General features: G+C 38.6%; 1 pseudogene; it reads left to right on the plus strand.

Annotated features, from left to right (window-relative positions):
- The first annotated feature begins 11,167 nt into the window (after positions 1 to 11,167).
- Positions 11,168 to 54,370, plus strand: LOC137760738 (centrosomal protein of 78 kDa-like; annotated as a pseudogene).
- Positions 54,371 to 67,211: the final 12,841 nt, after the last annotated feature.

Raw genomic sequence — 67,211 nt, forward strand, 5'->3', positions numbered from 1 at the left:
AAACAAGGCCCCTTTCTGTTGGGTCCCACTAGGTTTCCAGTATCAACTCGCATTTCTTTCCCAAACCCTGAGTTCCAGTCCTGTACCTTAGTTTTGCTATATTTTCTTATATTTCGCAAACTTTGACACACACTGCTCCCTCCTGTAACACCAGGAGCTTCTACATATCCTTAGAAAGAATGGCACCTCCTCCAAGAAGCCTACTCTGAACTTTCCTTTCCAAGATTCTGTGCTCTGCAAAGGGGAAAGATGGGGGGAGGGATAAATTAGGAGTTTGGGATTAAGATATACACACTGCTATATATAAAATAGATAATCAACAAGGACCTACTGCATAGCACAGGGAACTCTACTCCATATCCTATAACAACCTGTATGGGAAAAGAATCTGAAAAAGAATTGATATATGTATAACCGAATAATTTTGCTGTACACCTGAAACTAACACAATATTGTAAATCATCTATACTCCAATATAAAATAAAAATTAAATTAAAAAAAAAGATTCTGTGCTCTGTAGCACCAGAACTCACTTTTTCCAGAGCACTGACTACTGTGCTTGTGTTTACCTGCCGCCCAGTAGAAGGGAAGATTACCTAGGGCAGAAGCATCGTCTCCAGCAGCCCTTGGTTCTGACAACTCATTCAAGTGCCAGGATACTTTACACACATAACCTGCTTAATTAATTCTAAGAACCCACAGAAAGAGTGGTTTTTCATGTCATTTTACAAGTGTGGGGATTGTAGTTCAAAAGTAACCTGCCCAGGCCACAGAGAGCATAAGCCCTGGAATTCAAACCCTAAGCTGCCTTCACACTGGTGCTCTTTCCACTATATGATTCGAGTGTTGAAAACAAATTTTTTTTTTCCTGAGCCCTGTTTTAATGGAAAGAAAATGAAGCTGGGATATACCAATTTCCCAATCGTTTTGGTGTGTACCAGACAAAGTCATTCAACAGACCAGGTAACGTCTGTGCAACAATTAACGATGCTCCAAACTGTGCTAAGTGTTCTACATTGTAGAGTCTACAAGCATTGACACAGTGAGTCCTTGTAACCGCCACAGAGAGCGGGTCCTGTTAAGCCCATGCTACAGATGAGAACACTGAAACTTAGAAGCCTCAAGGCTCTCCGCCGGGGTCACCGAGCTGGTAGGACTCCTAGGCGGCACGCTCCGTCTAGTGCACGCACACCCGGGCACTGGGCACCTGTTCTAGTGCCTACCCTCCACCTTGCACCATCAAAAACCCTGCTTCCCAACATCGACACCAGAGCCCCTGGAAGCGGGAACTACAAACCTGTCTTGACAAGCCGTGGCTGGAAGAAGCTCTGGATACAGATCAGGGGCAGAGGGGGCTCAGCAGTGGCGCCCAATCCACCACGCGGAGGCGGTCGGCGTTGAAGTCCAGCAGGTCCTCCTGCAGGGAAGCACGCACAGCGGGCAGAGGCAGCGAGTCCTGCAGCACACAGGTACTCACAGCGGAGAAGCAGTCGGCCGTGTTGTCGCGGGGCAGCTTCACCCAGTGGATCATGGCCCAAGAGTGGCCTCGGGGACGCTAGCTGTGGACACGATGCCCAGACCCATCTGGGGACACCGGCTCGCCTCTCGGGCGCCCACTGCCCGGCCGCTGTGGCTCCGCATCGTGCACAGGACCAGCGTCACAGCCAGAAGACATAGGGCCACAGGCCCCAGCTAGGCCGGCCCCTCCAAGCCGCGCTCCCATGCCGCCTGCCATGCCGCATCACCGGCAGTGGCACGGACCTCATCACCCTCTGCACCACGGGGATGCGGTTTAAGCCTGCAGGCAGCCCCGTGGGGGCGGGGCTCGAGGACATCAGCGCACTTGCCGTGCTTCAGCATGCAGCCCCGCCTCCCATGGGCACCCGGCCTGAGGAGCAGGGGCCGGAGCTTCTAGACTAGGGCAGCGTGAAAGTTAGGTGGTGTGGAGAATTTGGGGTTTCCAAAAAGCGTTTGCTGACTGATCCAAACAAAAGTGAGATATGGTTGTATCAACGCATTTTAAAAGTAGTTTAAACTCCCGATAAGTGTCTGTGCTCACACTGCCCAGGAGAGAGCGTGCACTCCGTGAGGGACACATGAAAGACTGAGTGAATGTCTGCCTGTGGACCGTTACCTGGTGCGTGGGTGTGTGAATTTCTGCGGAGAGCTCTCAAGTTCTGTAGTTTCTGCTTACTTGACACGGTTGTTGGCAAATGGTGACGTGTTCCATGCATTCAGGAAGTTATTGTGATTACTAATACTCACTTTGTTCTCTCTGTGAATGTCTGTGTCCTAATATTTTCTTTTTATAAGGACACCAGTCATATTGGACTAGAGCCCACCCATTTCACCTCATTTTACCTCAATTACCTATTTAAGGGCCTTATCTCCAAATACAGTCATATTATGAGGTATTGGGGGTTAAGACTTCCACATATTAACTTGAGCAGGACACAATTCAGCTGATAATAGAAGGTAAAAGTAATTTAAGCAAGTAAGTAACTACTTTTTTTTTTTTAAGTATTTGTTTACTTATTTATTTATGTCTGTGTTGGGTCTTCGTTTCTGTGCGAGGGCTTTCTCTAGTTGCGGCAAGCGGGGGCCACTCTTCATCACGGTGCACGGGCCTCTCACTGTCACGGCCTCTCTTGTTGCGGAGCACAGGCTCCAGACGTGCAGGCTCAGTAATTGTGGCTCACGGGCCCAGCTGCTCCACGACATATGGGATCTTCCCAGACCAGGGCTCGAACCCGTGTCCCCTGCATTGGCAGGCAGATTCTCAACCACTGCGCCACCAGGGAAGCCCCAGTAACTACTTTTTAAATTGAGTTGCTTAAAGATATGAATTTACTCAAGAAGAACAACAAGAAGAAATTACATAACACTGTATGTTATACAAAGATATTAAATTAATCATCATAACATCCTGTGAGATGGGCATTAAATTAGACTAAGCAAGATTAAGCAACTTATCCAGAATTGTATAGTTAGTACTTTCCAGAGTTTAAACCAGGTATTTTCCCAGTTCCATTCCACATTATATTTTCATTTCATTATTTGAAATGAATTTTGAGTCTTCATTTTGCTTAGTTTCATAAGTTATATGGGGGCAGAGGGCAGACACCAGAAGCAAGAAAAACTACAATCCTGCAGTCTGTGGAACAAAAACCACATTCAGAGGAATACAGACAAGATGAAAAGGCAGAGGGCTATGTACCAGATGAAGGAACAAGATAAAACCCCAGAAAAACAACTAAATGAAATGGAGATAGGCAATCTTCCAGAAAAAGAATTCAGAATAATGATAGTGAAGATGATCCAGGACCTCAGAAAAACAATGGAGGCAGAGACCGAGAAGATGCAAGAAATGTTTAACAAAGATCTAGAAGAATTAAATAACAAACAAACAGACGAACAATAAAATAACTGAAATGAAAAATACACTAGAAGGAATCAATAGCAGAATAACTGAGGCAGAAGAACGGATAAGTGACCTGGAAGACAGAATGGTGGAATTCACTGCTGTGGAACAGAATAAAGAAAAAAGAATGAAAAGCAATGAAGACAGCCTAAGAGACCTCTGGGACAACATTAAACACAACAACAGTCACATTATAGGGGTACCAGAAGGAGAAGAGAGAGAGAAAGGACCCAAGAAAATATTTGAAGAGATTATAGTCAAAAACATCCCTAACATGGGAAAGGAAAAAGCCACCCAAGTCCAGGAAGTGCAGAGAGTCCCATACAGGATAAACCCAAGGAGAAACACACCAGGACACATAGTAATCAAATTGGCAAAAATTAAAAACAAAGAAAAATTACTGAAAGCAACAAGGGAAAAATGACAAATAACATACAGGGGGAACTCCCATAAGGTTAACGGCTGATTTCGCAGCAGAAACTCTACAAGCCAGAAGGCAGTGGCATGATATACTTAAAGTGACAAAAGGGAAGAACCTACAACCAAGATTACTCTACCCAGCAAAGATCACATTCAGATTCGATGGAGAAATCAAAAGCTTTACAGACAAGCAAAAGCTAAGGAATTCAGAACCACCAAATAAGCTTTACAACAAATGCTAAAGGAACTTCTCTAGGCAGGAAACAGAAGAGAAGGAGAAGACCTACAATAAAAAACCAAAAACAATTCAGAAAATGGTAATAGGAACATACATATTGATAATTACCTTAAATGTAAATGGATTAAATGCTACCACCAAAAGACATAGACTGGATTAATGGATACATAAACAAGACCCATACATAGGCTGTCTACAAGAGACCCACTTCAGACCTAGGGACACATACAGACTGAAAGTGAGGGGATGGAAAAAGATATTCCATGCAAATGGAAGTCAAAAGAAAGCTGGAGTAGCAATACTCATATCAGATAAAATAGACTTTAAAATAAAGAATGTTACAAGAGACAAGGAAGGACACTACATAATGATCAAGGGATCAATCCAAGAAGAAGATATAACAATTATAAATATATATGCATCCAACATAGGAGCACCTCAATACATAAGGCAACTGCTAACAGCTCTAAAAGAGGAAATCGACAGTAACGCCATAATAGTGGGGGACTTTAACACCTCACTTACACCAATGGACAGATCATCCAAACAGAAAATTAATAAGGAAACACAAGCTTTAAATGACACAACAGACCAGATAGATTTAATTGATATTTATAAGACATTCCATCCAAAAACAGCAGATTAAACTTTCTTCTCAAGTGCCCATGGAACATTCTCCAGGATAGATCACATCTTGGGTCACAAATCAAGCCTCAGTAAATTTAAGAAAACTGAAATCATATCAAGCATCTTTTCTGACTACAATGCTATTAGATTAGAAATCAATTACAGGGAAAAAAACATAAAAAACACAAACACATGGAGGCTAAACAATACGCTACTAAATAACCAAGAGATCACTGAAGAAATCAAAGAGGAAATCAAAAAAAACATAGAGACAAATGACAGTGAAAACATGACAATCCAAAATCTATGGGATGCAGCAAAAGCATTTCTAAGACGGAAGTTTATGGCTATACAAGCCTACCTCAAGAAACAAGAAAAATCTCAAATAATCTAACATTACACTTAAAGGAACTAGAGAAAGAAGAACAAACAAAACACAAAGTTAGCAGGAGGAAAGAAATCATAAACATCAGAGCAGAAATAAGTGAAATAGAAACAAAGAAAACAATAGCAAAGATCAATAAAACTAAAAGCTGGTTCTTTGAGAAGATAAACAAAATTGATAAGCCATTAGCCAGACTCATCAAGAAAAAGAGGGAGAGGACTCAAATCAATAAAATCAGAAATGAAAAAGGACAAGTTACAACAGACATGGCAGAAATACAAAGCATCCTAAGAGACTACTACAAGCAACTCTATGCCAATAAAATGGACAACCTGGAAGAAATGGATAAATTCTTAGAAAGGTATAACCTTCCAAGACTGAACCAGGAAGAAATAGAAAATATGAACAGACCAATCACAAGTAATGAAATTGAAACTGTGATTAAAAATCTTCCAAGAAACAAAAGTCCAGCACCAGATGGCTTTACAGGTGAATTCTATCAAACATTTAGAGAAGAGCTAACACCTATCCTTCTCAAACTCTTCCAAACAATTGCAGAGGAAGGAACACTCCCAAACTCATTCTATGAGGCCACCATCACCCTGATACCAAAACCAGACAAAGATACTACAAAAAAAGAAAATTACAGACCAATATCACTGATGAATATAGATGCAAAAATCCTCAACAAAATACTAGCAAACAGAATCCAACAACACATTAAAAGGATCATACACCACGATCAAGTGGGATTTATCCCAGGGATGCAAGGATTCTTCAATATACGCAAATCAATCAATGGGATACACCATATTAACAAATTGAAGAATAAAAACCATATGATCATCTCAATAGATGCAGAAAAAGCTTTTGACAAAATTCAACACCCATTTATGATAAAAACTCTCCAGAAAGTGGGCATAGAGGGAACCTACTTCAACATAATAAAGGCCATATATGACAAACCCACAGCAAACATCATTCTCAATGGTGAAAAACTGAAAGCATTTCCTCTAAGATCAGGAACGAGACAAGGATGTCCACTCTCACCACTATTATTCAACATAGTTCTGGAAGTCCTAGCCACGGCAATCAGAGAAGAAAAAGAAATAAAAGGAATACAAATTGGAAAAGAAGAAGTAAAACTGTCACTGTTTGCAGATGACATGATACTATACATAGAGAATCCTAAAACTGCCACCAGAAAACTGCTAGAGCTAATTAATGAATATGGTAAAGTTGCAGGATACAAAACTAATGCACAGATATCTCTTGCATTCCTATACACTAATGATGAAAAATCTGAAAGAAAAATTATGGAAACACTCCCATTTACCACTGCAACAAAAAGAATAAAATACCTAGGAATAAACCTACCTAGGGAGACAAAAGACCTGTATGCAGAAAACTATAAGACACTGATGAAAGAAATTAAAGATGATACCAACAGATGGAGAGATACACCATGTTCTTGGATTGGAAGAATCAATATCGTGAAAATGACTATATTACCCAAAGCAATCTACAGATTCAATGCAATCCCTATCAAATTACCAATGGCATTTTTTAAGGAGCTAGAACAAATCATCTTAAAATTTGTATGGAGACATAAAAGACCCCGAATAGCCAAAGCAGTCTTGAGGGAAAAGGACGGAGCTGGAGGAATCAGACTCCCTGACTTCAGACTATACTACAAAGCTACAGTAATCAAGATAATATGGTACTGGCACAAAAACAGAAACATAGATCAATGGAACAAGATAGAAAGCCCAGAGATAAACCCACGCACCTATGGTCAACTAATCTATGACAAAGGAGGCAAAGATATACAATGGAGAAAAGACAGTCTCTTCAATAAGTGATGCTGGGAAAACTGGACAGCTACATGTAAAAGAATGAAATTAGAACACTCCCTAACACCATACACAAAAATAAACTGAAAATGGATTAGAGACCTAAATGTAAGACTTGACACTATAAAACTCTTAGAGGAAAACATAGGAAGAACACTCTTTGACATAAGTCACAGCAAGATCTTTTTTGATCCACCTCCTAGAGTAATGGAAATAAAAACAAAAATAAACAAATGGGACCTAATGAAACTTCAAAGCTTTTGCACAGCAAAGGAAACCATAAACAAGACGAAAAGACAACCCACAGAATGGGAGAAAATATTTGCAAACGAATCAACGGACAGAGGATTAATCTCCAAAATATATAAACAGCTCATTCAGCTCAATATTAAAGAAACAAACACTCTAATCCAAAAATGGGCAGAAGACCTAAATAGACATTTCTCCAAAGAAGACATACAGACAGCCACGAAGCACATGAAAAGATGCTCAACATCACTAATTATTAGAGAAATGAAAATCAAAACTACAATGAGGTATCACCTCACACCAGTTAGAATGGGCATCATCAGAAAATCTACAAACAACACATGCTGGAGAGGGTGTGGAGAAAAGGGAACCCTCTTGCACTGTTGGTAGGAATGTAAATTGATACAGACACTATGGAGAACAATATGGAGGTTCCTTAAAAAACTAAAAATAGAATTACCATATGACCCAGCAATCCCACTACTGGGCATATACCCAGAGAAAACCATAATTCAAAAAGACACATGCACCCCAATGTTCACTGCAGCGCTATTTACAATAGCCAGGGCATGGAAGCAACCTAAATGCCCATCAACAGACAAATGGATAAAGAAGTTGTGGTACATATATACAATGGAATATTACTCAGCCATAAAAAGGAACGAAATTGAGTCATTTGTTGAGACGTGGATGGATCTAGAGACTGTCATAGAGAGTGAAGGAAGTCAGAAAGAGAAAAACAAATATCGTATATTAACGCATGTATGTGGAACCTAGAAAAATGGTACAGATGAGCCGGTTTGCAGGGCAGAAATTGAGACACAGATGTAGAGAACAGACATATGGACACCAAGGGGGGGAAACTGCAGTGGGGTGGGGATGGTGGTGTGCTGAATTGGGCGATTGGGATTGACATGTATACACTGATGTGTATAAAATTGATGACTAATAAGAACTTGCAGTATAAGAAAACAAACAAACAGAACCACTAATACTAAACTTTCATTGGGTTATTGGTATGGAAATATGTTAATATAAATGTTTCAGACATTACATGAAATTTCTAAAAATCTTATATGTTCTGGTATAATGTTATAAGTCATAATCCTAGTTATTACTTTAAAATGTATATCTCAGAAATAACTAATTTTCTTTTCAACTGCATTATTATGAACTTTCATCAAATCTTTAACCGTGGTCATTTTTAAGTCTTTTGTCATTTACAGACAGTTCTGGGTGTACTCTGATGCTTTTGCAAATATGTTCCTATAAAAGGGTTTCATCTTCAAGAAATTCACGGAAAAGACTCTGACAAGTACAGGTTTCTGGTAACTGACTGTACTGCTGAACTGAATGAATAAGCATTTTCAGAACTCTAATGAAAAACTGATGAACTCATAAAAGTGCTAACAAAAGGTCAAGATGAAAAAAAAAATTAATTACATGGGATTGAGTGAACTGATGAGGATGAGTATAATTTTTGTGACTTTCTGTTTGAATTAAAAAAAAAATCCCACAAGGACTCAGAGGCAAAGAATATACAAATCAATTTTCACTGCAAAGTAAAGGAGCTGTTACAGTGGAGGATTACTGGACTGAATGTCAATATTATGACATAGTATGAGTGTGTTTCATGTTTGGTAATTGCAATCATTGTTGCTTTTGTTGTGGTCATCCATGTACAATGCTTGGTGTCAGTCTATTTATCTCTTGTAAAAATAAAATACAGCGTGTGTGTGTGAAAAAAAAAAGAGTAAGCAAAACAGTCATGATCTCTTCCTCACGGACCATATGGTAAACACCTATCTAAAACTGGCTGTGAAATGTGATGAAGGCTATAAGCGAGAGGTACCTGGTGTTATGTGAGCTACGGTAGGGGGATGTGATGAGTTGAGTAGGTAAGGGGATACTTTCTTGACAAAGTGACACATGAGAAGAGATGAGAAGGATGAGGAGGCATTAATCAGTGGCAAACTAAACAGAAGGACATTTCATGCAGAGGGGAAGCATGGGCAATGTGCCGTTGTAAGTATGCAGGCCTGAAAGGAGGCCACTGTGGGCTGGATGATTGAGAATGAAAGGAAGGAGGTGCAAGACGAGGCTGCAGAGATCATGCTCCATCATGCCCAGGGGATGTCCTGCCCTGCAGACTAGGACACCCAGAGTGCCAGTGCACAACAAGATGAGAAGCTTGCTCTAGAATGCAAGTCAACACACTGCTTCTTTCATCAAGAAAGTCTTGCCTGTTAAACTAAACACTATATCTAGTGGACATATGATTTACATTCTGAAGCAAGCTCCTTATCTTACAGAACGGCAACAGTTCTCCACCGGAAGCCAGCCTGTGACTCCACATTTTAGACCACTGTGAGGAGGTTTGTCTTTATCCTAAGAGCAATGGAAAGTCACAGAAGGATTTGAAGAGGAGATGGTGGTGTCTGCGTCATGGAACATGGATTGGAAGGCAGCCAGAGTTAGCAGAAAGAAGACGAGGATGTGTGTGTCTGAACCCTTACTTTCCTGGTGAAAGAAGAGGTATCCTCTTCAGGTGAGAGAGCAAGGACACACAACAGAGTCTAGTGGGACATGAAAAGAGTGGAGAAAGAGTAATTGTTAACAGCCATAAGTAAGGGAGTAGAAAAAAGAAATGGGGACCACACGTCTGTTAAAATAAGACAGCCTATGTTGTTGACATAGCTCTGTGACTGGATCTAACAAAACACATTGCTCTGAAAGCAGGTCCAGAGAAGATGAATGTTAGAGATGAGCAGAATGCGTCTGCAGTGAGGTTCCATGGGAAGGTAAAACGGCTTGGCAGTCTGGGTATAATGTTGTCGTGATGGACCAGCAGTCAACTACAGGGAATCAGAGGTAAAATGATACACTGTATTCTAGTCAAACTTACACTCACCAGAGACCAGAAGGAGGAGAGCCCGCATCTTGTACTGCCCATTAGCCATGTCCCTCCCAGGTCAGGTACCTGCAGGGAAGCCCAGGCATCTTGTCTTGGGCCAGGCATGCACCTGGCTTGTCAGAGGGTCCCAGAGGTGCTGTGGGGAGGCATCTTTTGCTCACCATGTTCAGGGAAGCTAGAACACACCAGATGCTGAAAGGAGAACCAAAGCCACTATTAAGCCATAATTAAATGTAAGGAGGGAAGAGATGATCAGGCAAGCCTTGACTGCCAGACAGAAAATAGGTAAGCTCGAGGAGAACACATTTTAAGTTAATCTGTTACATGATTAATTAATACGATAAAGCTTCCCTGAGCTTCATCTGTGGGCAGTAGCCACAAGGTGCTAGTAATGACTTATATGCAGAATAGACGAGAAAGTTCCAGGAGTCATTAATCAGCACTTCCTGTGCACCAACACTGTGCTAGGCATAGGGAATATAAGGATGAATGAAACACGGTCCCTGCCTTCAAAGGGCTTATAGTCCATGGAAGGAAAACTATCTAAAAAGATGCTTATCGCTGGAGACAGTAAGTATTATGATACAGGGATGTCAGGGAGCAGAGTAGTGAGGCACTAAACAAGCAGGGGAGGAGAGATGAGGGTTAGGGAAAGAAGGCCTCCCAGGGAAGCTGGCCCCCAACCTGAGGCTGGGAAACAAGCGGATGTCAGCTCACTGTAGAGCAAGCAGAAGAGGAGGGTCTTAAGTAAAGAAGCAGCATCTGTAAAGGCCCAGGCAGGAATGATAGAACATCAGAAACTATAAGCTGGTTCACATGTCTAGAGAAGACATTCAGGAAGGAATGAAGCCAGAAGTAAGACAAAAGAGGTAGTCCAATCGTGAAGGAGCTTATATGCCAAGCTAAGGAACACAGATCTGATGCTGAGGACAATGAGAAATATGCAGCTTTCCAGGAGGCAGTTTGATGTATGGAGAGCGTTATCTTTCTTAGAAGACATCACCCTGGAGGGGGAAGTTAAGCCTGAACAGGAAATAAGATCACCCAGAGAAACTGTGAAATGTCCAAAGGGGTGGATGCTGAGGATGGGAAACTAAAGAACACCTACATTGAAACTGGGTAAGCAAGAGACACCCAAGAGTGAGACTGAGAAGAAGGAAGTAGAGAGGCATAAAAAAATCAAGTGGCTTGATGGAAAACGCAGAAGAGGGAGCTTTAATTAGACAGGAGACGACTACACTAAGTCATGCTGGAGACTAAAAAAAATGGACGTAGTGACACAGAAATCATACTGACAAGGATTCCCACTCTCACCACTTACATTCAACATAGTTTTGGAAGTCCCAGCTGCAGCAATCAGAGAAGAAAAAGAAATAAAAGGAATCCAAATTGGAAAGGAAGAAGTAAAACTGTCCCTATTTGCAGATCCCATGATATTACACAAAGAAAATCCCAAAGAGCCACCAGAAAATTACTAGAGCTCAACAATGAACTTAGTAGAGTTGCAGGTTACAAAATTAACACTCAGAACTCTGTGGAACTTCTATACACTAACAATGAACTATCAGAAAGAGAAATTAAGGAAACAATCCCACTTACCATTGCATTAAAAAGAATAAAATACCTAGGAAAAAACCTACCTAAGGAGGCAAAAGACCTGAACTCCAAAAACTATAAGACACTCGTAAAATAAATTGAAGGTAACACAAACAGATGGAAAGATATTCCATGTTCTTGGATTGGAAGAATCAATACTGTTAACATGACCGTACTACCCAAGGCAATCTACAGATTCAATGCAATCCTTATCAAAATGCCAATGGCACTTTTCACAGGACCAGAACCAAAAAACTTTTGAATTTGTATGGAAGCACCAAAGATGCCGAATAGATAAAGCAATCTTGAGAAAGAAGAACAGAGCTGGAGGAACCATGCTGTCTGACTCCAGACTATACTACAAAGCTACAGTTATGAAAACAGTATGGTCCTGGCACAAAAACAGACATATAGATCAATGGAACAGGATAGAAAGCCAGAAATAAACCCATGCATTAATAGCAATATATGACAAAGAGGGCAAGATTATGCAATGAAGAAAAGACTGTCTCTTCAATAAGTGGTGCTGGGAAAACTGGACAGCTACATGTAAAAGAATGAAATTAGGACATTCTCTAATGCCATATACAAAAATAAACTCAAAATGGATTAAAGAGCTAAATGTAAGACTGGATACTATAAAACTCCTAGAAGATAACATTAGGCAGAACACTCTTTGACATAAATCACAGCAATATTTTTTTGATCCATCTCTTAACGTAAAGGAAATAAAAGCAAAAATAAACAAATGAGACCTAATGAAACTTAAAAGCTTTTGCAAGCAAAGGAAACAATCAACAAAATGAAAAGACAACCCACTGAATGGGAGAAAATATTTGCAATGGATAGGACCAATAAGGGATTAATAGCCAACACACAGAAACAGCTCATAAAACACAACATCAAAAAAACTAACAATCTGATTAAAACATGGGCAGAAGAACTGAACCAACATTTTTCCAAAGAGGAAATGCAGATGACCAACAGGCACATGAAAAGATGCTCGACACTGCTAATCATCAAGGAAATGCAAATCAAAACTACACTGAGGTATCACCTCACTCCTGTCGGAATGGCTATCATCAAGAAGAGCACAAACAACAAATGTGGGCAAGGATGTAGAGAAAAGGGAACCCTGGAACAGTTGGTAGGAATGTAAATTGGTGCAGCCACTGTGGAAAACAGTATGGAGGGTTCTCAAAAAACTAAAAATAGAACTACCATATGACTCCGCAACTCCACTCCTGGGTATATATCCGAAAAAAACAAAAACACTAATTTGAAAAGATACATGCACCCCAATGTTCGGAGCAGCAGTATTTACAATTGCCAAGTTATGGAAGCAACCTAAGTGTCATCAAGAGATGAATGGATAAAGAAGATGTGGTACATATAACCAATGGCATACTATGCAGCCATAAAAAAGAATGAAATTTTGCCATTTGCAGCAAAATAGATGGACTTGGAGGGCATTATGCTAAGTGAAATAAGTCAAACAAAAACAAATACTGTAGGATATCACCTATATATGGAATCTAAAAAATACAAAAAACTACTGAATATAATAAAAAAGAAGGAGACACCCAGAAGCAGACATCCAGGAAAGGGCCATAACCTTCTCTCTCTGAAGAGAAACCAGGTGGGGATTCATCGCTCTCCACCTCACCCCCTGCCTTGGAGCCTTGGTGCAAACTACTGCACATGCAGCCAGGCCTGCGACATCACCAGGTTTGGTCAAGAACCAGGGAAAACCTGAGCTTCCCTCATGGGGGGATGAAGGGAGAACCTCCAGACCAGGCCAGCCCAAGATGGCACCCTCTCTACTACTCATGTGCTTCCCCAGAGCTCTGGGGTGATATTAAGTTTTAAACTGCAGTTACTAGCTTATCAAGACATTTGTCAACTTGTTGCTTCATCTATTAAAGGAAATGATAAGAGGAAGAATAAGTTAAGAAATATACGTAAAACTCCAGAGTGTTGGCACATAGTAAGTGTTCATTTAAAAGAGGCACTATGGGGCTTCCCTGGTGGCGCAGTGGTTGAGAATCTGCCTGCCAATGCAGGGGACACGGGTTCGAGCCCTGGTCTGGGAAGATCCCACATGCCACGGAGCAACTGGGCCCGTGAGCCACAATTACTGAGCCTGCACGTCTGGAGCCTGTGCTCCGCAACAAGAAAGGCCGTGATGGTGAGAGGCCCACGCACCGCGATGAAGAGTGGTCCCCACTTGCCGCAACTAGAGAGAGCCCTCGCACAGAAACAAAGACTCAACACAGTCATAAATAAATAAATTAATTAATTAATTAAAAAAAAATAGAAGGAGACTCACAGATATAGAGAACAAACTAATGGTTGCCAGTGTGGAGGGGGAGGAGGGGGCAATACAGGGGTGGGGAAGTGAGAGATGTAAACTACTGGGTGTACGATAGGCTCAAGGATGTGTTGTAGAACACAGGGAGTATAGCCAAAATTTTGCAATAACTGTAAATGTAAAGTAACCTTTAAAAATTATATAAAAATTTTTTCAAACAGAAATCATACTGAAAATTGGAAACAATTTAAATGTCTATCAACAGGAAAATACACATATAAATTATTGTATTTCCCTACATGGGAATCCTACATAGCGAGGAAAGTACATGAACTACACAGATCTTTACGTGTCAGCATGGATGAACCAAGCAAAGATAACACTAAATAAAGCAAGTAACAAGAGAAAACATAGTAGAATACTATATGCTGTTTAAGAATACTTAAAAATGTAGCCTAAATATAAAGACATCCACGGCAGTGGTGGAGACCAAGTTCAGATGAGTGGTTACCCAGGGTCAGCTGGAGAGTGGCTGTGTTTGGGAAAGTGGTTACAGCAGGCTCTTCAACGGGAATGGTAATGGTTCACCTCACACGCTGGCTGGAGGACGGAGGAGTGTCTGCGATGTTATAATGTGAGCACGCTGCATGTAAAACCCATTGCTGACCACATCTAGGGGATCTGATGCGCGATTGCTGGTAGTGGGTGGAGGTATCCAGAAGGTGGTGGTAGAAGAGGAACGTTGTGCACGTAACGCCTAAGGCCTGACCAGAGGACGACCACTGTTCTAGAAACTGGACACAAATCCAACTTCTAAGGCCAATCTTAAAAGACAAACTGAGGCATATTTAAAATTTTAAGACTTTATGTGAGCAAAAATAGATTCAACTCAGGCACCACCAAAGCGGAAGTGGTGAGGAGCACTCCAGCCACAGGAGCTGCAGAGATTTTTACTTTAAAAGGGCAGAAGCAAAGCAAGGAAAAGATTGATTTGCTATAGCTTTAAAGCCTAGTTGGTGGTTTGTGACTGGTTGTCCTCAACGGTGTTCGTCACCGTGAGGCGTTGACAGGCTTAGATTTTGGTTGGTTTACGGAGGGGGCCGCATCACTAGAGCCACCGCGGTCTAACGGCCTCCTTGAAGGGTTAATTTACTAACACCAATTGCCTGAGTCCTTCCTCTTACTCAGTCACTTCACTTCCTACGCCTCAGTTTCTCTTCTGTAAAGTGGATATTCAGTAGTAAATTCTCTGTGGAGTTGTCAGTACAAAACAAAGTGGTTATTAGTAACCATGATCATGTCCTGAATGCATGGAACACGTCACCATTTGCCAACCACCGTGTCAAGTCAGCAGAAACTACAGAAATTGAGAACTCCTCACAGAAATTCACACACTCGTGCACCAGGTAACAGACCACAGGCAGATGTTCACTCAGCCTTTCATGTGTCCCTCACGGAGTGCACGCTCTCTCCTGGGCAGTGCGAGCACAGACACTTAGCGGGAGTTTAACTACTTTTAAAATGAGTTGATACAACCAGGTCTCACTTTTGTTTGGATGAGTCAGCAAACGCTTTTTGGAAACCCCAAATTCTCCACACCTCTTACCTTTCGCGCTGCCTTAGTCTCTATGTTCCCGCCCCTGCTCCTCAGGCCAGGTCCCCATGGGAGTCGGGGCTGCGTGCGGAGGCACGGCGAGCGAGCAGACGTCCTCTAGCCCCGCCCCCATGGACCCGCCCGGAGGCTTAAACCGCAGCCCTGCGGGGCGGAGGGCTTCGATGCTGGTGCCAACAGCCAGCGATGGGGGCGGGGCAGGAGAGCGGCCTGGAGGGGCCGGCCTAGCTGGGGTCCGTGGCCGTATGTCTTCTGGCTGCGACGCCGGTCCTGTGCACGCGGCGGGGCCGCAGTTGCTGGGCGGTGGGTGCCCGAGGGGCAGGGAGGCGAGCTGGGGCCCCCAGGCGAGTGTCGGCATCGTGTCCGCAGCCAGCGTCCCCGAGGCCGCGCTCGGGCCATGATCCCTCGGTGAAGCTGCGCCGGGACAGCGCGGCCGACTTCTCGCACTGTGAGGACCTGTTTGCGCTGCAGGACTTGTTGCCTCTGCCCGCCGTGCGCGCTTTCCTGTGGGAGGGCCTGCTGGACTTAACGCCAACCGTCTCCGCCGGGTGGACTGGGCACCGCTCCTGAGCACCCTCTACCCCTGATCTGTATCCAGAGCTTCTTCCAGCCGCAGCTTGGCAAGACAGGTTTGTAGTTCCCGCTTCCAGGGGCTCTCGTGTGGGTGCTGCGAAGCGGGGTTTTGGATGGTGCAAGGTGGAGGGTGGGCACTAGAACCAGTGCCCAGTGCCCGGGTGTGCGTGCACTAGATGGGGCGTGCGGCCTAGGGCTCCTGCCAGCTCGGTGACCCCGGCCAAATGCCTTAAGGCTTCTAGGTCTCAGTGTTTTCATCTGTAGCATGGGCTTAACAGGACCCACTCTTTGTGGCGGTTACAAGGACTCACTCTGTTAATGCTTGTAGGCTCTACAATGTAGAACACTTAGCGCACTTTGGAGCATCGTTAATTTTTGCACAGCTGTTACCTGGTCTGTTGAATGACTTTGCCTGGTACACACCAAAGCGATTAGGAAATGGATATATCCCCGCTTCATTTCCTTTCCATTAAAACAGGGCTCAGGAAAAAAAAAGTATTTTTTCAATAGTCGTATCATGTAGTGGGAAGAGCACCAGTGTAAAGGCAGCTTAGGGTTTGAATTCCAGGGCTTATGCTCTCTGTGGCCTGGGCAGGTTACATTTGAACTGCAATCCCCGCACTTGCAAAATGACATTAAAAACCACTCTTTCTGTGGGTTCTTAGAATTAATTAAGCAGGTTATGTGTGTAAAGTATCCTGGCACTTGAATGAGTTGTCAGAACCAAGGTCTGCTGGAGACGATGCTTCTGCCCTAGGTAATCTTCCCTTCTACTGGGCGGCAGGTAAACACAAGCACAGTAGTCAGCGCTCTGGAAGAAGTGAGCTCTGGTGCTACAGAGCACAGAATCTTTTTTTTTTTAATTTAATTTTTATTTTATATTGGAGGATAGTTGATTTACAATATTGTGTTAGTTAAGTGATTCAGTGATACATATATCCATTCTTTTTCAGATTGTTTTCCCATACAGGTTGTTATAGGATATGGAGTAGAGTTCCTTGTGCTATGCAGTAGGTCCTTGTTGATTACCTATTTTATATATAGTCGTGTGTATATGTTAATCCCAAACTCCTAATTTATCCCTCCCCCCCCACCTTTCCCATTTGCAGAGCACAGAATCTTAGAAGGGAAAGTTCAGGGTAGGCTTCTTGGAGCAGGTGCCATCCTTTCTAAGGATGTGTAGAAGCTCCTGGGGTAGCAGAAGGGAGAAGTGTGTGTCAGAGTTTGAGAAATATAAGAAAATATGGCAAAACTAAGGTACGGACTGGAATTCAGAGTTTGGGAAAGAAATGAGAGTTGATACTGGAAACCTAGTGGGGCCGAACAGAAAGGGGCCTTGTTTGTCCTGTCAGAAGTTTGGATGTTTATCCTGAAGGCTGTGGGAAACCCTGAAGAACAATGAGATGGACTTCTGGTTTAGAGGCTCACTCGGACCTCCATGTGGAAGGCAGTTGATTGGGTGCAGGGTGAATTGTAATCTAAGGGTCCCACTTAAGTTATAAAAGGTTGGACTGGATTTTGGAGATCAGAGACAGAATGGGTGTGGCCTGGTGACCAGTTAGAAAAGGGAGGGCAGCAAGCGTGGGTGACAGTTTACAGCTGCATCTTTTTGTGAGATACAGAGCACAGTAGGAAGGGATTGGGGGTGGGGAGAGGATCTTACTTCATCTTTAGTGCTTTAGAGGGGCCTGGTAGATGGGTCTGGGCCCAAGGTGCAGATCTGGGCTTTTTGGGAGGACAGGTGTTTGAAGGCATGGTAGAGACTTAGGTTATCCACAAGAAGATTCGAAGAATCATAGGTCTGAGAGTTTTTTAAGTGGGTATATTTGAGGATGTTTATAAGCTGAGAGAAAGTAGCCAGCAGAGGAATGGTGTGAAGATCTAGGAGAGGAAATGATTGTTCATTTGTTTTCAAAAAGCTGAATACTTATCGTGTGCCTGGCCCCTCTTCTAAGATCTGGGGTTCACACCATCTGTTATCTCTTCTGCAAGGGCAGTTCAACTCATCCCCTGGTGAAGAGAAGTCAGATTATTCTTTGCATACCATTCAGGTGTAGGAACTGTTCTATATCTCTGAAGGGACTTTACTTAAACAGAGTAATAACGTAGAAATCAAAAGAAATTATAGCTGGAAGGGACCTTAAAGGCCACTGTACTTAATTTTGCCTAATATTTTACTTTGAATTTAAGAAAAATTTACTGCAGAGCCCATTCTCTTCAGAGTTCCTTCACTGAACTTTCTTTATGTCTTGCATCCAGTGGGTCCAACTTGTAGATTTTGGCCTCCTCCTAAATTTGCTTCTTCATCCATATTACATTTTGCCTGGACTATGGCAGAAGGTCCTGGGTGATTTCGTGGCCCCTGGGCTCAGTTCCTCTAACTTCCTCTGCCTGCTCGGATCGATTAATCTTCTAACATAAAAGGATACGCCTAAAATAATGCTGCTAATGGCTTGCCCACACAGAGTTAGTGCATACTAGCCACCCAGCGTGTACTCTGCACAGAGGCGTGTAGCCTGGACTGTGCTTGGCCAAGCCTCATGGGGCTCTTTGACCCTGAGGAAGGGGAGCTTTTTGTGATCACTTCCTTTATGTAATCGGTCCTTCAGCAGTGGGGCACCTTTTTCTAATCAGCGGAGGCACCCTTACTCAGCCAGTGGTAGCCCCAGGGCTCATCACCTGTGGGATACAAGCCATGCTCTCTCCCAGGCTTGCTTCAGCCAACATCTCTATTTTCATTTCTACCTCTTCTCACACTTGGACCCCTGGCCTTTAGTCATTGCCACCTGCAGTATTTACTGTGCCCAGCAGGTGTCAGCCTTGAGTTTCTTTGCACAGGTGCTACCTCTGCAGTTAAGGCACCTCCTACTCCAACTCTGCATACCCTCATCTTTCTAGATTCAACTTTAGGGTTATCATGGAGCCATCACTTTGATATAACATTTTGCCTCCAAATGAACCTCTGGGCATAAAGGTTATGTTTCTTTATCTCATGTGATTGAAATTTTGAGTTTACACATGTCCCTCCTTAAAGAAGGCTTTAAGGGCAGGAGTCATTTCTAATCCTTAGCACAGAGCAGATACTTTTTTTTTTTTTAAGACACTTTTTTTTTTAAACATCTTTATTGAAGTATAATTGCCTTACAATGGTGTGTTAGCTTCTGCTTTATAACAAAGTGAATCAGTTATACATATACAATATGTTCCCATTTCTCTTCCCTCTTGCATCTCCCTCCCTCCCACCCTCCCCATCCCACCCCTCTAGGTGGTCACAAAGCACCGAGCTGATCTCCCTGTGCTATGCGGCTGCTTCCCACTAGTTATCTCTTTTACATTTGGTAGTGTATATATGTCCATGACACTCTCTTACACTGTCACATCTCACCCCACCCCCTCCCCATATCCTCAAGTCCATTCTCTAGTAGGTCTATGTCTTTATTCCCGTCTTGCCACTAGGTTCTTCATGGCCTTTTTTTTTTTTTTCCCTTAGATTCCGTATATATGTGTTAGCATACTGTATTTGTTTTTCTCTTTCTGACTTACTTCACTCTGTATGACAGACTCTAACTCCATCCACCTCATTACAAATACCTCCATTTCATTTCTTTTTATGGCTGAGTAATATTCCATTGTATATATGTGCCACATCTTCTTTATCCATTCATCTGTCGATGGACATTTAGGTTGCTTCCATGTCCTGGCTATTGTAAATAGAGCTGCAATGAACATTTTGGTACATGACTCTTTTTGACCTATGGTTTTCTCAGGGTATATGCCCAGTAGTGGGATTGCTGGGTCGTATGGTAGTTCTATTTGTAGTTTTTTCAGGAACCTCCATACTGTTCTCCATAGTGACTGTATCAATTTACATTCCCACCAACAGTGCAAGAGTGTTCCCTTTCCTCCACACCCTCTCCAGCATTTATTGTTTCTAGATTTTTTGATGATGGCCATTCTGACCGGTGTGAGATGATATCTCATTGTAGTTTTGATTTGCATTTCTCTAATGATTAATGATGTTGAGCATTCTTTCATGTGTCTGTAGTCCATCTGTATATCTTCTTTGGAGAAATGTCTATTTAGGTCTTCTGCCCATTTTTGGATTGGGTTGTTGGTTTTTTTGTTATTGAGCTGCATGAGCTGCTTGTAAATCTTGGAGATTAATCCTTTGTCAGTTGCTTCATTTGCAAATATTTTCTCCCATTCTGATGGTTGTCTTTTGGTCTTGTTTATGGTTTCCTTTGCTGTGCAAAAGCTTTTAAGTTTCATTAGGTCCCATTTGTTTATTTGTGTTCTTATTTCCATTTCTCTGGGAGCTGGGTCAAAAAGAATCTTGCTGTGATGTATGTCATAGAGTGTTCTGCCTATGTTTTCCTCTAAGAGTTTGATAGTGTCTGGCCTTACACTTAGGTCTTTAATCCATTTTGAGTTTATTTTTGTGCATGGTGTCAGGGAGTGTTCTAATTTCATACTTTTACATGTACCTGTCCAATTTTCCCAGCACCACTTATTGAAGAGGCTGTCTTTTCTCCACTGTATATGCTTGCCTCCTTTATCAAAGATAAGGTGACCATATGTGTGTGGGTTTATCTCTGGGCTTTCTATCCTGTTCCATTGATCTATATTTCTGTTTTTGTGCCAGTACCAAACTGTCTTGATTACTGAAGCTTTGTAATATAGTCTGAAGTCAGGGAGCCTGATTCCCCCAGCTCCATTTTTCGTTCTCAAGATTGCTTTGGCTATTCGGGGTCTTTTGTGTTTCCATACAAATTGTGAAATTTTTTGTTCTAGTTCTGTGAAAAATGCCAGTGGTAGTTTGATAGGGATTGCATTGAATCTGTAGATTGCTTTGGGTAGTAGAGTCATTTTCACAATGTTGATTCTTCCAATCCAGGAACATGGTATATCTATCCATCTATTTGTATCATCTTTAATTTCTTTCATCAGTGTAAGACACTTTTTAATGATGATAAAATGTATGGTTTAAATCACTCATTTTACAATAATTTTGCTTTAGGTTCTGAGAGAAATAAAGTTTACAGAAGTCGTGTTCCTGAGACAAGAAATAAAGATGTGGGGGCTTCCCTGGTGGCGCAGTGGTTGAGAATCTGCCTGCCAGTGCAGGGCACACAGGTTCGAGCCCTGGTCTGGGATGATCCCACATGCCGCAGAGCAACTGGGCCCGTGAGCCACAACTACTGAGCCTGCGCGTCTGGAGCCTGTGCTCCACAACAAGAGAGGCCGCAATAGTGAGAGGCCCGCGCACCGCGATGAAGAGTGGCCCCCGCTTGCCGCAACTAGAGAAAGCCCTCGCACAGAAACGAAGACTCAACACAGACATAAAAATAAACAAATAAATAAAAATTAAAAAAAAAAAAGAAATAAAGATGTGACCTTCCACTTGTGTAAAGCTATTAATTGCTGTGTAAGTGCGTCGGGTGCGCTAAGGAACCTGGAGCTAAATGGGCTAGTTCTGAGAGAGAGAGACTTAACTATGTTAACAAAGGTAAGCCCTCATCGTGTCCTGCCAACATTTGATAGTTGCTTTCGGGGCAAACTAAAGCAATGGAATTTTAAACTTGTTCTCCCCATTAAAGGGATTGAATAAATTGGCCACTTTTGTGCACCTGTGTCTTGCGAATTGTCCAACTGGAGATGGAGGTTTAGAAAGTGAGTTTCAGTCTTGTTTAAGTCTCTTCCCATCAGACTGGTCTCGTGATTTCCTTCACCCTACGTTGCATCCTGTCTACCTTTTCTTGGTGTTGTTCATGCCTGGATTGTCTCCTGTACCTGCTCAAACCTTGGTCCATTCTCATTTGTACCATGGAAGTTTGTCATGCTGGATAGTGTCAGAACTTATTTTACTTAAGTTTGTGTTAGGCCACAAACCACACATTTTGCCTATTTTCTTGGTTTTGTGTTTGTTTATATTTTTATGGTTTCTCTTCAAGAAATATTATGGGAAGGGAAATAGCAAGATGTAAAGAGCAAAAAAGTCATCATTCTCTTTAAATTTTTAGAACATCTATCTGTAGTCATAATTATAATGCATTGTGGTATGTGTTAAAAAAGGAAATATATGTAATGTCCCGTAGGAGCAGCAAACTCAGTGGTGTTGGTGAGGGTGTGTCATGGAAGTAATCACAAAGCAGGTGACTGTTGATTAGGGTCCTGAAACATTAGTGTGCGTTCCCTGTGTCCAGTAGTGGTCTGCAGGGGTCAGGAAGCCTGCCTTTCAATTTGAGGGAACAGAAGGTTTGAGGTTCTTTCTCTCATATTGCTCTAGTATACTGCATAGCGCCTCATAACATACTGGGTTTATAGTTGACATTTAAATCGCTGATTGATCATCAAGGTTGGGATGTATCATTGGAAATGAAAATAGGAGGAGTCTTATGCTTTTTAGGTTTTTCTTTTTTTTCCTATGTCTCAAAAGGTACGTAGTACTTTACTGAGCAGTTGGGAATAAAGTTTCCAGTATTCAGTGTATTCAGTTTTAGTATCTAAAAAGAATTAAACTGTTGATGTAAAGTGGAATAACGCTTTGTTACTGACAAGTTTTAGAATGCATCTGTTCATCAATTACCTGTTTGGGAAGATTGTAGTTAATGATTTTAAGAATGTGGCTATAAACCTCCAGTTGACTCAAGAAAAGCAAATAAGTTAAGACTGACAAATGTATAGGCTCTTCATCTTATTGTGTGTGTGTGTGTTTTTTTTTCCTTTCAGTTATTTGTCAAGGTATAAGGAACTCTATCAATCTTAAGACAGTAGACTTCATGGGCTGTAATTTGAAATAGCAGGGAGCAGATCACATGTTCAAGATCTTAAAGGTGATTTTATGTTTAAACTTCCATGAAAACATGTGATTGAAGCACATTAACATATTGATACATATAACAGTTAATTTTTGTCTTTTAATACATGTGAGTGCAGCTTTCGTTTTGTTGAAAGAATATGACCAGTTTTCAGTTTGAGATTCTACCATTTAGTAAAGATAGTACACTTAATTTTAGAAATAAGAGATTTAATATATAATACATAATAATACTTTTATGTATTTTTAGTTACTGAAAACTTTGATTGTGATACTGTGAAGAGAGTATGCCATTATAGTCTTCAAGACTTAAATGAATCAAGTGTTTATTAGCTGCTGTAATTTATAAAGTCATAAAAATCACTACATCAGCAATTTGTAAATACAGTTTTTAAAATAATGCCTTAACAACTTTACAGTGGTTATAATGACTGTATTTAGGCCTAAAGTTATTTAATAATTTGACATGAAGCCTTTTTAATAGTTTGATGGTGCAGATCAGGGATAGGTAAACTATGGCTGGTGGGCCAGATCCAGCCCGTCGCCTGGTTTTGTAAAGAAAGTGTTTTTGGAACATAGTCGCACCCATTGTTTACATGGTAGTTGTGGCTACTTCCACCCTACACCAGCGGGGCAGAGTAGTTACACCAGAAGCTGTAAAGCCCAGAAAGCTGGAAATGTTTAGATTTAGATTTGAAAAATTGAAAAATTCTTTGAGCCTATACAGGGCAAGTCCATTAACCCCTGGGGTAGAAAACAGTCAAGAACTTGGGTGCCAAAGCCAAATGGCCTAGGTTCAAATTCCCTTTCTCCCTTTTCATAGCATTTGAACATGGGCAAATCACTTAACGTCTATGCCTCATTATGAGGTTTAAATGAACTCATTTGTATAAATAGTGCCTGGCACATACTAAGCACTGTGTAAGTGATTGGTGTTATTTCTGCTTGGAGCTTTTATAAGTTATTGTTAATAGAAAAATGACACTAATGATTTTCCTTTTAGAGTATCAAAGGCACTTTCAGTCTTTTATTTTTTCAAGAATGTAATAAGACTTTTTCCATTTAAAGTCAGTGTTCCCTGTTACCCAAATTTATTTTATGAATATAAAGAATTGAATGTCTTTAAGACAAGACTTGTGGTTAAATGTCAAACATTATTTTCCCAAGGCACATCAAACTGGCTCTGCATAGTCCAGGCCTCTAAAGTTTGTGTGCATACCCTAGGTAGCATGTGAGATCCATTTTGTAAATATAGTTTTTAAAATAATGCCTGGGACTTCCCTGGCGGTCCAGTAGTTAAGACTCTGCGTTCCCAATGAAGGGGGCCTGGGTTCGATCCCTGCTCAAGGAACTAGATCCCACGTGCCTGCCGTAACTAAGAGCCCACATGCCACAACTAAAAGATCCGGCTGCAACTAAATATGCTGCAACTAAAGACCCGGCACAGCCAAACAAACAAACAAATAAATAAATATTTTTTTAAAATAAATAAAATAATGCCTTAGGAGTTAGGAAAAGAAAATATTAGAACCTATTTAGCTTTGTATCATTTAAAAAATATCTGTGTAGTTTATAATGTACATACATTATATGTATAGAACTTCATGTATATAATTTGCTAAAAAATAAGATGCATATTAAAAAGTTTTCTTAGAGGTTGCCCAGTCAGGTGTTTGGAGACCATTGGAGGACAGAATGATGAAATTTAGAGCCTCAGCAATGATAGAATTTAGAACCAGTTCCCTGACTTAGAAGATAAGGAAAATAATTCATAGACTGTAATTGAGTTGTCCAACTTTACATAACTGTTCAAAAGCAGGTCATCCAGTGGCTGGAATCTAATCACTGACCGACTAGAATCTGGGTCACTGGACTCATAAACCAGAACTGACTGTTTAATTTCTCAGGTTGATTCTCCTGGCATATATGCTTGATATGTGTGTGTGTAAATCTCTGACATAATAAGCCATACTCAGTAGGCACACCCTGTTTCCTTATTCAAGCATCGTAATTTCATCCCATTAAATCTTTGAAGTATCAGACTACCAGAAGGCATGAAGAAACCTGGGCTGAGAGTCTTCATTCCAGGAGACCTGATCTTGACTGTATGGCTGATTTGAGGCGCATCACTCTGAATTGCAGCACGCTCATTGGTGACCTGGGTGCAAGTGCTTTGGCAGAATCTCTTAGTGAAGATTTATGGCTCAGAGGTAAATTCTAAAATTGAAAATATTGAATTTTTAATATGATATATGCTTAGCTTTTGGCATGATACTATTGTGATAGGATTTCTTTTAAAGCCTCATTTTACTGTTGGCTTTTATTTTGCTTTTAAACTTTCTCTAAGAGTTGCATATATTCTTTACAGAAAATACAGAGTAACAAGAGAGCAATTACCTATAATCTTAATACACAGACATAATCACTGTTCATTTTGGTGTATATACTTTCAGTCTTTTATTTTTCTATAAATATATTTGTACACTTAGGGATTACAAAAATAGAATTGTAGTATACTTGCTATTTCATATTCCTGCTTTTTCACTTAATGATATATCATGTAGTATTCCATCATATTGATGTCCCATAGTTTAATCAATTCTTTGCCATTAGATTTACAGTTTGCTTTTCCCTGTCAGAAACGATGTGAATACGTTGTATATATATATCTCTGTGTCCATTGGGATTACTTCTGTAGAATAAGGTCCTAGAAGTGGAATGACTAAATGTGACATATTTTTAAGACTTTTTTTTTAATACTGCAGGTTCTTATTAGTCATCAATTTTATACACATCAGTGTATACATGTCAATCCCATTCGCCCAATTCAGCACACCACCATCCCCACCCCACCGTGGTTTTCCCCCCTTGGTGTCCATACGTTTGTTCTCTACATCTGTGTCTCAACTTCTATCCTGCAAACCAGTTCATCTGTACCATTTTTCTAGGTTCCACATACATGCATTAATATACGATATTCGTTTTTCTCTTTCTGACTTCCTTCACTCTGTATGACAGTCTGTAGATCCATCCACGTCTCAACAAGTGACTCAGTTTCGTTCCTTTTTATGGCTGAGTAATATTCCATTGAATATATGTACCACAACTTCTTTATCTATTCGTCTCTTGATGGGCATTTAGGTTGCTTCCATGCCCTGGCTATTGTAAATAGCGCTGCAATGAACATTGGGGTGCATGTGTCTTTTTGAATTATGGTATTCTCTGGGTATATGCCCAGTAGTGGGATTGCTGGATCATATGGTAATTCTATATTTAGTTTTTTAAGGAACCTCCATACTGTTCTCCATAGTGGCTGTATCAATTTACATTCCCACCAACAGTGTAAGAGGGTTCCCTTTCGTCCACACCCTCTCCAGCATTTGTTGTTTGTAGATTTTCTGATGATGCCCATTCTAACTGGTGTGAGGTGATACCTCATTGTAGTTTTGATTTGCATTTCTCTAATAATTAGTGATGTTGAGCCGCTTTTCATGTGCTTCTTGGCCATCTGTATGTCTTCTTTGGAGAAATGTCTATTTAGGTCTTCTGCCCATTTTTGGATTGGGTTGTTTGTTTCTTTAATATTGAGCTGCATGAGCTGTTTATCTATTTTGGAGATTAATCCTTTGTCCGTTGATTCGTTTGCAAATATTTTCTCCCATTCTGAGGATAGTCTTTTCATCTTGTTTAAGGTTTCCTTTGCTGTGCAAAAGCTTCGAAGTTTCATTAGGTCCCATTTGTTTATTTTTGTTTTTATTTCCATTACTCTAGGAGGTGGATCAAAAAAGATCTTGCTGTGATTTATGTCAAAGAGTGTTCTTCCTATGTTTTCCTCTAAGAGTTTTATAGTGTCCGGTCTTACATTTAGGTCTCGAATCCATTTGGAGTTTATTTTTGTGTATGGTGTTAGGGAGTGTTCTAATTTCATTCTTTTACATGTAGCTGTCCAGTTTTCCCAACACCACTTATTGAAGAGACTGTCTTTTCTCCATTGTCTATCTTTGCCTCCTTTGTCATAGATTAGTTGACCATAGGTGTGTGGGTTTATCTCTGGGCTTTCTATCTTGTTTCATTGATCTATGTTTCTGTTTTTGTGCCAGTACCATATTGTCTTGATTACTGTAGCTTTGTAGTATAGTCTGAAGTAAGGGAGTGTGATTCCTCCAGCTCTGTTTTTTTCCCTCAAGACTGCTTTGGCTCTTCGGGGTCTTTTGTGTCTCCATACAAATCTTAAGATGATTTGTTTTAGTTCCGTAAAAAATGCCATTGGTCATTTGATAGGGATTGCATTGAATCTGTAGATTGCTTTGGATAGTATAGTCATTTTCACGATACTGATTCTTCCAATCCAAGAACATGGTGTATCTCTCCATCTGTTGGTATCATCTTTAATTTGTTTCATCAGTGTCTTATAGTTTTCTGCATACAGGTCTTTTGTCTCCTTAGGTAGGTTTATTCCTACTTATTTTATTCTTTTGGTTGCAGTGGTAAATGGGAGTGTTTCCATAATTGCTCTTTCAGTTTTTTCATCATTAGTGTATAGGAATGCAAGAGATTTCTGTGCATTAATTTTGTATCCTGCAACTTTACCGAATTCATTGATTAGCTCTAGTAGTTTTCTGGTGGCATCTTTAGGATTCTCTATGTATAGTATCATGTCATCTGCAAACAGTGACAGTTTTACTTCTTCTTTTCCAATTTGTATTCCTTTTATTTCTTTTTCTTCTCTGATTGCCGTGGCTAGGACTTCCAAAACTATGTTGAATAATAGTGGTGAGAATGGACATCCTTGTCTCATTCCTGATCTTAGAGGAAATGCTTTCAGTTTTTCACCATTGAGAATGATGTTTGCTGTGGGTTTGTCGTATATGTCCTTTATTATGTTGAGGTAGGTTCCCTCTATGCCCACTTTCTGGAGAGTTTTTATCATAAATTGGTGTTTGAATTTTGTCAAAAGCTTTTTCTGCATCTATTGAGATGATCATATGATTTTTATTCTTCAATTTGTTAATATGGTGTATCCCATTGATTGATTTGCGTATATTGAAGAATCCTTGCATCCCTGGCATAACTCCCACTTGATCGTGGTGTATGATCCTTTTAATGTGTTATTGGATTCTGTTTGCTAGTATTTTGTTGAGGATTTTTGCATCTATATTCATCAGTGATATTGGTCTGTAATTTTCTTTTTTTGTAGTATCTTTGTCTGGTTTTGGTATCAGGGTGATGGTGGCCTCATAGAATGAGTTTGGGAGTGTTCCTTCCTCTGCAATTGTTTGGAAGAGTTTGAGAAGGATGGGTGTCAGCTCTTCCCTAAATGTTTGATAGACTTCACCTGTGAAGCCATCTGGTCCTGGACTTTTGTTTGTTGGAAGATTTTTAATCACAGTTTCAATTCCATTACTTGTGATTTGTCTGTTCATATTTTCTGTTTCTTCCTGGCTTAGTCTTGGAAGGTTATACCTTTTTAAGAATTAGTCCATTTCTTCCAGGTTGTCCATTTTATTGGCATAGAGTTGCTTGTAGTAGTCTCTTAGGATGCTCTGTATTTCTGCGGTGTCTGTTGTAACTTGTCCTTTTTCATTTCTGATTTTATTGATTTGAGTCCTCTCCCTCTTTTTCTTGATGAGTCTGGCTAATGGTTTATCAATTTTGTTTATCTTCTCAAAGAACCAGCTTTTAGTTTTATTGATCTTTGCTATTGTTTTCTTTGTTTCTATTTCACTTATTTCTGCTCTGATGTTTATGATTTCTTTCCTCCTGCTAACTTTGTGTTTTGTGTGTTCTTCTTTCTCTAGTTCCTTTAAGTGTAATGTTAGATTGTTTATTTGAGATTTTTCTTGTTTCTTGAGGTAGGCTTGTATAGCTATAAACTTCCCTCTTAGAACTGCTTTTGCTGCATCCCGTAGGTTTTGGATCATTGTGTTTTCATTTTCATTTGTCTCTAGGTATTTTTTGATTTCCTCTTTGATTTCTTCAGTGATCTCTTGGTTATTTAGTAGCGTATTGTTTAGCCTCCATATGTTTGTGTTTTTTTCCCTGTAATTGATTTCTAATCTCATAGCGTTGTGGTCAGAAAAGATGCTTTATATGATTTCAATTTTCTTAACTTTACTGAGGCTTGATTTGTGACCCAAGATGTGATCTATCCTGGAGAGTGTTCCATGCGCACTTGAGAAGAAAGTGTAATCTGCAGTTTTTGGATAGAATCTCCTATAAATATCAGTTAAATCTATCTGGTCTATTGTGTCATTTAGAGCTTACGTTTCCCTGTTTATTTTCATTTTGGATGATCTGTCCATTGGTGTAAGTGAGGTGTTAAAGTCCCCCACTATTATTGTGTTACTGTCGATTTCCTCTGTTATAGCTGTTAGCAGTTGCCTTATGTATTGAAGTGCTCCTATGTTGGGTGCATATATATTTATAATTGTTATATCTTCTTCTTGGATTGATCCCTTGATCATTATGTAGTGTCCTTCCTTGTCTCTTGTAACATTCTTTATTTTAAAGTCTATTTTATGTGATATGGATATAGCTACTCCAGCTTTCTTTTGATTTCCATTTGCATGGACTATCTTTTTCCATCCCCTCACTTTCAGTCTGTATGTGTCCCTGGGTCTGAAGTGGGTCTCTTGTAGACAGCATATTTGTGTGTCTTGTTTTTGTATCCATTCAGCAAGCCTGTGTCTTTTGGTTGGAGCATTTAATCCATTCACGTTTAAGGTAATTATCGATATGTATGTTCCTATGACCATTTTCTTAATTGTTTTGGGTTTGTTTTTGTAGATCCTTTTCTTCTCTTGTGTTTCCCACTTAGAGAAGTTCCTTTAGCATTTGTTGTAGAGCTGGTTTGGTGGTGCTGAATTCTCTTAGCTTTTGCTTGTCTGTAAAGCTTTTGATTTCTGCATCGAATCTGAATGAGATCCTTGCCGGGTAGAGTAATCTTGGTTGTAGGTTCCTCCCTTTCTCGCTTTAAGTATATCATGCCACTCCCTTCTGGCTTGTAGAGTTTCTGCTGAGAAATCAGCTGTTAACCTTAAGGGAGTTCCATTGTATGTTTTTTCTCGTTTTTCCCTCACTGCTTTCAGTAATTTTTCTTTGTCTTTAATTTTTGCCAATTTCATTATTATGTGTCTCAGCGTGTTTCTCCTTGGGTTTATCCTGAACGGGACTCGCTGCACTTCCTGCACGTGGGTGGCTATTTCCTTTCCCATGTTAGGGAAGTTTTCAACTATAATCTCTTCAAATATTTTCTCTGGTCCTTTCTCTCTCTCTCCTCCTTCTGGGACCCCTAATGCGAATGTTGTTGCATTTAATGTTGTCCCAGTGGTCTGTTACGCTGTCTTCATTTCTTTTCCTTCTTTTTCCTTTATTCTGTTCTGCAACAGTGAATTCCACCATTCTGTCTTCCAGGTCACTTATCCGTTCTTCTGCCTCAGTTATTCTGCTATTGATTCCTTCTTGTGTTGTTTTCATTTCAGTTATTGTATTTTTCATCTCTGTTTGTTTGTTCTTTAATTCTTCTAGTTCTTTGTTAAACATTTCTTGCATCTTCTCGATCTTTGCCTCCATTCTTTTTCCAAGGTCCTCGATCATCTTCACTATCATTATTCTGAATTCTTTTTCTGTAAGGTTGCCTATCTCCACTTCACTGAGTTGTTTTTCTGGGGTTTTAGCTTGCTCCTTCATATGGTACCTAACCCTCTGCCTTTTCATCTTTTCTATCTTTCTGTGAATGTGGTTTTTATTCCACAGGCTGCAGGATTGTAGTTCTTCTTGCTTCTGCCTTTTTAAGACTTTTGATACACATTGCCAAATTACCATCCAGAAATGCTATGCCAATTTGTAGTCCACCGCAACAGTGGATGTGAAGCCTGCCTCACACAAACACTTGCTTGTAGCACTTTTAAAAAAGTGTAAAACTACAGAAATGAGTACCTCTCCCTTTTTCATGCAAGTGGGATTACTCCAAATGTCATAACTTTTTTCAGTTAATTTAGTGTGAGCATCTTAGCAAGTCAGTAAATTTGCATCTACTGCATGATTTTTTGTGACTGTTCAGTGTTCCATTATATGAATATGCCACAGTACACATAGCTTATCCATTCTTGTATATAAGCTATGTCCAGTTTTTCAGTTCCAAATAGTACTCTGATATGTATCCTTGCCTATATCTCTGACTATTTCTTTTGGTTAAATACTTAGAGAGTTGTTGGATCAAAAGGGTGTACACATTTTAAAGGCTTTATCTTAATCTGATAGGAGAATAACCACATTTTGTTTTATTTTATATTCATTTGATTTACTGGTGGGTTTACTGGCTGTTTGTATTAATTTGGCTACTTGTTTAATTATACCCTGTGTCTATTCTTCTGTAGTGAGAGTTTGTATCGGTTGTATCCTATCCTGTCAGATCCATATGTCTGACTTTCAGTTTCTGTGTGTCATGGGGTTTTGAAAGACTCCAGTTTTTTAATGTGATGCTCTACACAATGCTTAAAAAATGACTCATGATAGTTGCCTTTCATGTAATATGTTTTAATACCTGTGCTTTTGTGATGATCCGTTTTGTTTAAATGAGTAGGTTGTTCAGCCCCAGAACTACTAGAATTAATGATCATTTGTTCTAGTTTTTGTCTGACCTTTTACTGAGAGAGTTCTTGACCATCATACTTTCATGATAGGTTTTTAGTATGTATTGTGTATTCACACTTTGTTTGAATTTGTTATTATTTGTATCCTCTTAGACTTGTCTTTTCTATACTAAAACTAACAGTCATTACATTTCTTCTCTTTCGTTTTCCCCTTTTAACTAGTTTAAAGTGTGATTTGAAGGTCAAGATCATGATCAAAAGAATGCAGTGCATTTCTGAGCTCCACCAGTTTTTGCTTGTGAGGTTTACATGCCACTGCTGCCCTTCCTAATTACGAACTGAGATTCATTTTGTGATGTTTTTTGCTCATAGGTTATATACAGTTATTCTTCAGTTCTATAATTGTAAAGTATGTTGGATGATTTTTTGGTACTAAAGGCAGGGTTATCATTGCACATTGAAAAAGCGGTTTTTAGATTGGATTATGCATTATGTGTGTGCGTATATGTTTCTGTTTTTTTCCATACCCAAAATTACAAAACTGCCATGGCTGGTCTTGTGCAGGACTCTTTCACACGTGAGAAAAAGAGTGTTGTCTATATGTGAAATCTGTATAGACTTCAAAAGTGACCTTTTGTCTTTCATCAAAAGCACTTGACCTGCAGCAGTGTGGCCTCACCAGTGAAGGAGCAAAGACTTTACTAAAGGCCCTTGAAACCAACAGAACTCTGGTCATTCTGGATATAAGAAAAAATCCACTTGTTGGTATGTGGTCACTTTTTTTTTTTTTAATTGATTAACACATAGCAAAACAAAAAGTTTGTTCACGTGTTGACAGTTTTTAAAACTTAATGTGTTTAACTTTCCTCATCATATACAGTTGTCCCTTGAACAACGTGGGGGTCAGGGGTGCTGACCCCTACGCAGTTGAAAATCTGGGTATAAGTTTATAGTCATTGGTTCTGCATCTGTGGATTCAACCAACCTTGGATCGTGTAGGACGATAGTACATACTTATTGAAAAATATCCGTGTGTCAATGGACCCGTGAGGTTCAAACCCATTTGTTCAAGCGTCAACTGTACTTTTCTAGTGTTGCACTTCCCTTATGTTTTTAGCAGATAATGTACTAATTAAAGTGAGTTATACCTTTAAATTGTTCTTATCTCTACTCTGAATAGAGGTGAACCTAGATACTAAACCTGCTTCCACCAAGAACATTATTTCCTTCTCGTTCAACCTGTGATTTCTTGCAAGGAGTACTTTATTCATTTGTCAGTTTCACAGGTAATTTTTTTAATACCTTCTGTGTGCCAGATACCGCTCAGGCAGTAGGGATAAAGCAGTGAACCAGACAGGCAAAAGTCTTGCCCTCATGGAGCTTACATTCTAGTGAAGGAGTTCAGATAGAAATGAGTAAACAGATAAGTAATATAATTTTAGATAGTAGGAAGTGCAAAGATATCTTAATGTAAGGAGAGTGGGGGGGGGAGCAGGTAGGACTCCATTGGATAGGTTTGTTAGCGGACAGCTTCACTGGAGAAGTGGCATTTGAATGGAGACCTGAATGAAGAGAGGAGGAAGCCATGGAAGATCTGGGGTAAGCACATTTCAGGACAAGGAGGCAATGCGTATGCAGGCATGTAGGCGGGTGGAGTATTTAAGGAAAAGCAAGGAGGCCAACGTGGCCAGAGTACTGAGTGAAGAAGAGTGTGGTATGACATGAGTTCAAGGAACTAGCCAGGGGTCTGATCTTGTAAAGTCTTGAAGGCCAGAGTAAAGATGTGGATTATTCTAAATGAGTAGAGGGTTTTGAACTGGAAAAAGGCATGATCCAAATAGTATCTGAATAAGATGACCTGGTATAGAGAATAGACTCGGGGTTGGGGGGGGATAAAGAAGAGAAACAGGGAGACCAGTTAGTAGACTGTCACAGTGGTCCAAATAAGAGATGTTTATGGCTTAGCTTAGGTTGGAAGTTTGGAGCAAGTGAAAAGTGGTTGAATTCAGGTTGTGTTTTGAGAGTGTAGCTAACAAGAATTGTGGATAGATTAGATGTGAGGTATGATGGAAATAGTAACAAGGAGACAAGTCATTGATGATTATGTGTGCAACTGGGTAGTATCACTTAGAAAAAGGGGGCTGATGGGAGGAGCAGCTTTTGAGGGAATATCAGGACTTTGGTTTGATATCTTAGATGCCCTTTAGGTATCTAAGTGTCTGGACGGTGCTCAGACTGTACTTTCTATCCAGAGGTATCCAAAGCCACTTTAGATGCAAAATGTTTAAAGTTGACCTTTGCTGCTGCCAAAATAGTAGCCACTGGGGGCAGTCTGCAAGATGGCATCATAGGTTTCTGAGGAAGAAATTAGAATACACAAAGGGGGAAATAAGTGTATAATTACATAATGAAGATTTCATGTTTAATTTTATGGGAAAAGCAATAATTAGTTGGCTTTTGGTTTTAAATGGAAATAGCCACTCATTGGGAAATAAATACTCTAATTTCAATTTATTTTACTTTAGATCATTCTGTGATGAAAGCAGTTATCAAAAAAGGTCTCCAGAATGGAAGGAGTGCCAAGTCAGAGGTATATAACGTGTTTTAGTTCTCTCAGAAGAATTTCTCTTTAATGGCTTGTTGTTTTTCTCTCTTTCTTAAAAGAAAATTATCAAGGTACTTTCTGCCATATTAAAACTAAGTTTTTAGTCAAATCAAATGGCTTTTCTGTTTTTGAAAATATTGTGTGATGCTTTAATTTAGGTTCCCAGAAATGCAGATTGAAAACCTTTTATTAACTTAAAGTATCTTAATTTCCAATTAAGATCAAACCCTCATAAGTTACCTGTAACTGAAATGGCATATTTATCATTTCTGTCTCAGTACTAGTGGATAACTTCTCCATCGTGAAGGAACCATCCAAAGCTGCTAGACAGAAAAAGAGAACTATAATTTTGGGAAGTGGTTGAAAAGGAAAAGTTACTATTAGAATTGGTAACTCTTACTTGTTTTTAATGCTACTAGAACTTATACCCCTTATGTTTCCGGTGTGCTAAAATTAAAACAGCCAATATTAACTGCATGCATATTAGGAGGCCTAGAATTATTTTGATACTTATGAGAATTTATAGAATATAGATATAATAAACGAATTTAAAGAGATGTTAATATTAACCATATTAACCAACATTATTGTTTGAATTTCATAAAAAGTTCATTATTTTGAAAATACATCCTGGTTGATGATTACTTCTAATACTTTGCAATTGAAATTTGGGGTGCACTTTGATGATAATTTTAGTAGTGGTGCTTTTGAGGGATGATTTTTTTTTTTATATGAAGAATTACCTTTTGTGCTATACGAAACAAAATTTCTTCCCAGTTCCAACCTTCCCATTGTTCCCTGCTTCTTTCTGAGGAATTCTTACCTAAATTTTTGAATCAGATAATATCTTGTTTCTCTCAACGATAAAAAAAAAACTTGAAATATGTATTATCCTTATAAAAGACTTCTACAGACCAGTTTATCGACCTAGATGGAACATTTTAGAAAAACATTTTCTAAATGTTTACTGTAATGTATATTTAAATTTCCAAATGATAGTTAACCCAGGATTTTACAACTAAGCCTAGAATTTTGTTACCAAAACCCTTTAACAATCAATGGTATAAGTTTCACATTTTCCTGAATATATAAATTTGTTATACTTCACTTCTACTGATAACGTTTGTATTGTTTCTAAGAGACCTTAACTTTTAATTTTCTGGAACATATTATTGTTAGTCACAAATAGTCTTTTTTTTTTTTTTTGGTGATAAGAATGAATAGCAGGAGCAGCATTTGTTAAACCAAATCTAATATGAAACTGACTCTTTCTTGTGAGTAAATTTGAATTTTGAAATAGTAAAACAATAAGGTTTAATATAAAGCAAAATAAATTTTTTATGTTTATGATCTGCCAATTTCCCAGAAAAAGTTTTCTGGTGATTTTAGTTATATACCAGATATATTAAAATCACCAATGGACAGCACATATTTTACTCAGGTGCCATCTGAAAGTTTTAAAAATTTGTTGACATAATATCACTGAACTGTCCACTTTAAAATGGTTGAAATGATAAATTTTCTGTTTTGTGTATTTTACCACAATTTTTTTAAAATGTGTTGTTTCAAGATTTTTAGGTTTTATAAAGGTATTGTATTAGCATAACAATGAAAAATTTAAAAGACCATCTCTAATCCCATTATCCTATCAAGCATTGTTTACATTTTTATTTTTCTCTTCCTGTTGTCTATAAACATAATTCCACATAGCTTCAATAAAATTTGCCATTCTTATCTTTTCATACTAAATTTAAATTTTATGATTCATTGTTATACTTTTTAACATTGGATTCAGAAGGTTTCATTGAGTTGGTCCATTTTTTAAATTGGTGAAAAATTGGAAATAACCTAAAATAAACTATTGTAAACATCTTCATAAATACAACTTTTCTTTTTCTACTTAAAGATGTATGTTTTTGATTCTCCATTAATCAACTTGCTTGGACAATAGTGTATTAAATAGAAGTTGTTAAGAGTGTTTATGAAGTCAAAAAAAAAAGCTTATGATTTGTCTGCCAATTGTTATTTCAAGACAGTGATATTTTAATAATCAAATAGTACATACAAAGAAGTTAAGATTTGGGTATCACACTAATTACATATTATTATTAAAATTTATATGATATGTACAGCATTCTTAAAATAGCTGAGTTGCCTTTTGCTATAATATTAGAAATGGAAATATATATAAATAAAACATGTATATGTAAAACATATTAGGAATTCTGTAATATTAGTACCTGGTGGTATATAATAAGGCATCATGGAATGAGAATAAAACAATTAAAAAAAATTTTTTTATTTAACGTGATTAAACAAAGTGGAAATGTAAGTGAAGTATACAAGCTGATTGAGCTATTTTAAGAGTAATTTTATTTCTTGGGCTATTTTTTTATTTGCCTCAGTTATTCGGAGACATAGAGGTAAGCCAAATCAATAGCTGGGTATATACTTAGATCCAGGTTTGTATAGGGGTAAGATAATGGTGTGAATTGTGTCACATTTATATTGTAATTATGTATGTCTAAAAAAGATGGGAACTTTTATTAGAAATTTTTTTTTTATCTCCTAACACAAAAAGTGTAATTAAAAAAAATTTTAATACAAATGTATTTGCATTAGTTTCTGAAAGTAAAGGAAGGGTATACACATACAAACCACATGCATACAGACATTTTTTTGGGAGGGTAATTAAGTTAAAAAACAAAATAAAATAGCACAAAATGAACTGAGCTCCTATATATTTTTAAGAGGCATGTTAAATGACACAGGATCATGTGGTGATTATCAATAAGCTACACTCTATGAAATAGTTATCCTATATTACCACATACACTCTATTTTACACTCCATCCTAATGCTGCTAAAATGTAGTAGAAAGCAGCAGCATAGCACAGGGAGATCAGCTCGGTGCTTTGCGATGACATAGAGGGGTGGGATAGGGAAGGTGGGAGGGAGGCTCAAGAGGGAGAGGATATGGGGACACGTGTATGCATATGGCTGATTCGCTTTGTTGTGCAACAGAAACTAACGCAGAATTGTGAAGCAATTATACTCCAATAAAGATCTATTAAAATAAATAAATTAAATAACATGAAATATAGTAGATTTGAATGATAAATATAACCATTTTAACCTATGATGTTTGTTTTCAGTAAATTCAAATTAAATATTTAAATGTGAATTTTAATATATGGCTTGTTCTAAATAAAATATTAACACATAGGTCTAGTTTTTGCAACCAAATATTTCATATAAAGATACTTGCCTCTTTACTACTGAAATATAGGATAAGTCTCCACATTTCACTCTTTTATCCAGTGGGTTTCATTTGTTTTTTTGTGTGTTTTCTATATGAAATCAAAGGAGCAGTGAAGGTTGACAGGCTTATAGGAGAGTAACATTGACTCACCTACCACCCAGCAACTTGCAGTCTTATAACTTTTATTGTTTTTACATAGAAAAATTCATCTTAAATTGAAATTTTGGTCTAATTCTGAAGATTCTGTTTGGCAGAAGTCATGGGTGTACCTGTGTTTCGCTATCCTTGAGATTCAGAAATGCCAAAGGTGTTCTAAGATTCAATAAACTTGAGTGTTTATGTATGATACATAAAATGTATCATATTTTGAGTTTTTTAAAAATTTATTTTTCCATTTCTGCACATCTCAATACTTTTGTTTTAGTTAAAATAACTTGTTACTGTAGACAACTTATATTTTTAAAAAATGCTGGATTATGTAAAACCTTTTTACAAAACGATCCTTTTTTTAATGGCCTTGGCATCATTGTACAGTGCCTGTTTGCTTCCTTTCAAACTGTACACGTTTGAGAGTTGCTCTGTAGACCTTTGGTGCATCTTGATTCCTTCTTTCGTGCTTTGTCAAACATAGGATTGGCCACAAAGAAACCTGTAAGTAATGGAAGGAAACACTCTGCTGGTAAAGAATGTTATGGTCCTGAACCTCTACCACTTGGTGTGTCTGGTTTCCTGCCGTGGCGTACTGCAGAACGTGCAAAAAGCAACAGATAATGTGTTTGCATTCCCTGTCTTTTTCAGTCGTTCAGAATTCTTTATTTTGGAACTTCTATTACGTGGGCTGTCTCTGGTGCTTTCTATAGAGGAAAAAAGATAACTCACACATGGCTTCTGCCTAATGAGCCCTCTAAGGAAGTAAAACAAAAAGTAACTGGGAGTTTCAAGTTGTTTCTCAAGTGTCACAACAGAGGTAACCCCGTGGGAGTCATGAGGAGACTAAAATTATCTCCAATTGTGCAGGTGAGAAAAGTTTCACTAAAGGCAGGTGTAGTTGAGCCAAGCCCTACAGCACAGAAGTAGGAATTTGGATATATATGAAAGGGAAAAGACATTTTAGGCATGGGAAGTAGTTTAATGCAGAATGGATGAGAAATCTGCATTAGACCTATTCTAAATCAACTGGCTTATTAACTCAGTAAATCAGATTTAGTGAGTCAAACTAGCTTTAGCTGATTACTTATCCGAGGGATAGCTGTTCATAGTAATTTTTGTCATAGAACAGTAAATAAAATTGTTGAATTATAGCTTTAGGCTTGCTAAGTGAAATAGATTGCTCTAGATGATTTTCAAGTGACTTACTTGGTAGTATTCATGAAATTGGGGGTTAACAATTGCTTCAGAAAACAAAGAGAATTGATTTTAAATGTACTTGAAGGAGTTACTGTGTAAAGTATCTGTTCAGTAGCTCATGTTAAATGGATGTTTATAATCCCTATTGGACAACCAACTAATTTTTTGCAAATGGTAATGTGAATTTCTGTTGCATAAACTATAGTGTTGAATCCCTAGTCTTGGCACTTGAGTTTAACAACTCTGTGGTTTCCTATCTTCTTGGTGAGACACTTAATCTCAGGTCCATCCTCATCACACAGAGTGGTAAATTAGAGAACGATTAATATCACCATTTAAAGAAGTGAGACTGAAATCTCAACCATCCTGAACATAGGAGCTGAAGGGGCCTCTCAGCAGTTCAGAGAGTTATCACCAAGCCAGTCGGCTGAATTCTGTTCAGTTTTCTCTGTAGCAAAGCCCTCCAGGTCCTTCTTTTGAGCTTATTTATTTCTGTACACAATTCTGTATGGATACTGTACATAATACTGAATAGTTGTATTAACTGGATTTAACTGGTGATGTATTTACATCAAGATCTAACTTCGTTTTGTTGATATCTTTTTAGGGGCTTTCCATTCATCAGACTCGTGATGTATGTAGTCAGCTGCAGGTATGTAGCTATCATATTTATGATATGTAGGGGTCGAATTGGGAAAGGTGGGTGGTCATTCTTTTTGCTTTTTAAACTGACAGAGCCTTACAAGAAGCATTTCCTTCTCTGAAATAAATCCATGTAAAACTTGTCTGGTCGCACTCCCAATGCAACTGTGTAGTTGTGTGGATTTCGCACACAACTGGCAGCCTTGTGGTTATGTCTGTGAACAAGGAAGCCTGTTCTTCAGTCCGCAAATCAGCTGTTACCCAGTGAAATGAACTTGACTGCCATTTCTGACCCCTCACATGGAGCTGTCATACTCAAGAATGTTCATATGTTTTCAAGAAATGTTGTTTGCAGGCTATATGTACAACTTCCTGATCTGAAAGCCAATATAAAGCAACATCTCCCAAACCTCTGCTCTGTCACCAAGGCCACACACATTCCCTCGCTTATGGCCTCATGGCAAGCTAATACTGTCAGTATCAGATTCTCCTTCCCAGTGGTCTTGGGAGACTGCATAGTTGCTCTGTGAAAGGCACCACTGCTGAGACTGAGAGAAGAGCACCTTGGGTGTCAGTCCTGCCCTTGCATGCCCAGAGGGAGGGGTGTGCGCCTCGTTCTCCTGTTGGGAATTTCCTATGCTGCAGTTTTGCTGCTTGTTGTGAAAATGATGTCCTAGTGACTTGTCTTCTGCGTAGTTATATAATCCCAGCACACTTCTGTATGATCGGTAGACTTTTATGGGGTTGTGGCCAGGTCAGTTTTTAAATGTTTGGAAATGTCCTATGGAACAACATTGCAGTGGCAGTGAAGCTTGACAGGAGAATTGTATTACTGTTACCCTAGTTTTGGCTTAAGGGTGATGAGAAGATGAAATTTTTGATGGGTCAGTTTTAGTTGTGTATGTGTATGTGATTTATTTTTTAAAATTCAAACGTCTGTTATTCACAGCTTAGATACGTTGACTTTCTGATTATTCATCAGTCCCTTTACTGATGTATTTTCCTCCGAAAAGCTACATTTTCTTCCAGACTGTTTTTGTCTGATGGTAAAGAATAAAATTTTCATTTGCAGTATAAAGTTGATCTGAGAAAAAATGTTTACCTTGGCTCTTCACTTGGCTTCTGTGAAAGAAACTTAATAACATGGGCAATTCCCATTACTAATCCTAACCATGTACAACAGAGGTCTGTACAGTAACATAGCAAAAATAAGTTACTGTACTTTTACTTAGTCATTGCCTGTTTTAGACTAAGGAGCAGTGAGAGATATTTATAAATAATGATACCTCAGATCACTTTTGTTAAATGTCCTCTAATATGTGGATATTTGGTATCTGGGTTGTGTTATCTTTTATACAATCTTGTCTTCTTTCTTTGCACTTCAGTTTAACAACTCTGTGGTTTCCTATCTTCTTCTTGTGACACTCAGGTCCATCAGAATTTCCTGTGACTGTGATAGTAGAGAGTCCTTCCTCCTCAGAAATCGAAGAGGTCAAAGATTCCTCAGAAAGTGTTCAGGAAGAGCCAGAGAAAATCAGTTTGAAACAAGAAGCATTGCAGGTACAAAGTTATCACTTTAAAGCTATAGAGGAGATTATTTTTCAAATGGAAGCCTGATTGCAACACTGCACAGCTTGAGTGAGGGTTCTGTTTTCTCCTCCCATCTGCATTGTATCCCCTTGAATGGTTCCTTAAGCTTAGACCAAGGTGAATGGTGGACATTTGAACTCTAAGAAATAAAAATCAAAACATGTCGTTAGTAATATAGTTTCCTTTCCTTAGAACCTTAGGATATTCGATTTAGGGAGAACCTTAGTGCTCATAAGATAAAGAAATTGAGTTCTGAATGAATATAGTCAGCTGATTCAGTGCTCTTGTTTTACAAATGAGAAAATTGACAGTTCTAGTTGAACTCTCTTTTTATAAGAGGAAAATATGGCCTCATTTTAAATAAAAGTAAGGTTGAAAAATGTTTTGTTGTTAATATTCTCCTTTCCTAAAATAAAAAACATCAAGAAGCTACATTATATTCCCTCATAAACCTGACATATAATGTGATTCCATACTTTTGTTTGTACGGACAGAAAAGAAAAATTGATTTTCATAAGAAACTTTTGCACCTCAAAAATAATATATTTGTTTTATTTCAACTTTAATGCAGAGCTGAACATTTCTAGTAAATAAGGGAATACCATTTGGGGGGACCTTGTCTTTGTGCTACAAAGTCCATGTTTAATTTTTAAAAATTATTTAATATGACTCTCTTTTCGTATGAAACATGAAACTTGACAGGTTTCAGAACTAATTATCCCATTATTGTAGGACTATGGTAATTACTCTTTGATTTTCAAAAGAGAATGTTAGATTTTTATGTTTTTAATTAAAATTAATGATAATATAGAGAAATTTTAAGAAAACTTAGAAAATTATGAAATGTTACAGTAGGAGAAATCTATAGTTCATGTAGAGTTACCCCCTTTCGTTTTATAAATGAGCACCTACAATTTGTAGCACGTAAGTGGTTTCTTAGTAAATTGCAGAGTACGACAAGACCCTAGAGCATCTAACCCGCATTCCTTGTCATTTTAGATGTGTTGTATTCGTTTCCTTCATGAGTAGAACAGGAGACTGTATTTCTAAAAGCAGTGATAGACTGGGGAAGACCAAGAACTTTAAACACTGGGACCACAGAATAGCAGATTCAGAATGCACTGAGAACCCTTGCAGCTCTTCTCCATTTTGACAAGACACTACAAGGATGGTATCAAAGTGTTTAAGTACATAAGCCAACAACAGTCAAGAGATTTCAACATAGTTTTGAAAGATGGAAGACAAGTGGAAGAGTGTGAAACTGAAGCAGTAGAACAGAGGAAAAGCATCACCTAGAATATGCACAGGGACCACCTGCAACTGAGGAGGATTCTGACCCCACCTGCAGAAGTAGCTTCATGCTTTGATGCGCATGTAGGAGAGAGGGTGGAGTTAGTTAAAAGTGTGACTGAAATAGGGGAGCTCATTGAAGGGTTGTGTTTGGAGGGGTGGATTCCCAGCCCCGCCCTCAAGCTCCTGAAATGAGATGGTTTCATTTTGAAAACAGTGAAACTGGGGAGAACTAGGGCAGCTAGTGTGAGTTTTTACACCCTAGAAAAGAGTGTTTGGGGGGGATCCTATTACAGTCACTCCCCACTTCTTCCTGCATAAGAAGCCAATCAATCGTTGACTTCAGGGAGCTTTCTGCGCTCATTCTTAAATAGAAAATAACTGTCATTTGCCTGATAGTTGAGTAAAGCTTACAACATGAGAGAGGGGGCAAAAGAGTGAAAACATATCTTGGTAGGACCGGGGACAATTTAGGGAACAAAATAATTTAAGAAAAAACCCTAATTAGTATCCTGAGAGAGGTTTAAAAAGAGCTAGCAACTATAAAATAAGACTAGGGTGTTAATTAAAAAGAGAATGGTCAGAAAGCAAGAGAGGTGTCTTGGAAATGAAAATATGGTTGCTGAAATAAATTCAGTAGGAATTTAAAAAATTTCTCAGTATATAAAAAAGAACGACACATGGAAAATGTGATAGCAATATGTTAGAGAGGCTGCATCTGGGAGATCCAACATGTTACTATTAGAAACTCCAGACCCAGACAAAAAATGGAGGGAAGCTGTCAAAGGGCAACAAAATTCCCCACAGCTGAAAGTAGACATCAGGCCTCAGATTGAAAATAGTCACTCAAGTTTTGAGCAAGATGAACAAGAATAGACTCATACCTAGGCACCCTTCATTGTGAAACTTTAAAATACTGAAAAAATAAATTAAAATACATTGGGCTTCCCTGGTGGCACAGTGGTTAAGAATCTGCCTGCCAACGCAGGGGACATGAGTTCCATTCCTGGTCCGGGAAGATCCCACATGCCGCGGAACAACTAAGCCCATGTGCCACAACTACTGTGCCCGCATGCCTTAACTACTGAAGCCTGCACGCCTAGAGCCTGTGCTCTGCAACAGAAGAAGCCACTGCAATGAGAAACCCGTGCACCGCAACGAAGAGTAGCACCCGTTCACTGCAACTAGAGAAAGCCCGTGCAGCAATGAATACCCAATGCAGCCAAAAATAAATTAATTAATTAATTAAAAGAAAAATAGAATAAAATACTGAGAGGATACATCCATTCCAGAGAGAAAAATACTGGTCACCTAAAAAAAAAAAAATTTAAAATCTGACTTTATCATAGTTGTCATCAGCACCATGGATGCTGGAAGGTATTAGAAAGATACCTCCAAATTTTTCCAGCACATAATTTTCACCCTAGGGTTTTGTATCCAGCCAAACTATCAGTCATAAGTGGAGGCTGAATGAGATATTTTGTACACAAAGAAATTTGAAAAATTTACCTCCTGTGCTACACCTTAAGCTATTTATAGAAATAATCCAGCAAAATGAGGCAATAAACCAAGAAAGAAGGTAATAGGGAATTCAGTGCAGAGAGCAGCTAGTCTAGATTGGAGAGGCTTCTATTGATTGTGTGATTGAGAGCTTAGAAACACCTTGAGGCATATTGTACTTACTAGGTATTAGGCACTGTTGGAAGGGAAGAGGGAGAGGAAGAGGAGAAGGAACTTGAACTCCAGAGGAGAAAAGGCTATACTGACATAAACATGAAGCAAACTAAACTATGGTTGATTTTTCACCTACTATTGATGAGGAAGAGAAGAATCCACTTAAACTTGACACTATAGATGCCCCCGTTTTCAGTGACACACAGGGGTAATGACCACCTATCTAATTTGTTGTCCAAACCAGAACTTGTCCAAACTCCTTACACTTCAATAGTGTAAGGAGGTGCTCTAATGCTGTAACATCAGGACAACAGGTATAAACTGGAACAGCCCAAAGTGGCTTGGGGTATGTGGTCACCCTACACAAGGGCAGTGACACTGACACAGTATGGAATGAGGTGTAGTCTATACACAGAGTCACAGTACATCTGCAGTGGGCAATATTAATTTAATTGTAATAATGGCAATACTGTCTTGGTTTGCAGCTTTTATTGTCAACTTGCCTGTAATAACAAATAACTAACCTAAACTATACTTAGTATGTATTAGTATTAACTTGGTATGTACTGAAATGTATTGTGTACTAGTATGTACTTAGTATATGTTAGGCTCTAAGTGTTTTTGCATATATTAACTCATTTAATCCTCTGAATAGCCTTATGAGGTTGGTGCTAATATCATTCCCACATTTGAGAAAAGGATGCTAAGACAGGGAAGGAACTTGCCCAGGCTGTACCAAATTTAGGGTTGGATCGAGGCTTTGAGTTTAGGCTCTCTGCCTGTTCTCTTAAACCTTACTCCCTACTGACTCTCAAATGACAGAAGACTTAACTGCACATAGAACAGAATATAAATTTCAACTTTGACAACGTAAAAGCTAGGTTTGGAAGGTAGACAGGAGGTAGAAAAAAGGGAAGATGGTATGAATGTCCTCATTTTACAAAGCGTGACGTTGAGAGAGTTTATAGTGGATCAACAATGTAGGTTTTTAAGTATATCACTAAAGTCAAAGAGATCATGAGCAGTGGAATAACTAATGATGACATAACTTTACTGAGCAGTGTGGACATAGGCAAGAGTGTAAAGGAACTAAACCCTTACTTAGTAAATCAGAAAGTGAACAGATAATGCCTCAAATTTAGTCAGAAAATAGTCATGTAAGAGTATTACTTGGAAATGGAGAAGAATTCAAAATAACAATAGTTGGACCTCCCTGGTGGCGCAGTGGTTAAGAATCTGCCTGCCATGGCAGGGGACACAGGTTCGAGCCCTGGTCCAGGAAGATCCCACATGCCACGGAGCAACGAAGCCCGTGCGCCACAAGTACAGAGCCTGCGCTCTAGAGCCTGTGAGCCACAACTACTGAGCCCACGTGCCACAGCTACTGAACCCTGCGCACCTAGATCTTGTGCTCCACGACAAGAGAAGCCACTGCAATGAAGTGTAGCCCCCGCTCGCCGCAACTAGAGAAAGCCTACACGCAGCAACGAAGACCCAACACAGCCAAAAATAAATAAATAAGAATTAAAAAAATAAGAATAAAAAATAACAATAGTTGACGTCAACCTCATAAAAAAGGAAATCCAAACAGCCAGTAAACACAGAAAAGTATACGACTTCATTAAGTAATAAGAGAAAAGTGAGTCAAAACCAATGAAAGTACATGCCAATCAGATTGACAAATACATAAATAAAGTCTGGTAGTATCAGGTATTGTAGACGTGGAGTACTATGGGAATCTTCTACCCTGCTTATACTGGAGTATAAATCGACACAACTACTTTGGAAAGCATTTAGCACTCTCCATCAACTGAAGGTATATAAATAGCCTGTGACCTAGCAGCCCTCACCCCCGCCCTGTGTAAATGCACCAGAATAACCGGTACAGCAGGATTTCTGTCCATGATTTGCATTAGCACAAACTGAAAACAACCCAAATGTCCATTAAGAGTCAAAAATTAAATAAATTATGTGTATTCATACAGTGGGAAAACTATCAAGCAATAAAACTGAATGAACTACAGCTACAGGCTGCAATGTGGATGAATCTTTTAAACCAATGTTGAGTGAAAGAAATAAGATATAAAAGACTTCATATACTATGATCCTCTACATAAAGTTAGATGTTGACAAAACTAAACTCTTTTGTTAGGGATGCATGCAGGTTAAAGGAAATGATTTTCAGAAATGAGGATGGTGTTTAACTGGGAAGAGGGAAGGAGCTTGTGATGAGAAAACGATATGGGGGGTTTTTGAGATGCTGACAAGTATCAATACTTTCAGATTCGAGTAGTGGTTATGTAAGTATTCTCTTTTGATTTGTCACATTGACAGTTTTGTCCTGTGCACTTCTCAGTACACATATCGTATTTTACAATTAAAAACCTGTGTACAGAATCAGTCGCTTCTTGAGTGCTGGATGTGGGAGTGGGATGAGACTATTTTATTTTAAGCCCTTCACTGCTGCTTGCGTTCACATGTTCATTCATTCAGCATTAATTGAACATATGCTGTGTACCAAGCACTCTTCTAATTTTATATGTGTTTTAAGTCATGTAATCCTCTGTGATATGGGAGCTTATCTCCATTTTATAGATGAGGAAGTTGAGGCCTAGAGTTAAAGAACTTGTCCAAGGTTATATAGCTAATGGGTAGTGCCAGGCCCATTTGCCTCAGAGAATCTGAATTTTTACAATATAATATAAGAGAGAAATTTAATTACTAATTATAAGCCAAAAAATTGCACATTAAACAAGATGACAAGTTTTCATCTATCCAGTTAGAGAAAAACACACAGTCTGTCTTTCACACACGTACATCTTGTATTGGCAGGGATTTTCCTTATTAAGCAATTATTTATTGACCGTCTGCGTTGTGCTAGGCACAGGTGCTGGGGATAAACACTTAATAAAATACACCCCCTATCTTCAAATAACTTGCACTCTAGGTGAGGAAGTAAGCCAACAGTTATAGTAGAGGTTATATACCAAGTGATACATCGCTGATGGCAGTATAAAATCTCAGAACTCTTTTGGAAAGAAGTTTGGAGATAGGTACCTCAGAGCCTTAAAAATATTCATTTGCTTTGATCTCAAACTCATTTTTATGCATTTATTGTAAGAATGTTATTCTCAATATGGAAAAAAGCCTTCATGCATAAAAACGGTTATTTTGTCTTATAATATTGAAAAGTTGGCAAGAATTTAAATGTGTAAAATGGTTAACCAGTAAACCCACTCAGTGCAATATTTTGTAGCCCACAAAAAAAACCAAGGTTATGAATCCCCTGATTATATGAGAAATGATTGATTTCAATGTTAAATGGAGAAAAGTTGAACATAAAATTTGATATCCAATATGATGGGAGCTTTGTCCCAGAAAAATCACCCTAGCCAGTGTACAGAAGGGAGGAAGGAGAGCAGATGACAGGAAGGAAAATTATTCCAAAGCCTTATCATTAGTCTTACTTAAGTAATAGAATATCAAGCAATTTTACTTTCTAACTTTTTTGGTTCCATATTTCCATGTAAGGGACATGAATTATTAATACTTTGTAGGAGAGGGGTAAACTTTTTCACAAAAATTTCACACTGTGTTCTAATTCCCTCCATTAGAGGGAGAAACTATTTCATGTAATTGCACTTTGATGTGCTATTTAGAACCAGTCAGGAATTTTAGTCTACTTTCCTCTGACTGTGGTGAGGGTTTTTCGTTTGTTTGCTCATTTGCTTAGAATTTCTTTGAAATCAGTTTTAGAAGATTGATTAAACCATTATACTAAAAGTAGAGGAATTTTGCAATTTTTTTCCCTTTTTCCCCATTGAAAACTTGACTGGCTTTAGTAATGAAACATTAAAGAATTTGAAGTTCTTAGACTCTCAATTTTTTAAACATGTTCTGAATATAAAAATATATGTTCATTAAGCAAATCTTCGAAAACAGTGAACAACTTATTGAAGGAAATAAAAGCCACCTCTGCATGTACACACACCTAATCTGCTCTTTTGTCTTAAAAAAGTATCAAAAATATTTTGCCATGTCACTAAATACTCTTCTACATCAGAGAATTTGATTAAGCTTGTGCATCATCTCCCAGGAGAAACGCACAGATATATTTTGAACGTAGAACTCCTGAAGCCCGTTCATTAACGCTGGTTGAGACCTCTTGTCATTCTTTTCTTAGTGGCTTCACAGCACGTTCCTTCATAAGGTGAGCTATTTTTATTGAAACCAATCCCAATTTGGAGGCTCTTAGCTTTCTTCTAGGGTTTGGTTATAAACAATCTTATGACATCATGTTGGTAGATAAATCTTTGCCCACATCTTTAATTTTCTTAGTGTAAACTCCTGATGTAGGATTGTTGTTAGGTACGAAAAGCTACTCTCCAGAAAGTGATACCAGTTCCTCTCCCAATGATGGCATATAATAGAGTTCCTCATTCTTTAAATGATTGTTCAAAGCAGTTAAAATGTATAAATATACCTTACTGTTTTCATAAGTATGGATATTCTGATTGTTTTTCTCTGCATAAGAAACCACCCCGAAACAGTGGCCCAAAACAATGACAATCATTTATTTTGTCCATGAACCTGGAGGTTGAGTAGAATATTAATGCTTTTACTACACTCTCACTGACTGAAAACAATACCTATTTGACTAGCTCACAGTTCTGCAGGTCAGAAGTCCAGGCACAGCGTGACTGGGTTTCCTGCTCAGATACGCACGGGAACATGTGGGTTCCCTCCTGAGAGTGTTAAAGCACGTGAAATTTAAGTGTAAACATTGAGCCCCAAACGTTGGATGTTCACCACAGTTTGTGTGGGTCACAGAGCTGAAATCAAGGTGTCAGTCTGGCTGTGTTAGCATCCAGAGGCTCTGGGAAAGAATGCCTCCAAGCTTCTTCGGCTTGTTGGCATAATTCAGATTCTGTAGTTGCAGGACAGAGGTCCCCATTTCCTTGCTGGCTGTCAGTCGGGGGACGGTCTCAGCTCCTAGAGGCCTCTCGCTTGCCTTCCCTGCCGCAGCATTGGACTTCTTCAGAGCCAGCAATGGAGAGTCTCCCTCTTGTCCCTTTTGTACTTCAATTCAGGAAGAGTTCAAGTCCTTTTCATGGGGTGCCCGAGTAGGTCACATCCACCTAGAATAATCTCCCTATCTTAAAAAATCAACTGATTTTGAATCTTAATTCCGTCTGCAAAATCCCTTCACTACAGCACCCAGATTTAGGGTTTGATTGTTTAAGTGGAAGGTTTGTGTACTTCAGTAAGTAGGAGTCTTAGGGGCTCTGTTAGAATTCTGCCTATTGCAAGCAGTGTCCCCACTTCAAGGACCGAAGTGTCTTAGTTCCTAAAACTCCTAAGAGAGTTTATCAGTGTTCATTTTATTTGATTGACCTTGGTGAGTGGGAAGACTACCACCTCCGTGAACAGGAATGGCACCCAGCTTCCTGAGTCCACAGTGTGGCTCTACTACTTAGTGGTGTCACCTCGGCTGTGCTGCTCTACTTACTCTACTTCTCTGCCTCCGTTTCCCTCATCTGTATAATAACATGGAGTTAGTGATTGTTCTTTCCTCGTAGGTTTTTTTTTTTTAAATAAATTATTTTATTTATTTATTTTTGGCTGCGCTGGGTGTTTGATACTGCTCACGGGCTTTCTCTAGTTGCGTCGAGCAGGGGCTACTCTTCGTGGTGGTGTGCGGGCTTCTCATTGCGGTGGTTTCTCTTGTTGCGGAGCACGGGCTCTAGGCACGCAGGCTTCAGTAGTTGTGACACGGGGGCTCTAGAGCATAGACTCAGTGGTCGTGGCGCACGGGCTTGGTTGCTCCGCAGCACGTGGGATCTTCCCGGACCAGGGCTCGAACCCGTGTCCCCTGCACTGGCAGGCGGATTCTCAACCACTGCGCCACCAGGGAAGCCCCCCTCTTAGGGTTTTGATGATTAGATTATTTAATGCCCAGGGAACTCCAGGAACAGTGCTTGACTGTAAATTGCTTTAAAAGTGATTACTTTTAAAAAAAAATGCTTTTGAATCTGCAATTATGCAATTCAGGTATATTAAGCATGTTCATTAATAGGACTTCCTACTATAAAGAGACCCACAAATAAAAATAGAAGTTTTCTTTCTTGGTCTTAACTATTTATTTCTGACTTGCTATGTTATACGCATATGCCTTTTATGGTGGGCTGCCACAAATTTATGTTGGAAAAAGTGGAATTTAAATAAATCTTTACTATGCTAATTTGATAGATTTTGATAATTCATTTCACTAGCATGGTATGATATTACCAGTAGCAGACTAAAACCTGAGTTCACTTCTGGCTCTGCCCCTTAAATCCTGATGAGTCTTATAGCTGGAAAGGCTTTTGGATATTATACTACGAATTAGTTATAATATTTACTCTGTTTGTTTAGGAAAAACTGGAGGAGTGCCTAAAGCAGTTAAAGGAGGAAAGAGTAATAAGACTTAAGGCTGATAAAGGAGTCAATGAGGCAAACAATTTCTTATACTTATGAGAGTGTTTTCGTTTTATTTTGATTTGATTTTAAGCCATACACACATAGTTTGTAAACTTTAAAACTGTAATATGTTGCAAATTGGTTGTATCATATGGACTTTTGCATTTACCGGTATTTAGTGATCATATGATCTATATTCCAGAAAGCATGTTTTTAAAAATGTGAAAATCTCGTTTTATGTGTGTGTGTGTGTTTTCTTATTACATTAGCTTATTTTCTGTTCATGATTCTTTGATTCAAGAAAGCACTTTTTGTGCATATACTGTATATACAGTAGCATAAAAGACATGATGAGACTCTCCTGGCAATGAATTAGGAAAGTGAATCATTTAAATAAGTTTAAGATATTGGAAAACTTCTAAGAATGCAATGAAAGATAAATATATATACTATAAGAATTTCATTAGGTAATGTGCATGAAAGCAGGGCATAATCTAAAAAGTTCTATATAAATATACTTTATGATAGGTTGAGCGTAGGGAGAAATTTTTCAAAGTGCATCCACTGGATTGGCGGACACTCATTCAATAAATGTTGAGCACCTGCTTATATAAGGCAAAAGGGGCATCATGAACATAACAGCCTTTCTGAGAAATACTAGAGTTGAGCTTATAGGGGGTTTTACGTGCATAGGTGGTGAGCGGAAGGGGAAGAGTGCACGGGAGTGAATTTTTTGAAGAAGCCAAAGGAAATATTGGTGATCGTACATTTAATAAATTGGGTTGGGGATGATTTAGGACTTTTAAACGTAAGCATTAGACAGTTTGCTCACTAAAGTTAATTCTTAACATTCAGCAGAGTTGTAATATGTTTTGCTCAAATCAGATTCTATAATTCACTTTCTAATTTAAGGGAAACTTAAAGCAGGTAATTTTCTAATGTGGAATGAGACTCCATTATGAATTTAACCAGTTAGAAATGGGATCTTTTGTGAAAGATCATTAATAAAACGATATCTTTGGTTTATTTATATACCACTTAAGTGTTATATAGGAAACTTTGTTGGGTGCCTGGGGGTTTTGGTTATTATGTGATATGGTCTCTGTCTTTACTGGTGGCGAGTTAGGTTAATTACAGATTAATTACATTTTGAGTGTTTTAGTTTTGTTCCTTGAAACTAGACAAGACTACTTTTGATGACAATGAGAAAAAATCATGTCAGACATTTTCAGTCTTCTTTTATAGCTGGAACATGAAAATGCCCAGTTAAAAAATATAAATTTCTCTTTGTCTGAAGGCCTTCATGCCCACTCATTGACAAGCATGATCCTGGATGATGAAGGTGTTTTCGGCAGCACTGAGAATTCTTTTCAGAAGTTCATTGCTTTCTTGGATCTCCTTAAAGATGCTGGGTTAGTTCATTTCTCTTCATGGCGTTCTTCTCTTTGTGACTATAATGGCACTTTGCTGAGGAACTGGAGCAATTTTCATCACTTCCGTGGCCGTATTTAGCCAAATTTAGTGTAACTGTAGGTAATATAGTTGACGTTTTAAAATGAGGAATTAAATTTTTTAAGAAATGCAAATAGGGCAGCCTGCTTTGGTAGAGTGGGGAGCCCATTATAAAAGAGTAACCTGTAGACAGAGTAATTAGTAGGTATAGTTTTTTGTAAAGACTAAATTGAAGGCAGTTTTCATTGAAAATATTCAGGAATGGATAAGAATTTTCCTATCTTTCATTTATTTTGCTTGTTTGATAAGTTTGAATTAAAGTTATTTTTGTCTTAGACATAAAAATTATTATTAATCTTCAGGGAAGATATAGGTCAGTGGTTCTCAACTGGGAGCAATTTTGCTGAAAGAGGGAAGTAGAGATTGATAGTTGGTGGAGTGGTGTTTTGTCAGTGAATGAATTGGTGTTGGGAAGGAAGGAACAAACACATTCTTGGAAACTGGAGGAAAGGTGGTAAAGAAGTGTGGGAATGGAGGTGTGACAGGCAGTGGACGAGGTGCGTGGTACTTGTTGAAGCTGCTAGTGAGACAGTGGGATGTCTCCTAGAGGATGAATCTGGAAAGGGCTGAGAATTTGGGGGAGAGAGAGGCTTGTAGTCTGGAGTAGGATGTTGGCTTTTAAGATTTTAGAAGTATTTCATGATTGTAGGTCTGGGGAAATCTAAACTGCTCTTATGTGATTATAATAACCTTTGTCTTTTCTCCTTTCCTCCTCTGGTCCAGGCTTGGGCAGCTGGCCACAATGGCTGGTATAGATCAGTCAGATTTTCATTTACTAGGTCGTCCCCAGATGAATTCTACTGTTAGTAGTCCACCTAAAGAAGAAAAGAAGGCACTTGAAGAAGAAATATCAGAATCAAAGCAGAGTGCCCCAGTACAAACACAAATTATCCAAGTAAGTGGACAGGACAGCACTTAATGATTCTAAGAGTGATTAGCAAAAAGGAAATGACCAAGTCAGAGAGAAAATAATAATGGTCAGTCTCTAATAGTTCACATGGTCGGGAGCTAGAAGACTGTGGAGTCCTCTCCAAATCTGAGATTAGTAAATGTGGGCCCATTTCATGATACTGTATTGTTGTACATAAGAAAACTGGAAGTTCTTTAGAAAATTTATGAGTTAAAGCAAACTCTCCTTAATGAAGAAAGAAAACATTACAGAAACTATTCCAAATTTTAAATTGTATAAATGTCTATTCTATTCATAGTTTATCTAGGTTTCTATTTGTATGCAGTCAGCTTACAATGAGGGAACACTAATGAAGGTACACGTACTGATAGAATTTTTAAAATAAGTAATCTTGACATAGCTAATACGTAAGATATTATAGTGACTCACCTGGTCATGGAAATGGGAGGGGAAACATATCAGCTTTTCCTCTAGCCTTACTTGGAGCCCCCTTCGCCCACCTCAGCCAATCTCAGACTGGTCTTGGGAACTGACAGCTTGAGAACACAGTCTGGTCACAAACTATATACTGTTTACATGCGCCTGGAGGATAGAAAAGAAACTAATTTTCTTACAGAGTAGGGTTTCATTTTTAGTGAGGGAAAGGAAATGGGTAATAATTACCCCAATCACCAAAGTCTGAAAATGTAGCGGACATAGCCTTGGATATAGCTAGGTTAAGTTGAGAATCACTTGGCAAGATAGAATTAGAAAAAAACTGGCTCTGAAATCTTCTGAATAATCAATTGACTGTGTTAATAATAAGATCACAGAGTAACATTGACTTTTTGAACTCTACTTTTTAATGGTTGGCTTTGTTCATCACTGAATTTTTGTCTTGTCTTTTGTCTTTCCCTCCAGTTTCAGAAAATTACAGGTGATGCTGGGATTCCTTTGCCTTCAAATCCTTCCATGTCCCAGTCTCTACTCAGGAGGCCTTAGAAACTTCCAAAGACAACCTGGGGGTCCCAGTCACAGAGCAGCGGCAGGAGTCTTTTGAAGATTTCATTGCTAGAACATGTTTTCCTTCAGAAGACGTCATTTCTGGAACTGGGAGTCAAAGAAAAGAAGAGGAATTATCTAGAAATAGCAGGTCTTCTTCAGAGAAAATAAGCAAAGCAGGTGAATAAACCAAAAAATACTCTGCTAAGAAACAACCTGGGAAAGACCTGCATTCCTGCTCTGACTCACCTGTAAAGCAGAAAAGCAAAGGAAGTGGGCAAAATAATTCTTTGCTTAATGAACCAATTAGAAGTGAGCCTTCGAAAAAACACATTTCTGTTAAGAAAGAGAGTAGAATAGTGACTGTTTCATCAAAGACAACTAAAAGTAAACTCAATCTACTAGAACATTCTGAAAGTGATACTCTTGGATCTGATTGTGAATTTCCAGAAAGCACCCATACTCCATCACGCCTAACATTGGTCTAAATCTTTTAAAATCTTTTAAAATTATGTGTTTGCCTTCAAATTTTAATAAATGACTTATGTTTTTATTATAGCATATGGTGTTTTAAAATACTTGACTGGAAGCCATTAGAGAAAGATTTATCTATACTTTTTATTAAATTGAAAGTTTTGGTGTATTTTTCCTTGTGACACTTTGCACCATTCATTCAGCTAGTGTTTACTGAGGGTTTCATATGTACCGTACTTTTCTGGGTGCTATTGCTTTCAGCAGTGAACAAAATAAAGCCTTTGCTCTCCTGGACCTAACACTCTGTGGTGGGAGAAAACATAAACAACAAAACAGTGTAAGGGGTAAAAAGAGATGGGAATAATAAATGGAATAGTTTTACCATTTGGTTAAATGTCAAACTATTATAAATCGTATGTCCAGGAGCCATGGACATATTTTAATTCACAATAACCAGAGAGCATCAAACATTTACCAAGGCACTTAACCGTGTTTATGGATTACAGCAACACTACGAGGTAGGGAACTATTACCATCCCCATTTTATAGATGAGGAGTATGAGGAGACATTATGTGAGTTACCCAAAATTACACAGCTATAAGTAAGTGGTAACCTGGGATGTGACCAGAACCCATGCTCTTGTTTTTAATGTATGGACTTTATTATGTTTCATTTGTTTCTGATTTTTGTGATTTTTATTTTAAGTTTTTTTTGATGTTGACTATTTTTAAAGTCTTTATCGAATTTGTTACAGTATTGCTTCTGTTTTATGTTTTGGTTTTTTGGCCGCAAGGCATGTGGGAAATTAGCTCTCCGACCAGGGATCGAACCCTCACCCCATCCATTGGAAGGTGAAGTCTTAACCACTGGACCACCAGGGAAGTCCCCTTTATGTGATGATTTTTACGGCAGTTTTTTTCAATTTTATTTTCTAGTGACATATAGTAGAATTACAGTGTTGTGTTAATTACTGCTGTACAGGAAAGTGACTCAGTTATACATTTATATACATTCTTTTTCATATTCTTTTCCATTACAGTTTATGACAGGATATTGAATATAGTTCCCTGCGCTCTACAGTAGGACCTTTTTGGGTTTTTTAAAATACATCCACTTTAAAAAAAATAAATGTATTCATTTATTTTTTTTTATTTTTGGCTGCTTTGGGTCTTTGTTGTTACATGCGGGCTTTCTCTAGTTGCGGTGAGCAGAGGCTACTCTTCTTTGCGGTGCGCGGGCTTCTCATTGTGGTGGCTTCTCTTGTTGCGGAGCACGGGCTCTAGGTGCATGGACTTCAGTAGTTGTGGCACACGGGCTTCAGTAATTGTGACTCACAGGCTGTAGAGCGCAGGCTCAGTAGTTGTGGCACACGGGCTTAGTTGCTCTGCGGCATGTGGGATCTTCCCGGACCAGGGCTCGAACCCGTGTCTCCTGCATTGGCAGGCGTATTCTTAACCACTGCACCACCAGGGAAGTCCCATGTAGGACCTTTTTGTTTATCCATCCTGTATATACACGAATTTGCATCTGCTAATCCTAAACTCCCAATCCAACCTTCTCCCACCCCCTCCCCCTTGGCAACCACCAGTCTATTCTCTATGTCCTTGGTTATGTTTCTGTTTCACAGATAGGCAGAACCCAGGCTCTTAATTACTTTGTTATCCTGTTTCCTTGTTAAGAGAAGAAGGGTTTAAGGAAGGCACCGAGAGAGAAGCCAGTGAGCAGTGAGCAGTAGAAGTGCACAACAGTGGGGCTGTCAGAAAGCACACCTGTCTCCTTCCCCCATCTGAGCAGAATTTTTAAATGGCAGAGTATGTAAGAGTATGTGATGACATATCTCTGGATTAAATTATGTCTCCCTGGTAAAATGTACAGATAAGTCTTTAGTTCAATCAGACTGAAAGGTGAGATCAGAGAAAAGCTAGAGTGTCAGATTTCTTCTAAAAGGTCCTGCCTGATTGTTACTAAGAGGACTGCTAGAGTACTAGTTAGTTCGTTAGTCATGGATTGAGTGTTAGAGGAGCGAAACAATGAGCAAGATGTAGCGTTGGCCCTTTAGCAGTGGAGTGAGAGGGGAAGACGCACAGCAGATGTCTCATCCTGCACGTGACATGCTGTGACGGGCATATTCAGGGCGTTTCGTCAGTGTTTGTGGAAGAAGAGGGGGAGCTGTGAGGCAAAGAAAAGTTATCAAAAGAGGCAGTCCCTAAGCTAAGTCTTAAAGGACTCGTGAAAAACTGGTGAGTCAGCTGGTGAAGGGCAAGGACACTCAAGGCAGAGAGGACACCGGAAGTCCAGAGCCGTGAGTGTGCGAGGGGTGTGTTACGGGGCCACAGGCACAGGCTCTGGAGCATCAGTGCAGTGTCACCAGGCAGTGGCAAGCGCCCCTAAAGGAGGCAGCGAGGAGGAGGAGAGCGGGTCTTAGCCATCCATGTGCGTGGAGCTGGTTTCCTCAGAAAATAGCTAAGAATGGAAAGGACAAGTTCAGGTGGCATTTTAGACCACTGACGTCAGTATGGATGAGGAATTTGAAGAAGCCTGGAGACAATTATGCCCCACTCTTCTGAGGAGCAGTGTTTTTTATTTTCGAGTGGGACTTTCACACTGCCACATCCTCTCCTGTACCTACTGAAAGGTTTGTAGGCTGGCAGAAGGGGAAACTTAGCTTAAGTAAAGGTAATCAGCTTTCTTTACTGTACAGCTTCTCGGGGCTGCTGTAGGCTAATGTTCATTCTGGATCGTCACAGCAGGCGTATGGTACACAGCCATCCTCAAAGCTATTTGATTCTAGAGTCCTTTTTTAATAGAAGTGTGTAACAACTGGTTCCAGCAAACAGCAATTTGGTAACTTCTAGACCAGGTAATAACAAGAAGAAAGGAGTCTGAAATAAGGAATAGATGAAGGGAGGAAATAAGTTCTAATTGTATTTAGGAAATTACAAGCAAGACTTGATCTTGGGAAGTAAGGAAGAAGTAGGAGGCAGAGGCTGAACCCCCATCTGTGTGACTAAGTTTGCGTGGTGGTATCACTGAGATTGGAAATAGGGGATAAAGAACTGAATTGGGGAAAAGACTTTAGTTCTGGACATGTTGAATTTTAAAGCACCTGTAGAATTCAGGAGACTAACTGGTAGATAACTGGAACTGCACGTGAAGACATGGAAAGATAAAAATTTGAATGTCATCAGCACTTAGCAGTCATTAAAATCATGAAAATGGATGAGATTTCAGAGAATTGTGAGTACTGACAACGTTTAAGTAATAAGCAGAGAAAGAATTCTGGGAAGGAGAGAGGTGATAGAGTTTCAAGAAGGAGGAAGTAGATGACAGTGTCATCCTTCAGAGAATGTAAGTGTCCATTGGATTTGAGCAGTTAGGTCTCCAGTGACCTTAGAGCAGCTAAGTGAAGTGGTGGACAAGAAAGCCAGATGGCGATAAATTGAGGGTGTAGGGCTGCCTGTGAGGGCCAGGCGGGGCTATTGAAGACAGTGGGAATAGGCTGCTCTGAAGGAGTTTGGATGAAAAGAGAAAATAATTAGCAAAAAAGAATTTTTTAGAATGAGAAAGACATATTTTATATGTTGAAATGAAGGAACCGATAAAGGAGATCCTGAAGATGTAGATAATAATTTAGAGAACTGGGGAAACATGGACATATGAATAAGAAAAAAAACCTTGCACAGTATATAAAAATCACTTGTATCCTTCGAGTTGGATGGATACTGGTAAGTTTGTGAGGAAATAAAGGTAAGAAGATATAGAAGTTAAATGAGTTTATACTGATAGCCTCAGTTTTCTTTGACACAGATATTTCAGAGACACATATATACACATACATAATTACAGTTTTAAAATGCTTTCATAGTTACATGTTTTATTAATCACATCTGAGAAAAGTCATTGATTATCATTTTGTACAGTATTATCTTTAAGGACAAGATACAGTGACAACTTCTAAGCTTTTTGCGTATCAAAGCTGAAACTGAAAGTATCTCGATAATTGAATTTTCACTTCTTATTTGTAATAAGTTAATCCTTAGGAAGATACTTTCATAGTGTTTGATCACAGATGAGTTTGGGCATTGCTATCACTCAATAATGTTAAGCATCTGTCAGGTTCTCTCCTGTACTATATATTAATTTTTTCTCCATTAAGCAAATATTTATTGGCGGCCTGTGGGAACAAGACACACCTAGGTCCTCTTTCATTGGTATGTTCACAAAAGCCTCTGAAACTAAATTTCCAAGTCAGGCCATACCAAGGCCTGGCATAATAATTTTTCATCATTAACAGTTTTTTTGTGTTTGTGGGGTTTTTTTGTTTTTATTTTTTTGAAGCAAGGATAAGACACTGTCTTAACTCAGTAGTTGTCCATTGATGAATAAGTCAAAGAAGACACTGATGAAGCATGGTATTTTGAATATCCTTTCCAGAGAATAGGTAATGGGCCTTCCTGAAACTCGGGTGAGATACTTATCATTTTCAGATTTTGGAGTGGCAGAGAAAACCCTATTACACCTTGAATTATCTCTAGAAACTTGAATTCAGCCAAATAAAAACAGTGCCTCTGCCTACTGAGGTTGTCAATTTCCATCTTAACAAAAGTGAACATTTCTCCTTTAGATTAAAATCAAGAAAATCCCCTCTGTCCAGGATGCAATAATGGGGTACAAGAAAGAGGAGAACTGAAGGTATTCCCTCTTTACACCTGAATAGTGAATTCATTCTGATATCAAATATCTGTTATGATTCTGCTATGACCAGGTGCTTTATTGTGTTTAGAGATCAAGTTACTGTTCATTCTTGGTAAGTAAGAAAAATCCATGTTTTAGGACTCTGAATAGTAAATTTATATATTTTATATATATATTAAAAATAAATATATATATTACATATAATATATATTCCACCTATTCAACAAAATTGTAATTTTCATCATCTCTTATGAATGATGAACTGTATTTACTCTTTGGAAAGTGCTTATAGGGAATTAAAGTCTCCATATACTTTTTATATAAGACCATGGAAACCAAATTCTCAACTGGGAGCAAACTTAGGTTTTGCTATGAAGGTTTATGCTTGCCTGGCCTTAGCGTCGTAGGCCAGGAACTCAAGGTCTAGTTTCTTTCCTCTAAGTTACTTTCATTGATGCCACCCTGAAAAAATTTGGAGGGAGTATTTTTTGAAATAGCTTTATCTCAGTAACCCTTTAAAAATGCTTCAGGGTATGGGGAACATAACTGTCAAAATGTTCAAGCAACTCTTGTTGATTTTAATGAAATTGATCAGGAGCAATACAGGAAAGAGCTGGGTACAAAAGACAAAAGGCCCGAGGCTATTTCATGTATAGTTTTTGGCTTATTGTACAAAACGGAGAAAGTCTCATACACTCACACAGCCAAGGTCCCCTACTGTTCTCTCCCTTTAGTAGAAATAAAAGAGAGCTAGTTTCTCAATAGCAGCATTGTATCTTTAAGTGGGTACACAGTGATATTCTAATGGCCTCTGGAGCAGAGAATAATTGCGGGGAAGCTCTGACCTCCAGTCACCGGGTTCTCTGTAACTTAGTCTTTCATGGCCAATGACTATAATAATTATTTCGATTTATATTTAGCATCTCAAAATTGAAAGGATTCCATGGACAACAAAACAGTAAGTGATTTCATGAAGTGTTTTAGTATGGATAAAATAATAAACTATAAAAATACAAATCATCAGTAAAGCTTTTTCTTTCTGGAGAACTATATTCAGAAATTAATGTAAGCATCAAAGATGCGCATGTGTGTTTTTTCACCCATGATCATGTTTGTGCATGTGTGTGTGTGTGTGTGCGTGCGTTCCACTGCTACAGGAGACATGCAAAATAATATCAGATTTGCTACTATATGAAGTACTGGTTTCTCCCAAGAACTGTGTGCTCGCAGGTTTCGTTCAGGAAGGTGAGTGCCATACCACCACATTGCAGTCATATCTCATCACCTTCGGCAGGAATAATTTACACTTTAACCTTACATGCAGGCGTATTAAATTAGTATTACTCATCAGAACTTGCTTATTAATAAAACAAGCTGAATTAGCCACTGCAGAATCATATTTGGAAATTCAATGACAATTTTACATTTTTAATAAAGGCTCAGAAATATTATTGCAGAGCAGGTGGTACAGAAAACTGTGGTCAAATTTGACATTCATTAATAATTGAAGTGTGGAACGTGACAGGTGAAAATTGATATTGATTTCTTTCCTCTGATATTTGGAAGAGTTCTAAAAGGTAAATAAAATGAGATTACAAGACATATCAAGTCTCACTGATTTCTTTGATCACCTCCTCCCCACATACAATGCCCATAGTCTTTCCAGTTCAGTGCATTATAAAACACACTCAAGCTGGGTTTCAATCATATTAGACTGAAAGCTGAACTTTTAATTTAAAACAAAATGCGTCTTGAGCCCAACAGCCTTTGAAACCAAACAATCTTGGGAGTTCAGTAAGGAAATGTCAACACTGTGGAGAACTTTTGGATTCAGAAAATTCAGTAATCCTATTTGATGTATGTTAACCATATCAATGTTAACAACCTTCTGCTTGATTTCAGCACTGATTTGAGAGCTGAGTTACTACTGGTCTTGTATTTTAACTAGTTGTGAAAGCACTGAGAGAGTTGTTCTTGGGTTGAACTTGACCTGCCTCTGGGAATGCTCTCTGTTCTATCCATCTTGAAAAGCTTTATTCAAGTGCATTTCTCTGCCTTCCTTCTTCTCATCTGCACCCCTTGGGAAAACGAAAGATGCTCAAATATAGATGTTAACACTGCAGATGCTCTGTTTGGCAATGGTGTCTTTCAGCTTCCCAATAAAAAATTATATTGCTGACCACCCATTTGACTGAAAAGTGACTCATTTTACTGACAGATATCTGGATTGAGATGCCAAAAGAAATAGGTCATTTCAAATTTCCTTTTTAATTTGAAGCCATAGCTTTGTGTTGCAACACTGCTTGTTCAAAAGTTAGATCATGAAGGTTCCTTCTTATGACCTCCAAATAATTAATCAAAATGTTCTTCAATCAGCTATATAAAAAGCAAGCAGAATATTCCTAATTATCAATCTTTCTCTTGAGTCATATAGTTCTTGTAATTTCAAGGAAGAGAAACTCAAATGTAAAGTGTAACAATAGCCAAGCATACCAGCACCGTTATCTAACCATTCAGCAATTTTCTCTGCCAAGTCACTTAGACTACTGAGAATGTCTTTTTAATTAATTTTTAAGGTTCTCCTATTTTGAGTTAAAAAATGGTCACAATTTTATAAGTAAAATTAAAGAAAAAACACAAAATAGACCATCTGAGATATTTCCATTAGGCATTATATATATATAAATATATATACATATATATACATAATTTTAATATATATACATGTATAAATGCACTGGGATAAATTTCCATCTTCTGTGTCAGTCGGATATAGGTCCATTTTCTTAGGAATAGGGAACTCCTTTCACAATGGAAGTGAGGAAATTGGCTGGACCATCCTTCTTGAATATAATTCCATGAAGCCGCCATTTAAGGTTGTCTGGATCTTGGTTCCTTCTAGCAATCTACTACTCCAACAGTGTGTAGTTCATCAAATTCAGGTCTTTCTGAAGCCAGGCTAGAAATACAAAGTGAGGTGGACGACTAAGGTAACTGACCAACAAGGAGGAGGAAGAGAGCAAAACAATTCATTTTTTCCCATATTCTTTGTGCTTTACAAGGGAAAAAATATTTGGGTCTGAGTTCCTTTCATTCTTAGCCATTGTTGGTTCAAAGTCTGAGGAAAAAAAAAAAAAGGTAAAAATGAAAATATGGAGTCCAGAAGTCCGTTAGCTCTCTTGCATGCAATATCACAACTTAAAAGGCCTTCCAAAATGAAGGGATACACTTTTGAAAATATAGCCCAATCTTTTCAATCTAAACAAGTAAACACTAAAAATATATTTTAGAAATCCAGCAAACACACTAACCACACTCAAAGCAAAGGAAGGCTTATGGCTTACCAAATGACAGTGGCTGTCTACAAGAGAGATAAAGAATACTCCAAAATTCTATCTGACCTCGCAGAGCTCAGCACAGCTACCATTCTTCTTTCCTAAAATCAAGGCATAAAGAAATTGAATAAAACTTGCCAAAATGTCACCCGCTGCCTCCAAAAGCAGATTAAAGAAGGGAGTGTCCAGAAATCAGGATGAAGAAAACTACTTAGAGAAGCCCCTTCTCCTATCAGTGGACCACCAGGGTTTATCTGGGTAATAAAATGATAATAGGCCTTTTTGTCATCTTCTTTTTATAATTTATACATTTAAATTTCAGTTAACATTTAAAAAATATCCAATCAGAATGACAGGCATTTCCAGAAGTATCAGTTTTTTTAATCCTCACCCTTTTACAAATGTGAAAACTGAGGCTCAGTATAGCTGTCAAGAAATTATCCTAAATCATTGAAGCTGTAAATTTGGGACCTAAGTCTAAATCAGTTTCTCATTTTATCTTGGCTATCTTCTTAAAATTCTGTTCAGGGACATGGGGAGGGGGAAGGGGAAGCTGGGACGAAGTGAGAGAGTGGCATGGACATATATACAGTACCAAATGTAAACTAGATAGCTAGTGGGAAGCATCCAAATAGCACAGGGAGATCAGCTTGGGGCTTTGTGACCACCTAGAGGGGTGGGATAGGGAGGGTGGGAGGGAGATGCAAAAAGGAGGGGATATGGGGACATATATATACGTATAGCTGATACATTGTTATACAGCAGAGACTAACACAACATTGTAAAGCAATTATACTCCAATGAAGATGTTAAAAAAATATATATGAAAGCTATAAAATAGATACAGTGATAATATATCTGAGAGGTGGAATTATGTCTGCTTTTTAATCTATTTTTGGATTATTTGATTACTTGATTTCTCTATAAAGAATATGAATCCCTTGTGTAATAAAAGTGACTCAAAACCAAAAACCAAAACAAAACAAAAATAATTCTGTTTAGGAAGAGAGGATAGAATGAAGGTTTGAGCATAGAAATCATCTAGAAATCACTGAAGATACTGGGCCTCTAGTGCAGTTTCATTTGTAGTGGGTTTGGCTTACATTCTTATGTTAGTTTTATTTCTATACAACTATCAAAGAAGGAGAAAGAAGTTGGGTAATATTTGCATTTGCAACTAATCAAAGCAAAATTGCTTTTAGCTTTAACAAAAAGATCGTTTTGTGATCTCAGATTAACATCTTTATTCTTTTTTTTTTAATAGATTTATTTATTTATTTTTGGCTGCGTTGGGTCTTCCTTGCTATGCACGGGCTTTCTCTAGTTGCGGTGAGCGAGGCTACTGTTTGTTACCGTGCTGGGCTTCTCATTGTGGTGGCTTCTCTTTGCTGCTGAGCACGGGGTCTAGGTGTGTGGGCTTCAGTAGTTGTGGTTCACGGGCTCTAGAGCGCAGGCTCAGTAGTTGTGGCTCATGGTCTTAGTTGCTCCGTGGCATGTGGGATCTTTCCGGACCAGGGCTCAAACCCTTGTCCCCTGCACTGGCAAGCAGACTCTCAACCACTGCGCCACCAGGGAAGCCATACTAAAACACTTTTAACTTCGCTTTTCACATATGTAAAATGGTAAGTCTTGACTGATAAAGAATATGAGATAACCTAGCACTGTTCTTTTTTTTTTTTTTAACATCTTTATTGGAGTATAATTGCTTTACAATGGTGTGTTAGTTTCTGCTTTATAACAAAGTGAATCAGTTATACATATACATATGTTCCCATATCTCTTCCTTCTGGCATCTCCCTCCCTCCCACCCTCCCTATCCCACCCTTCTAGGTGGTCACAAAGCACCGAGCTGATCTCCCTGTGCTATGCAGCTGCTTCCCACTAGCTATCTATTTTACATTTGGTAGTGTATATATGTCCATGACACTCACCCTGCCACATCTTACCCATCCCCCTCCCCATATCCTCAAGTCCATTCTCTAGTAGGTCTGTGTCTTTATTCCCATCTTGCCACTAGGTTCTTCATGACTTTTTTTTTTCCCTTAGATTCCATATATAGGTGTTAGCATACTGTATTTGTTTTTCTCTTTCTGACTTACTTCACTCTGTATGGCAGACTCTAACTCCATCCATCTCACTACAAATACCTCCATTTCATTTCTTTTTATGGCTGAGTAATAGTCCATTGTATATATGTGCCACATCTTCTTTATCCATTCATCTGAATATGGACACTTAGGTTGCTTCCATGTCCTGGCTATTGTAAATAGAGCTGCAATGAACATTTTGGTACATGACTCTTTTTGAATTATGGTTTTCTCCGGGTATATGCCCAGTAGTGGGATTGCTGGGTCATATGGTAATTCTATTTTAGGTTTTTTAAGGAACCTCCATACTGTTCTCCATAGTGGCTGTATCAATTTACATTCCCACCAACAGTGCAAGAGTGTTCCCTTTTCTCCACACCCTCTCCAGCATTTATTGTTTCTAGATTTTTTGATGATGGCCATTCTGACCGGTGTGAGATGATATCTCATTGTAGTTTTGATTTGCATTTCTCTAATGATTAATGATGTTGAGCATTCTTTCATGTGTCTGTTGGCAATCTGTATATCTTCTTGGGAGAAATGTCTATTTAGGTCTTCTGCCCATTTTTGTATTGGGTTGTTTGTTTTTTTGTTATTGAGCTGCATGAGCTGCTTGTAAATCTTGGAGATTAATCCTTTGTCAGTTGCTTCATTTGCAAATATTTTCTCCCATTCTGATGGTTGTCTTTTGGTCTTGTTTATGGTTTCCTTTGCTGTGCAAAAGCTTTTAAGTTTAATTAGGTCCCATTTGTTTATTTTTGTTTTTATTTCCATTTCTCTAGGAGTTGGGTCAAAAAGGATCTTGCTGTGATTTATGTCACAGAGTGTTCTGCCTATGTTTTCCTCTAAGAGTTTGATACTGTCTGGCCTTACATTTAGGTCTTTAATCCATTTTGAGTTTGTTTTTGTGTATGGTGTTAGGGAGTGTTCTAATTTCATACTTTTACATGTACCTGTTCAATTTTCCCAGCACCACTTATTGAAGAGGCTGTCTTTTCTCCACTGTATATGCCTGCCTCCTTTATCAAAGATAAGGTGACGATATGTGCGTGGGTTTATCTCTGGGCTTTCTATCCTGTTCCATTGATCTATGTTTCTGTTTTTGTGCCAGTACCAAACTGTCTTGATTACTGTAGCTTTGTAATATAGTCTGAAGTCAGGGAGCCTGATTCCTCCAGCTCCATTTTTCGTTCTCAAGATTGCTTTGGCTATTCGGGGTCTTTTGTGTTTCCATACAAATTGTGAAATTTTTTGTTCTAGTTCTGTGAAAAATGCCAGTGGTAGTTTGATAGGGATTGCATTGCATATGTAGATTGCTTTGGGTAGTAGAGTCATTTTCACAATGTTGATTCTTCCAATCCAAGAACATGGTATATCTCTCCATCTCTTTGTATCATCTTTAATTTCTTTCATCAGTGTCTTATAAGTTTCTGCATACAGGTCTTTTGTCTCCTTAGGTAGGTTTATTCCTAGATATTTTATTCTTTTTGTTGCAATGGTAAACGGGAGTGTTTTCTTAGTTTCACTTTCAGATTTTTCATCATTAGTATATAGGAATGCAAGAGATTTCTGTGCATTAATTTTGTATCCTGCTACTTTACCAAATTCATTGATTAGCTCTAGGAGTTTTCTGGTAGCATCTTTAGGATTCTCTATGTATAGTATCATGTCATCTGCAAATAGTGACAGCTTTACTTCTTCTTTTCCGAGTTGGATTCCTTTTATTTCTTTGTCTTCTCTGATTGCTGTGGCTAACACTTCCATAACTATGTTGAATAATAGTGGTGAGAGTGGGCAACCTTGTCTTGTTCCTGATCTTAGTGGAAATGGTTTCAGTTTTTCACCATTGAGGACAATGTTGGCTGTGGGTTTGTCATATATGGCCTTTATTATGTTGAGGAAAGTTCCCTCTATGCCTACTTTCTGCAGGGCTTTTATAATAAATGGGTGTTCAATTTTGTCAAAAGCTTTCTCTGCATCTATTGAGATGATCATATGGTTTTTCTCCTTCAATTTGTTAATATGGTGTATCACATTGATTGATTTGCGTATATTGAAGAATCCTTGCATTCCTGGGATAAACCCCACTTGATCATGGTGTATGATCCTTTTAATGTGCTGTTGGATTCTGTTTGCTAGTATTTTGTTGAGGATTTTTGCATCTATGTTCATCAGTGATATTGGCCGTAGTTTTCTTTCTTTGTGACATCTTTTTCTGGTTTTGGTATCAGGGTGGTGGTGGCCTCGTAAAAGGAGTTGGGGAGTGTTCTGCCTCTGCAATATTTTGGAAGAGTTTGAGAAGGATAGGTGTTAGCTCTTCTCTAAATGTTTGATACAATTCGCCTGTGAAGCCATCTGGTCCTGGGCTTTTGTTTGTTGGAAGATTTTTAATCACAGTTTCAATTTCAGTGCTTGTGATTGGTCTGTTCATATTTTCTATTTCTTCCTGGTTCAGTCTTGGCAGGTTGTGCATTTCTAAGAATTTGTCCATTTCTTCCAGGTTGTCCATTTTATTGGCATAGAGTTGCTCGTAGTAATCTCTCATGATCGTTTGTATTTCTGCAGTGTCAGTGGTTACTTCTCCTTTTTCATTTCTAAATCTATTGATTTGAGTCTTCTTCCTGTGTCTCTTGATGAGTCTAGCTAATGGTTTATCAATTTTGTTTATCTTCTCAAAGAACCAGCTTTTAGTTTTATTGATCTTTCCTATTGTCTCCTTCATTTCTTTTTCATTTAT

This window comes from Eschrichtius robustus, chromosome 3 (genome assembly GCF_028021215.1).
Source record: "Eschrichtius robustus isolate mEscRob2 chromosome 3, mEscRob2.pri, whole genome shotgun sequence".
NCBI lineage: Eukaryota > Metazoa > Chordata > Mammalia > Artiodactyla > Eschrichtiidae > Eschrichtius > Eschrichtius robustus.